The following is a 72,089-nucleotide window of genomic DNA, read 5'->3' on the forward strand; positions in this document are numbered from 1 at the left end:
AAACAAACCGTTTCACTTACGGTCCTAGTAAAAGTTAGCAGATTATTAAATACTTAGATTTTTGGATATGTGTAGCATTGCTGTGATTCTCATAAACTAAGATATCATTGATTACTGAAACTATGATTCTCATAAACACCTCTAATATATCATTGATCACTGAAATACTTGTGTATGTGTATCATGATCAAATTCTAAAGTGTTTAAATGAACATCAAATTGCTTATAGTTCATAAGGCATATTTGCTAGAACAATCATTTTACACAGTTCTGTATCCGGACCACTATGTATATTCTTCTATGTGATTTCAAGACTAATTTTCGTATGCTTACTTGAAACCCTAATTAGAGTTTCATCTAAACAGAAAAAGTATTTACTTGAATCTCAAGTTATCTTAACTTGAATTTTAAGCAATCGTCAGTCTTGAACGTCTATAAATAGAGATGTTTTTTCAACTAGGATATTTGATCCTAACACTTTGTGTCAAAATAATTTTATTGGGTTCTTCTCGAGTATATGTACAGTACATGGATGGACTTAGGCCTGCACACAGTTCGGTGCGGTTATTAGTAAAATCGTTGACCTAACCGTGTATAGTGCGGTTATCACAATTGAAACCGTAGCCAAACTGTTTAATATTCGGTTTGGTTTTTAATCGCACCGACACTATTCGGTTTTTTTACGGTTCGGTTCGGTTTTGTACCTATACCTGCACCTGTACATATACATTCTGAAATTCTTAATAAACTGATACATTCCATACTTAAGTCTTAACAAGATAACCAAAGTCTAAAGATTAAAAACTAAGTTGAAGTTCAAAAACAAGGTAACCAAAGTCTTAAGTCTAAAGATTAACCAAAGTCTAAAGATAGCCAAAGTTACACAGAGCTGATGCCTTAACAAGTAGATAGCCAAAGTTAAAAAGCAAGTAGCATGAAGAGTTGCCGGTAAAAGACTGCAGTCATCCCCTTAATCTTCATTTCTCAAGTGGAAGACCAGTAAAAACTGCAGTCTATCCATTTCTCAAGCCAATCATCCCCTTAATCTTCATCCTTGCCCAGAATGTCTGCAACAAGAATGCCAAGAAGAAAATCAAAAAATAAGATAAGAGAATGACTAGTGGAATGTTAACATGGGATTGCAATAGAAAATTCCCAATTTCTGTTATCTTTCTTTCAGATGAATATGTTTCAAATCCATTCAACAAATAAAATATAAAAAATGAAAGTTGCAGTTTCAGTTTGATAATTATGGCAAAGGCTACAGTTTCAACTGGGACAAATATCATTTATAAGCAATACCAGATTATGACATTCATCATGCTTACTTGCTTAGTGTGTCATCCTCAGTTAGTTACTACGTTCATTCCAAATTTTAAGTCAAAAAAGAAGAGAAGAGATTCCATTATCATCTTCAATGCTGGCATTGTCATCTGATACATAGTCACATATGAAATCAAGATATATAGGTTTCTGCAACTAGCTTTGCATACAGAGAAGTGCTTCAACTGTCCTGGCAGATAGCGAGCTTCTCCATGGAGTAAGAATGCGCTTTCCGGTACTGAATGCAGACTCTGAAGCAACTGAGGACATTGGTATTGCCAAAATATCCTTCGCCATAAGTGATAGTACCTTAAACTTGATACTATTAGCCTACCACCAAGCCATAATATCAAAATCCCTGGTAGATGTTTCACAGTCATCAAGCAAATACCTTTCAAGTTCTGACTTTGGATGACTAGAGTGAACATTCATTCTTCGCCTATTCTTCCTCGACTCAAGCATATCCTCAATGTTATCTTCTTGCACACAAACTACCATGTCATCTACACCTGCAGCAGTTGTTGACCTAGTACCTAAGACATCAACACAATCAATATTAGTAAATGATGATGATAACAATATTTATAATCTCTAATAGTAGAACAAAAGCAGATAACTAAAGTTCAAAAGTTGATGTCACCTTCATCTGCATTGGCATTTGAATACATGGTGTTGTAATCTTCATAAAGTTTTACCATATATTGTTTCACAGCTTTCAAAACAGTTCCAAACCTGAAATCATCTTGCTCATACAAACATTCAAGATCAAACTTCAAACCAGACTCTTTCTCTAGAGGATCAAGCAACTTAGCAAAAAACAGAACAAAGTTCATATCTTCATAATCCCCCCAATATGTGTTGTACTTTTTAAACATTACTTCTGCCATCCTAGAAATATGATAATCTCGGTTTCCTACAGCTCTAAGACGAACCAACTGTTCATGAATCAAAGATAACTGCCATAATAATTCATGCGTAGTAACCTGTATTGAAGCAGAGAACTTAATAGTAGCATCAAAGAAGATTTTTAAACATTTCACAAGACTTCTAGCATATGATCAGTCTGCAACATATGGAGCATGATGACGAGGCTTGTTATTTTTCTTCGTATCCTCTTTTTAGTTACATCTTCTTCACATTCAGATTCACTAGAACTAAGAAAATAATCTTCATCATCAATTACAACAGTGTCATCATTAGTATTAGGTAAATCTTCACATTCAGATTCTTTGAAAATATACTTATCTCGAAAGCTCTTATCTTCTCTTTCTAACCTCTTAAAGACCTTCGCATATGGAATGGAAACTTCAAGCATTATATATGTAGCATTCCACCTGGTCTTCACATCTAAGAAAACCATCTTCTTACAATCAATCTTCTCAAGAGAAGCACATTCTTTGAATTTGGCTAACCTAGAGGGAGAACCAGTAACATAGTTGATAACTGATTTGGTCCTGCTAATTGACTTGTGATACAACAAAACCGCATCTTTAAAAACAAGCGCAAGAACATGCGCAGCACACCTTACCCGATAAAAGAATGAAATAAGGAAATATCAGTAAATTGTTCTAATCTGTACTTGTTTTAAACTGAGTAATAACAACTGTACTTATTCTAAACTGAGTAATGAAAAATCATGAAAGAATCAGTAAAGATACACAAGCATATACAGAGGACAAGGCATTTAACACAGTTTACATAGTGCATTCATTTAAGTTCTAATTTGTACTTGTTCTATAAAAAGACGTAGCACTACGACTGAGATGCCACATAGATAATCTATAAATAACAAATGGAAGAAACATAGTTACAACAAACTGATGAGAAGCTACAAGTGGTACTATGCTATGGTTTCAGAGTGTACAAGCAAACATATTTACAAAGTGTACAAGCAATGCTACTGGTTTCAGAGTTACAACAATCCTACAAATGTAAAGTAAATGAAATCAGAACTGCAGAACCCTAACTTATGCTAAAATGCTTACACCTGCGAAAACAGTTTAAGTGCCAAGGCGGCAAGAGAAGTAACAAGAGTTTCAGAAGAAGTTATGCGATGAGACTAACTGAAACACAATGAGTGAAAGTTTAAAAGTGATGCATGTTATACACAGATGGAATACACAACAAAATTATACCAAGGATGGCAGGAAAACAGAAAAGGTATGCTATAGATTGTAGTTTATATCAATGTAACTAACTAGTATTTACAGGCTAAAATGCAGATGATGCTATGAAACTAAAAGAGCCAATACTAGGATGCAGATTTAAAACTATAATTACTGCTACAGAGCTAAGATGCTATTAATCTACAACATGAGATGCAGGATGAACAGATGGTAGGTTACAAAGTGTAATAACAAGATGAAACAAAATGAAAGATAAATGATGATGCAGGTGACTGAAAATGAGTAAAGTAATGAAGAAACTTCAGTTAAATGACAAACACAATTTACTTCATTTCATCTGGGTTAGCTTACTAATTCATTCAAGTACAGATTCAACTGAAACTAGAAATTTATATAGCATGACACTTAGTAAAAACACCACTAAGTAAAGAAAAGCAATCTAACCTGCATGTATTAAGATCTAACTGTTGCTCCTGTCCAATTAATGACACTGGTTTGAAGATACTCAATCGCCACAGTATTTGCACTGACATTGTCCAAAATCACACCGAAAAGATCTTCTAGCCCCCAATCCAACAAACATTTCTCAAGCATTTTCCCAATTTCCACTCCAGTATGACCCTTGATCTGGCAAAACAGGATGATTCTATTTTGAAGCTTCCAATGAATATCAACAAAGTGCACTGTCACACACATATAGTTGAAGTTGTTTGGAGAGGTTCATGTATCAGTTGTGAGAGAGACTCTTTGTTTACTTTCCTTGAAATATTTCTTCAACTTTTCTTTCTCATCTTTGTAGATTGTTAAAAGATCTCTGTAAATGGTCATCCTGCTTGGCACCTTGAATCTAGGTTCCAATTGTTCACTATATCTTCTAAACCCTTCTCCTTCTACAATTCTAAATGACAGTTCATCTATTATGACAAACTCAGTCAATCTCCTACTACACATATCCTTGTCATAACTAACAGCAACCAGTTGCGATGACTGTCCTGGTCTTGGTGATGGAAACACTAAACTCTGTTGTCCCTTCAGCTTCTTGTTGGGATTCTCAGGACATGTGACTAAATGTGTCTTCATGCTGGAGGTGTCATTTCCTCGACTATCAGCTTGCAACTTCTTCTTGCAGTGCTTACCTTGTGCTTGTTTTTCATTGAGCCTTAAAAAATCATTCCATACTTTCGATCTCACTTTTCCCTTCTTCTTTGGTTCACTTTCAGGTGCAGGGTCCCGTGTATCCTGCTGTGTTTCTTGTGTAGCATCAACTTGAGGTGTTACAGAAGGTGTCACTTCAGTAGACTCAGCTGCAGGGGATTGAGAGGATAGAGATACACCTACCATCTTGCAGCTCGATAACGAAATTGAACTTGATCCAAGCATTACCATTTATAGCCCCTGCAAAATGTAAACAAGTTAGTTGAGTTGGAAATGGCTAGCAAGTTCTTAATACAAGCATACATATCTCTGCAAGAAACATCATTTCCAACACTTAGTTCTTAATAGAAGCACACATATCACTACTCATTTGGTTTCAGACACATACCATTAATATCTCAATTACACAAGCAAAATCCAAACTGCTCTTTCAATTTCAAGCTCATACCATTCGTAAAATCTAAACATGACTAAATTCAAGTACCTAACATTCAGAGTGCTCAACCATTCCAAAGCATTCAATTCAATTCAAGAAGATAAGGAAGAACAAAGGATTCTACTTAAGCTCAAGCAACAATTTGGGAACCAATCAGCATTACAATCATGGATTTCATCATCAAACCCTAACCACTGTACTAATTGTTCAGGTATAATTTGGAACTCTAACAACTCAGTTACCAAATTCTCACTTCACAACATAAGTATTACACAAATAGTTCCAACTTTTATATGTGATATAAAGCATTTAACAAAGATTGAAAAGAGTAAATAAATTCTCGAAGAGTAATTCATATAACAACAATTATACCTTATATCAATCAACACCCATTAAAAGTTTAAAACCCTTTTGCTCACAGTCACAGATCAAAAATCACTTCATTAATCAACAAACCTTTTTCAAGACATTTTACATCAACAAACCCTTTTACTCATTTCATAATTAACAAAACCTCATAAACACTGAAGATTGAACTCAAATCAAACAGAACAAGTCAAACTGAAGATCGAACTCAAATCGAATGAAGCACTAGTTACCTGTTTGAGCTGACAATACTCTATAGAAGAACTCCAGCTGCTAGTCCTGCTCTTCAAGGTCTGAGAACATAAAAAAAAATAAAATAAAATAATTATAACCCTAAATCGATTGATAAACAATAATCGATTGACAACAAAAATCGATTGATAAACAGAAATCAAACCATCTCGAGAATCAAAAGAAACCCTAAAAATAAAAAAACCTTAGAAATTGATTAAAAAAAAAACCAATCAAGGAGAAAACACTTACTACTTACTAGATCATAGAGGTGGTGGTGCTCTTGAGTCTTGAATCTTGATGGAGGTGGAGGAGGAGACTATATGTGCTACTGGTGGTGATGGAGGCGACTGGAGAGAAACCAAGTCTCGGAGAGAAAATGAAGAAGAAATGAACAAGCTGCTTAATAGTTTAGGGTTTTTAATATATATACTATAGGGTTACTCGTATTTAGACGACTAGGATTGATCGGAATAGAAATAAATCAACGACCTACATTAGTCGTTTAATTGGTTCGGTTGGGTTGCGGTTATTGGTGGAACCGTTGGCCGAACCGAAGATCTAACGATTATCAAAATTAAAACCGTAACTGACCGTTGGATTATCGGTTCGTTGCAATTACGATTCGGTTTCTGCGATTATCGGTTCGGTTTGCGGTTACGATTCGGTCATGTGCAGGCCTAGATGGACTGACCGTTAGATTATCGGTTCGGTGCAGTTACGATTCGGTTTCTGCGGTTATCGGTTCGGTTTGCGGTTACGATTTGGTCATGTGCAGGCCTAGATGGACTCATCGTGATGGAGTATTATTTTATTTTTTTTGCAAAGGACTCTTACTTTTATTTTTTTTTAGAAACAGAAGCACCGGGTGCCAAACACGCTCCTAGTAATAAATACGACAAAATCTTGTCATGTGAGTAGTGCCCAGTGACTAGATAAGCATTCCAGCGCCTCGCCCCTCAAAATAAAAAGGAACTCCAAAACCTACAAAAACCCCTACCTACCACCATCTCCATCATCACTACTTCACCACCACCATCTAAGAAAAATGCAGGCTTCTCTTATATCCTCTCCACCCTGTTTTTCCACCGTCACCAAATCCACCAATGTCGGTTCATTGTCTTCATCATCATCTCTACCCATTCAAAAATCTGGTCTATCAAAACGCAGTCAAAAGCATTGTTTTAGAATCTCCGCTTCTTCTTCTTCTGATGAACCTCCTCCTGTAAAATTAAACAAATACAGCTCAAGAATTACTCAACCTAAATCTCAAGGGGGTTCTCAAGCGATCCTCTATGGAGTTGGTCTATCTGAAGAGGATATGCATAAACCCCAAGTGGGTATTTCTTCAGTCTGGTACGAGGGGAATACTTGTAATATGCATCTTCTACATCTTGCAGAAGCAGTTAAAGAAGGGGTTCAAAAAGCTGGAATGGTTGGGTTTAGGTTTAATACTATTGGTGTTAGTGATGCCATTTCTATGGGTACTAGAGGAATGTGCTTCAGTTTGCAATCTCGGGATTTGATTGCTGATAGTATTGAGACTGTTATGTCTGCTCAATGGTATGACGCTAACATCTCCATCCCTGGATGTGATAAAAATGTAAGTTTTCCGTATCTCTCAATCAATCTTCTGGTCAATGTTTATTTTTTTCCTTCTTTTCTTGATTTTAATTATGAATGGTTTTGGTAATTTTCGTTAATTTGGTTGCGAGGGAATACCCTGTAACACATTGATTGGGAACTTTATTTGGTTCTTATTGTTAGGGTTTTTCTAGGATTAGGGGTTTTAGAAAATTTTGACTTTTATGTTGCCTAGGTCAAGCTAGTGTGTGTTTGTGAATTTGGAATTTTCAAAATCAATAAAGCTTCACTTGGAGGCGTGTGTTTAACTGTGAACTTGTATACATTTGTTTTGAAGTGATTGGGTTTTCGGTACACTTCTGCTATCAAATATTGAAAATGCTTTCACCGCTGTGGAGAGCTTTAGCATCTCTTCTGTTTGGTTCTTTTCTTACTTTTCATTTTTCGTGATAACTGATAAGTGCTATCAGGTTGCTTTCCCTATCATTTGGTTATTTTGCAATGTAGTAGCAAATCTATCTACATTTAGGATTCTTAGATCAATGTTTGCTAATTTGTTGGGCATCTGAGGTTGCTGTTCGCAGTGAAATTGTATAAATATTTCAATTGTACTGTAGTGATTGGTAAAGCACTATTGCTATTGTTACATTGTGATATATTTTTGGCTATCACTTTTCCATACTTTGTACTTTTCATTTTTGCAGCATTATCCCTCTCAGCTTCAATTAATTCTTGTTTTCATTGTCTTACTACCACAGATGCCAGGTACAATTATGGCAATGGGCCGGCTTAACCGACCAGGTATCATGGTTTATGGTGGAACTATTAAGGTGATGTATGAAACGTAGCACGTTGTGGCTGATTAATGTCATGTTCACAACTTCTCCCCGATACTTGAATTTGAATAGAACTGCTGCCATATTCTTATTTGAGTCAACTTTAGTCATGAGTGAGTTGATAGTACGCTGTCTGCTATAGGGCTGTAGCATGGTGGTCTGGGTGAGAGGCGTGAAGTTGATTACATGTTACCCTTTCCTTCAGTTACTTGCAACTACACTGTTGTTGTTTCCTAGAAAAGGCTAAAACTAGTCAACGTTATCTAATATTTGTTTCACATCATAACATGATACTCCATTGACATGGTGACCTATTCCCTTCACCAAAATGTGTTAGCTGTACATCGGTAACATGCAAAACGATATGCATGTCTTTCTAGGTTAGTCAAATATAATTTATGGTCATTTGTGAAAAATGATTCTTCTTTCAGTAAGAGATGTGCATCTGGATCACTGGATGTGTATTTAGAACTCCTTTCTGATTACACAACTGTTTGAGGTTAGGTGTTTTAGTTTACCGTTGTAACCATAATGTTGTCAAGTTTTACGGATGTATTCACTTTTACATACTCTAGAAGGTAAAGACATAGGTCTATATTTTCTTTTGGTTACTCTAAGTTATACTGTAGGGTTTCTTGGGCAGTTGATATGCTTATTTATTGTATTTGATTTTTGTCATGCAGCCTGGTCATTCTGCAGGAAGTACATACGATATAGTATCTGCCTTCCAGGTATGATTTTACAAATTTCGAGTCATTCAATTGTTTGTCATTGGACTTACTTTATCATATCTTATCATTTGGTGTGTCATTTCATTTGCTCAACTGTATTGGTCGTCCTGTTCATCTAGTTCGTTGATGTGTTTGTGTTGTTATGCGTCTGCCCTATTTGTCTATGCCTGGGAAAGTACACATTGATGTAATGCTTAAATTTCCTTTTGGTTCCCTGTTAGTATAAACTGCTAGGATAAGTGGTTCTACAATTTTAGTTATTCAACGTGCAGATTATATATTCCAACTTATTAGACTGTTGAGGTTAACTACTTGATATGTAAGCGTTAAGGGTATATACCTGAGTGATAATGGTTTTCCAGTAATTAGATAATAGCAGAAACGAAGAAGGCAGTCCACTATAGGAAACCTGTTAGATATCTACCTCGAGCTTAGAAAAATTCATCCCCATATTCTTTGATATTGCTGGTGGAGATATGATTTAGTTTTATAATGTCACGTATCTTCTGGCGGGTTAGTTATTAGCTATTTTCAAATCTATACAGAGTATATTGTGCCTAGAATAATATGAACTGCAAAAACTTCTCTTTTGCTGAAGAGTATCAATGCAAGGCACTTAACATGGCAAGACACAATGCTTTATGGGGAAAATTGGATGTCCTCCAGACACAATTTTAGACCAATTAGATTTCGGCAAAATGAACCGACATATGATAAGATGTCGAGGAAATGAACCGAACCAACTGATATGCTACTTTTGTTTTGGGACAAAGATACATGGAGTGCAAAGCTGGAGCTGTGCTGTGCTAAGACGCAAGTCAAAATTACTTGTTTGTAGGATTTTCTAGGTTGATTCCATCCATGTCTCATTTTCAAGGAAATCATGGAATGTCTCTCAGTCTCACAGTCCTTCAATTTAGGATTCTCTGGAGATTCCATTGTCTGCATGTTTTGATTGGAATAGCTGCCAAAATTGCAACGTGCAGCTCCATTTGACGTGCCAAACTATCAGTCATACCTTCACTTCTCTTTCTTGTCCTGTCTTTTTTTCTACTGCTGAAGTCCTCCATGAGAGGCTAGGGTTGTAACTATTAGTCCTTCTCCTGCTTTTTGTTCGAGGGATTTCAGCAAAATCTGTGTTGACAGTTCTATCGTACAGTGGCTAGTTTGGTTGTTTATAATTTAATGATACAATTATAGTGACATATTTTTTGTTTATCATGTATTACTTCACCTCAACAATACCAAATTATGCTTCAAGGGTCTTACGTCGTAATGTTTCAGTCCACTCTGGTCTTCTCTAATAACTTTTCTCGTCACCATTGTTGAAGTTATTTGGGCATGTTTTTGGACACCTAGAATGTCTTTTATTTTTCAACAACTTATCAAGTAAATGTTCAAACCATCCTGTCTGCTAGTTCCTAGTTGAATAAAAACTACATAATACATATCTGCTAATGAAATAGTTGCTATATCTTAATACTTTATGTAGAAAATTTTCTTTATTCGGAACGTTCGCTTCCACTTTACTCAACTACAACTTGACATTGTTTTGAAAAGAAAAGATGTTCTCCAGACCAAGCTCACTTTCTCTTTTCTGTTACGTTCTGTAGGTTTATGGAGAGTTTGTCAGTGGGTCCATTAGTGATGACGAGAGAATGAATGTCATAAAGAATTCATGCCCTGGAGCTGGGGCTTGTGGTGGCATGTATACGGCAAACACAATGGCTTCTGCTATTGAGGCTATGGGAATGTCGCTTCCATACAGGTAGGAACAATGTCTTTGTAGTTTGTGTGATAAATGAATCTTTAAGGTTGTAACTTGATAGACACTGCTTATTTCACTTATGGGAAATATGTAAGCTTGGTCGCCAGCAGTAACTCAATTCACTTTGTCTTGTTCGTCATGTTTGTAACAGTTCATCGATACCGGCGGAGGATCCATTGAAGTTGCAAGAGTGTCATATGGCTGGAAAGTATCTTTTAAATTTAATCAAGATGGACTTGAAACCACGAGATATTATCACCAAGAAATCTTTACGCAATGCAATGGTTGTTATTATGGCCCTTGGCGGGTCCACAAATGCTGTTTTGCATTTGATTGCTATTGCAAGGTGAGGATGAGTGTCCAAAGTTGGTAGTATTGATCATCTCTCACAGCATTACCTTACATCTGTATCTTTCTCAGGTCTGTTGGTCTGGAGCTTACTCTTGACGATTTTCAGAAAATCAGTGACGAGGTCCCTTTCCTCGCAGATCTTAAACCTAGCGGTAAATATGTAATGGAGGATCTACACAAGGTAAGCTCAAATTGAATGATCAGTGCAATCTCCCTCCCTCCCTAATGATTTTATTAATTTGTTACTGTGGATTTTTCTTTTTTTGGTGTTACATATTTGACTGGTCAATCATTGCGATCACAGATTGGTGGAACACCAGCAGTCATTCGGTTCCTTCTGGAGAAAGGGTTCTTAGATGGTGATTGTATGACAGGTACTTATCTTAGTTAAAATTATTAGTTTGCTTTACTCCTCTCCGTAGTATTTTCCTAATTTTTTTTTTCATTCTGTTTCAGTCACCGGAAAGACGCTGGCTGAAAATGCAAAAATGTGTCCTCCATTATCAGAAGGACAGGTAAGATGCTGATTCAGGATCTCATGTAGAGGTTTCATTTTTCAGCTTTCTGAACAATTTGAAGATGAAGATATGTTTTTCGAATCGTAAGTTTTAGTTTGTAATCGTATTGTGCGCTTGTGCTTCAGCAAATAATAAGACCATTGGAAAACCCGATTAAGGCGACTGGGCACATACAGATTTTGTACGGAAACCTAGCACCGGAGGGATCTGTAGCAAAAATTACTGGAAAAGAAGGGCTATATTTCTCAGGTGCTGTATTATTAGTTCCACAAAGTTCTTTCTATATAACTACCTAGTCGGTTGATGTACAATTGACAGCAGCTTGATGAAATCATAATATATTGTGTTTGCAGGTCCAGCACTTGTTTTCGAAGGTGAGGAGTCAATGCTAGAAGCTATCTCAGAGGATCCTGCGAGTTTTAAGGTATGGATTTTGATTAGCATATCATGTGTGTTGTTGGTTATACAAAAGTTTCATTGGTATAAAAAGTCCTTCAAGTTCGCCGCGAGTGTTTTTAAATCTAACTCTGTTAAGCTGTAATTTTGTTTCCCAGCATCAGTAAAGTTGTACTTCGATTCATACCTTAATTTATTCATATATTCTTTTGGGTGGAACATTTTATTTTTAGCCAGAGACTTTGGGTGAGACCATGGTTGAGGCACTCCAAAAGAAGACCATTTCTTACTAAACTGAGTCAGGCTCACATGAATTAGGAACATTTTTAATTTCTCACGCTGTGCCATTTCTACTAAGTAATATTGCAGGTGGTTGTTAGATCCAATGACGAACATAAGGTCTCTAATGCTTGCTTTTTGTTTGTCTTCTTAGGGAAAAGTTGTCGTCATCAGAGGAGAAGGACCCAAGGGAGGGCCAGGAATGCCTGAAATGTTAACACCAACAAGTGCTATAATGGGAGCAGGTCTTGGAAAGGTACTAATTGTAATTTACTATTTGCAAGTGATTTATGTTATCTTTTTTGATCTGATGCCCAAAGATGTTGCAATTTTGCACTACACACACGCGCCATCACACATCGTTCTCACCTATCTAGATGTTCTGTTAAAAGTTGTTACAGAGGTTCTCATTGTGGTTTCTTGATCACCCCCTTGCTCGTGGATTCTTACAGTCATTTTATTATATATTCACCATGAGTTATAGCTTGTTGATGGTTTGCAGATTTCCGCTACCCTTATTGTTAATACACCGTTTTTGCTTGCTTTTATTTGTGTCCTGCAGGAGGTTGCGTTGTTAACTGATGGTCGATTTTCAGGAGGTTCTCATGGTTATGTTGTTGGGCATATATGCCCCGAAGCGCAGGTACTATAGCCTTCCATTCTGCTTTTGTACTCGCTTGCTATGTAGCATTGAGTATTTTAACATTTTTTGAGTTAATGGATGTTACGACCTTCATTTGTGAAGTAAGATGCTCATTTTAGGAAGGTTTGAGGAAAAAAACTTGCTCCAGCGCTGTTACATCATTCAAGATCTAGTAGATGTTTAACCAGCCATTCTATAGATGGTTGGTTGTGAGAGCATCCAAAAAACTTAGGTAATGAAAGAATTACCGAAGTTAAGTAGATCGATTGGATGTCGTTCACACTTTCAAACAATCAATTGAGATACTGCTAGATCTTCAATGATGTAGCAGCGCAGGAGCACATTTTTTTCCCGTTCCCATACTCATTCTAGGAAGACTCGAGCAATTAACATAATGCATTTATCACTTTTAATGTGATGACTGATAAGGATTTAATCTTACCTTACTACCCTAACACAAGGGGGTTTAATGTTAGTGAGGATTTTGTAATCTCATCATCATAAATTAGATTTTCGTTAACGTGAAAATGAGTAATTCCTTTCCGATCAATGTGAGGGGGTTACCAACTTTGAATCACTTGGTTTTAGGATGGATGTTACTCCCATAATATAGATCATCTTCACAAAAAATTAACCTGGCATTTATGTGAATCCTACTAATTATTAGTATGCGAATACATCCTCCTCCAGAAGTCACAAGAGATGTTCTGTATCACGTGTTGAGGATTTTTCAAATTGGGCTTCATATCCTCATTTTTCTTATTGTCTGCTGCGTGGTAATGATTTTTCAACATTATCACCGGCATTAGTTGTTCGCAGTTCTTGTTGCAAAATGGCCATGGTTGAACTTCCCCAACAGTATCTGTGAGGGGGACACTAATAGTTAACCAATCAAAAATAGACTTTGGGGGATTTGGATTTTGTTTTGATTGTGAAATGGTTATCATGTCCAATAGATAGATGCCTGGTTTTTATTTACTGAAAATTAGTGAATCAACATATACCACTTTTGCTATACAATATAATTAACCAGACTGACAGATTCAATTACAAAATTAATCTTCCAGGAAGGTGGTCCAATCGGTCTGATCGAAAACGGGGATGTCATCACAATTGATGTCGAGAAAAGAAGAATGGATGTTCAGTTGACTGATGACGAATTTGCTGAGCGTCGAAGTAAGTGGAAAGTGCCTGCGTACAAAGCTGACAGAGGAGTTCTATATAAGGTCAGTACTAATGTCAGAATTGCTCATCCTTTTTTTTGGCTTACCAACAACCTGTGGACTACATATATTCTCAGTACTTGCATGTAATATAATCCAGTTGAAAGTAAATGTTTTCTTGTTCAATTTCAGTACATCAAGAATGTTACATCAGCTGCAAAAGGTTGCGTGACTGACGAGTAAAGCAGCATAAACGGGGACGTTTTGTTGTAGAGTCAAATTTTGTATATGATGCCTTGAGTTATTCTGCGGATGTAGAGCAATAGAGTTCTTCTATAGAGGCAGCAAGCAGCAATCTTTATGTGTTATTCAATTTGGACATTAGAGCTGATGAGGAATCTCAGCAGTTACTTGGAGACAATGATAATTAAAATAGTTTCACTATTTTAATTTGTATTCTTATACAATGAGATATACAAGTATTTGAAGTACAGAGACGAAGTCTCAGTTCAGTTAGACATTGCAGTTGTTTTTTCTTTTTCTTTGAGTGGCTTGCATAGCTTTAAAACTTTGGTAAAAGTTTGCAAAAATAAAAGAGACCATCATGCTTAGCTTGTCAATTTAAATGAGCTGGGAGGGCAAAGCAGCGTCGAGGAAGGTAAAGAAGGGCCCTGGAAGGTGGTAACTTATCGGAAGTCAGGATCATCTAATGCATCCCCCAGGAAATCAGGAAACAAAGGAAGCCAGGAGGTGCCGAATTGGGGGCCATGGAAACTAATCGGGGGCAGGACGCATTTTATACCCACACCAAAAGATATATGGGGCTTTCAAAATGATGGTGAAATAACTATTTTACCCTTCTTTAATAACTTCTTCTCCTCCCATTCTTCTTCTCCTCCGCTCCCTCTCTCCCACTGTTTCCCATTCCATTAACGATTTCTGAGAAAAAAAAAAATCTCACCGATTCATCGTCGTAAGTGAACTAAAAAATATTAGGTTTTCAACTGCAAAATTGCAGTTACAGTTCCAGGATCGTTAACCACGGTTTTTTATTGCTTAACGATTTTTGATATGCATGTTGAATTGATAAAAAATCGTTAACCATTAGGGTGTAGTAAATAACGACCCTAAACCTGGTTTTCTACCCTAGAATAGTGTCGTTTAGGAATTTCTAAATCGCTAACGACTCTATATGATATAAAATTTGTTTCCTGTTCAAAAAATAGGAAGGGACGTCATGTCAAATGGTTGTAGTCGTTAACTATGTTGAAGGGTCGTCATGTGAAGTCGTTAACGATGTTGAAGGGTCGTTTGGTTTTATAAATTTTGCTTGCCGACCCTTGATCTATGAAATGGCTCGCTAGGGTCGTCAGTATATAGGAATGCCTAATTAATGATCCTAAGAGTAACATCTTCAGAGAGTAAAAAGTTTTAGAGTCGTTGGGTTCTAAACGTATTAAGTTAACGACTCTATATGACCTAACTAGCTGGAGTCGTCAATTATATCACACTTGGTTGACGATTTTTCATAACCTGCAAAAGTTGCAGGTTTGAGTCGTCAAAGGTTGTGTCAAGTAATTGACGACTCCTTAGAGTCGTTCGTTTATTACCCTCTCGACTTAACGACCCTCACTCTGAGTAGTTGCATAGTGTACATGAATCGACCACTTGGGGCATCATTCATACAATTTGAAGAGTATAGGAAGTTTACCTGGTTGTTTTGAGCTTCGGGTTCTTCATTTTGAGGATTGGTTCCTTCATTTTGAGCATTATGATTCCTCTACTGGAATCCCCCCAAAACTCAACTTCTTCCTCTCCACAACACAAAAACACAATTTTTCTTTTATCAAAATTTTATCCCTAAATCTGATTTTAATCTAATTAAACTAATTAACAATTAATTAACTTAATTACCACTAATGATTTGGGGCAGTTTAGCCATTTAAAAAAGTTAGGGATAAGGTGATAACTCCCAATTACTATTTCATGACATTTTTTTGTCCTGTAGCTAGGGTCCCCAATTATTTTTCCAGGCCCCCAATTTAGCCTTCGTGAAGATGTAACCGCAGCTGTAAAGTCTAGAGAATGTGACATAAAAAAGAATATCAAACCAGTGCTGTTTCAGAAGACTGACATCAAAACTTTTGATGGGAATGATGATTACGATGGTTCTGAAGATGGGGATGATGAAGTTTTATGTGTTGCTAATTGGTGGGATGCAGTTATGGAAATCAGCAAAGAAATTGCTCAAGTGCGGAAAGAGGAGGAGGCGACATCACCTGGCTCATTCCCAATGAAGGTGCGAAAAAACCGTGTCAAATACGTCGCCGCCTGTTTTAAGCCGAATAAAAAACCTAGGTATGGGATTATTATGAAAGAAAGCCACCCATCAAAAAAACATTCTGTTTGGTTTTGTTGGGAAAAGCACAAGTAGACGTGTTCCCGAGCTTCTTACCAACTTGGAGGGGATTTTTAAAAGTGCGCATCTTGCCCAGGATTATATTGACAGAAAACACAACCAAGAAGAAGAAGAAGAAGTCGTGGTACAGATTTTCTCTAATTCATTTTATGCTGTTGATATTGCTAGAGGGGCTAGGGGTCCAAAGGAGGTAGAGCATTTTACACAAGGAGTCGAGGATTTACAGATGAAGCTGGCATTGTTCATTTGTGGGAAAAATATGTATGTTCAGAAGACTACGTACGATCAAACTAGAGGGGGATATTATTTCAAAGGATGATTTTGATGACAATCTGAAATTTATCATCAAAGAGGATGAGGATTTTGAAGAAGCTAGGAAGTGTTCGGCGTCGTGCTACTGATACAGTAAGGTAGTGATCCAAGGGGCTGGGATCGCTTAAAGTGCATGTGATGGTGTCTTGTTTTTTCTTATGTTCTTGAGTTTAATTTCTCTATCTCGGAATCAGGATTTTGTGGGATTATGGGCATTTTAGTTTCTACTGTTTTTGTGTATCCAGCATCTTGTGGTTCAAGAACTGATAAAATTTCAGATAAAATTTAAATAACCATATTAACTGCTTTGCTGTCTGGATTAATACCAATAGTATACACTAATAACACTTGTAAAAATACTTACGCTTAAACAGCAGGCAAAAGACTTTTAATGTAGGGCTTCCAAGTATGAAGACTTAGTTCAGGGGACCTGATACTGGAAACTCCATCTGCTTCGAACCAAGTACTAGAACAAAAAACCTTCCTCCTCCAGTTATAATAGCAAAAACCTAAAATGCCACTAATATCTGCACATCTTATGATAATCAGATCTGTCCCTGGAATGCCTAGCACATAATCAGAACGGTTCGATACCCGATATTTTGCAGGCAGTAATAATGTCTCTTCCATATAGTGAATACACGTCGTACCCGCAGACCTGCTGCAGCCAGTGCATGTTGCACTACTAGTATTCTTCATTTTCTTGGCTTGATCCTGGTCATCATATAGTATAAACATCTTCATGGACGTTTTGATGACACCTGTATCCGGAGCTAGCATGGCTGGACGGCCATCGGCTTCGACTAAAAAAGGAGTATGATGAGATTCCACAACGGAACTAGGAACAGAAATTTGCCTAAACTTTTCACTGCCAACATTGAATTCCAGAATGGAAGATTCATCAGTAGGGCTGTTTCCCTTGTGCAGCCAATATATAGAACCACTTGCATAAAGATGTTCACCAAGATTAGACGGTGCCATACCCGGTGGGAGTGAGACGTCATCTATCTTTCTCCATTTTGGGTCTTGTTGTTGTCTGCCGCCGCCAATCGTCTAAACCTCGCATATAGTATTAGAAAAAGTAAAAAGTGCAGGACCAATGTGCGTTAGTTTAGGCCAAAGACAAACCACTTTGTGCTCCTTGGTAGCATGATCATACCCGAAAGAATACCAACGACAAGAACTATTTAATTGTACTGTCTCAGTTTGATGTTGAGTTTTTTGTTGTGCAATTGCTGAATAAATCCAAGGTGTTGATTCTCCGGTGCTAGGATTCCATATGCATGTACGATTTGTTTCATCGTTTACTGAACAAATTAAACCATTGAGAATACCAACTACATACCCGCCTCGAGAAGCTCGAGGCCGCATAATTTCCCCCTGAACAATTGCTCTTCCTTGTAATTCTCCCTGTCTTCCTTGACACAGGTGCAGTTCCGCTGAGAGCAAAGGCCCCCCAAATGACTTCTCGATAAGAATGGAAATATCACCATCGTTACCAGTACTATTATCAAGACTATGTAAATGGCGTCGCGCTCTTGATCGGATGAAGTGTAATGCAATGAAGTATGGGTCCTTACGGATTATTAATGATCGCCAACTTCGGCATACGCACTTGCAGCTTTGAAGTGAATCAACAGGTAGTCTGCTTAATATCTCGCAAACTAATGATCCATTACCAAATACAACATCACTACTAGTACTCATCTTCTCGCAAACTAATGAAGAGCTCGAGACTTTAGAGACCTAAAAATAAGACCCTATAGGAAACGGAGTAAATAAAACCGTATAATCAGCAAAAAAGGAAATAAAACCCTATAGAGTTGAGGTTGTAAACGTTGGATTCGCGACCGTTGATGTTAAATTTCTTTGAATGGAATGGCAAAGCTGTCAGTAAAGAGTCTTAGATGGTCAAGAAGTAAATAAACAGTCAACGGGCAAAAGTATTCTCTCCTGCTTAAGAAAGTAGGAAGAATATTGGCACTAAGGCTCTTATATTTATGGTGTTTTGCTTTGGTGGAATAAACTAGTTGGATCGTAAAACCTCCTTCCTATACCGCCTTTTTTTTTTTTTTTTTTTTTTTTTTTTGTAGAATCCTATTATTGGGGCATCAACCAACTGGGTTTTCGGGGCTTCAGAGGATTCTAGTGTCCTACAAGTGGTTAGGGGATGACCTAATGAAGTACTTATCACGGTTGGTACTTTCATAGCCGTTAGTTGTTATGTATCTACAGAAAACTAGAATATTTTCTTAGACTCGGCTAGGAATTCCTCACCGTAACTTTAAGGTCCCAGCCGTGATGCCAGTTTCCAAGATGTATTTGGAGTGAACGACTAGGTTTTGAAGTTCTTCTAGTCGTGTTCTATTTGGCGATTAAGTTGTAAAGCATTTTGTATTAATTCCTAACTGTAACAATATGAGTGAAAGTTAATTATTTCTATCTTCTTATATAATTGTGCCATTTTTAGGAACCAAGGAAAGGGAAAATGAATACATATTTCGTAGAATTTCATCGAAACGAAAAGGCATACATATTTCGTAGCATAACATAAACTTTAAAGAAAAGATCATTATATTGCAAACATGGGTCTTAATAATAGTGATCGAAATCAGCATAGGTACTTTCTTCCAAGACATGATAGCAACCACGAATGTCAAACTTCTTTCAATAGCCTTCCTCATTACCAACTTCAGTCATCTCCCACTGAAAAAACAAAATAAATCTAAGTTAGTATTATTCAAAACAAGTTTTGATGGACCAATTATTGACAAACTTACTCTTTGTGCACGTGGCATATTGGGATAATTTTCATTTACGACTTTCATTTCCTTTTTGAAAGATTCCGGCCAATTGTGGAAAGAGATGCTCGAATCTTTTCTTAATGAGTTTGATCGATCTTCCATTACGATTTCCGTCTAACGCCACAAAAACAAGTAATACACACACGGTTCCAAAAAGAATGAGAGGTTTCATCTATGTAATATAAGTACATATTCGTAATGCTTTGCTACTGTAAGCCACACTCCGACGATTGAAACATCTTCTTGGATGGTGTAGCGAGTAACCATGTTTCTTCCTTTTTTGAAAACACTTAGAGGTTAGAAGTTTGTGCGTGAGAAAAAGTTTTGCATAAGTTCTTTGTTAGAGAAGGATCACTTTATAGAAAACAATGACCCAAAGGCTAGTTTTTGAAGAAAATAGTCGTTCCTCAAAAAACTGCAATAACTCAATGCAGGCCAGCATTACGGCCGGAAAACATGGAAAAACCAAGCCGTGTTTTAAGTATCGGCTGGGTTTTATCCCTGACTGAGCCGTAAATCTGAACAGAGGTATCCCAGATAAACTTTCGGCTGGGACGTATTTAAATCGGCCGATAATGTTCCTAAAAGTGGCTGGGGTCAAGGTTGAAACCCAGCTGACGTACCTAATATGGCCTGGACGGTCCATGGATCCTGCGCGTAAATATGGGATTTCATAATATTGGCCTGGAAAGTTCAGATTCACGGATTGGTCTTTCCATGTTTCCTGGCCGTAAATCTGGGCCTGCATTGAGTTTTTTTAGGAACGGCTAGTTTTTTCAAATGACCATTCTCCAACAAAGAATTTGTGCAAAAACTCAAAAACTCTCAAATTACTGCAACAAAAAAGAAAAAAAAAATCTACTCGATACACTACATAAGAAGATGTTGCAATCGTAAGAACGTCGCTCACGGTGAAAAAGCATGCCGAAGATCAAGGTATTAATGCGGGACAAAGTTTTTCTTCTCAATGGAACCGTGTATTTATGGACTTTGTTGCCATAAATGGTAATAAAAATGGAAGATCAATGAACCAAATAAAAGAAAGGTTCGAGGAGATCTACCTAGAAAAGGAAGTTTTAAGAGCGCTATTGGAACGAGTGAAGGCGATGAGTCCCGAAATGTTCTTTTCCAATAGAGTGAGTATGTGCAAAAGTTGTTGATCAAGTAATTTTTTGAAAATGCGGGGGTCTAACAACCACACCCAACAATTCGTTTGGCAATCTGAGAGAACTTACTCTAAGATACTTTCTAGAGAATCAACTAGATAGCCGTACTCTATCTAGAGAAAAGTATTTATAAGAGTATTGTATCTCTAACTCTTAATTCAATCCGCAATCAGCAAATAGAAATCCTCGAGCCCGATTGAATATAAGAAGAGTTACTTGAACGGTACCAAACACCAATGTTCAAGGACCAATAAATCTCAATCAACAACCAAATGTTGGATTTCCTAATTGATCGATACAACGCACAACCTATGATATTTCAATTATGTAAAAAAAAAATAACACGGAAAAGAAATAACACAGACACCAGAATTTTGTTAACGAGGAAACCTCAAATGCTGAAAAACTCCGGGACCTAGTCCAGATTGAACACCACATTGTATTAAGATGCTACAGACACTAGCCTACTACCAATAAACTTCAGACTGGACTGTAATAGAACCCTAATCAATCTAACACTGATTCAAGGTACAGTTGTGCTCCTTATGTCTCTGATCCCAGCAGGATACTACGCACTTGATTCCTTTAGTTGATCTCACCCACAACCAAGAGTTGCTACGACCCAAAATCGAAGACTTGATAAACAAATCTATCTCACACAGAAAAGTCTATAGGATTGAATAAATATGTCTCCCACAGAAATACCCAAGAGTTTTTGTTCCGTCTTTTGATAAATCAAGGTGAATAGGAACCAATTGATAAACCAGACTTATATTCACGAAGACCAGCTCAGTATTATCAATCACCTCACAATAATCTAAATCGTATGGTGACGAAACTAGATATTGTGTAATCAAAAACGATGAGACGAAGATGTTTGTGATCACGTTTTATCTTGCCGATCGGAGAAATTAATCTCGATCAAATCTTAGAGAAGATAGTACTCAAACGATAGAATCGGGAAAGATCAGAATACGCAACTACAAGAGAAATAGTTGGGTCTGGCTTCCCAATCTCAATGAAGTCTTTCAAGTCGTTAACCTACAAGGTTTAGAAAAACCTAAGGTTAAACGAGATCGACTCTAGCTTATGCAACTAGTAACACACATGAGGTGTGGGGATTAGGTTTCCCAGTTGCTAGAGCTCTCCTTTATATAGTTTTCAAATCAGGGTTCGCGATCCAAGTTACCTTGGTAACAAAGCATTCAATATTGAAAAACCTGATTCAACCAAGCTAATATCTTTCAACCGTTAGATCGAACTTAGCTTGTTACAAACAAATGAAATGTACCCTCATTTAGGTTTATGAACCATACCCAAACGTGTAAACCATGTCGGCTCAACAATAGTTAACCGAAGTTAGCCACACGATAACTCTCATATCAACCATATTCATCTTAACCATAACTAATTCAAATGACTCAAATGAAACTAGTTAAAGAGTCGTTCAATTGCTATATTGTCGTAGAAGTATACACGAACACAATCGACACAAAATCGGTTTGATTCGCTCGAATCAATTCATAAACATTATAGCCACGGTTTGCAAAGATTGCATTCCTTATTATATAAATGTTTAAGTTCATGTACACAACCGGTTTTAGAAAGTAACCCACTCAAGTACGCAAACGGGTACGCATACTTGAGTAGCCGGACTTGAGTTTTGTTACGCCAGTACGGTACGGGTGAGCATACTACTTCAACTTCCAAACTCCAGCAGATTTTCACGGACGTGAACTTTTCGCCGGTATGCGTACGGGTACGCATACTTGCCCAGACATCAGCAACCACCAGTACGCGTACGGGTACGCATACTTCAGGCTCCCGGTTTTGGAATTGCACAATAATGTGATTCCCATACTATGTTTATATCCAAACATGGTTACATGATTCTAAACTCTTTATTTCAATCATTGAAACTTTCTTAGAGGATGTTATATAGATGTTATTCACAAACTATTTTTCATCAAAGCAATTTCAAGTTATTGAAATTGTCATAATAAAACATTCCAGGACTTCACCAAATGATTGTATCACACAAACCATATGGGATGTTACTCGGCAATTTTTATATGATCTTATTCGGACTTTCGTCACGAATGTAAGATGAATTTGGCCGTAGCGAAAGCTTGCCAACACATATTCCGAGAAATATATAAGCGAGTTAAAGTCAGCTCGAAATATCAAATGTGTATAATAGAAAACTATATCGTAACACGACTTATGTATCAATATAGGAGATAGAGTAGAAATAGACTTTACAAGTGATAGATAAGTTTAAGTCTCCACATCCTTTTGTCGATGAAGTTCCACAAGCTCCCCTTAGTAGTTTTTCGTCTTTAAATGATGAATTCCGTGAAGTCTAAAGCTCAACTACACAATCTATGTCCTAGTCCGAGACATCTATAAATAGGCTAGAAACAAGACTTATAGTTTTGATCACTAACATTGACAAACATGCTTGAGATAGCAACGCATGCGAGTTCGACCGAGCAATTCTCTAACAATCTCCCCCTTTGTCAATTTTAGTGACAAAACTATCAATACATATGGACTACAAAGTAAATAAAAACTTTGTAGCTTCTCATCCAAATGCTTGATCTCCTTGGTATCTTCAACACGACTCGAAAACTTCGTCACTTCCAAGTACTCCATGATTCTAAACGTGTTCAACTCAGCATCATTTTTGTTGAAGATCCGTAGCGATTACAATGAGAAAACAAGTGCTCTCGATTTTTGTTATACAGTGTCATAGTATTATTACAAAACATCAAAGTTCAATTGAATCACAACTTCGACAACAATACTATGGTGATATGTATCCCCCCCCCCCCCCCTTAGTCAATACATCATCTCAGTATGAAAACCACTCCCCATGATGATCCGTAAATCATATGTATTTCTAGTATGAAATTATACATTAATTATCCTCTTTTTTTTTCAATAAAAATTGCAAAGGTACGAAAACTAGTGGGATCCTCATGAAATATCCATGGATATTCTTCACGACCAAAAGAGAAATACATACTAACAAATTTAGATGCAATCATAAAGCCAAAGCTAAATGCATTCATCAAGGAGTTTATAAAGATACAAGATAACCCTTATAATATTCCACAGCCGCACTCCCCACAAAGATATGACAATTAAGCACAAGTTCAAAAACGAACTCTCCCCCATAAAATGTCATTCCCGAGAGAACAACAAAGGCGACTTTGCTTTTACAAGAAAAGAAGGATTTCTTTGGATATAACCAAATCACATTAAAACATGAATTTGTATCCAAAAATCTCAATTGAATCAACCACAAAGATGATCAATTCAATTGCACATGCTCGACATAAGAAAACTTACGGAGCAACACAGTAAATACACAAAGATGTGGATCTTGGGAAGATCAATACTGCGGAATAAACAATAATTCCCTCTATTTTATATCATCAATATTTGCATAATGACATAAAAGGCTTAACTTTTGTTTGTCAAAAGTTCATCCTATCTTTTATCAATACTTTCATACCGACATATAATAGAGATAAATTTTGAACAAGTATGGGACATTCAAGGTTCACGGACGTAAACAACATATCCCATAACAATTTGAAATATATAAAACCATAAAGATTAAAATTGCAAACATCATCTTCCAAATAACTTAGAATTTTAAAAAATAAATCTAAAAACATTGAATATAGAAACGTTTGGACCTAGCTATGTGTAATCATAATAATGGCTATTACAAACCCTAGTGATCCTTCTAATCAAAAACAAGAATAAAAATTCTCATAAGAAGTTTCCTAGACATAAATATCATAAGAGTATATTCAAAAAGGAATCAAAACTCTTAACACAATAGATAAGACAAGGAAAGACTAGACGTCGTCTTCATCATCGGAAACCATAAGAGTGGCTTGAATCCTATCCATGTCATCCTTGATATCCGGAAACTTAGTAGCAATAACAAGTAATTTCTCTTGAACACACCTCACTTTGGCACCAATCTTACAAACATCTTTGTGAATTTGACGAAGAAGATTCAAGGAGGAGGAATCAGATAAGCCATCAAGTGTGTTGCTTCTTTGTCTCTTGCAAGCATTTTCTTTCATTCGATTAAACGTGCAAGGACGGACAAGCTTGGGAGATCCAATGGAGTTCCCAATCAGATCTATAGCGTAAGTGCGACAAATTCACTCAATCAAGCAAGAAAATCCTAGCTTCTTGTTGGAATAAGTCATCAACAACATTTAATGTATGATAAATCCAAAAATGTCGACACTTCGAGATTCCAACACAATAAAATATACCAATTCCGCAAACTCACGACTCCAACGAGAATTCTCAATCGTGGAGGGACAAAGATTAGATATTCCAAGTTTACCAAGGGACATCAAGGAAAGACTAAGAACATTAGTAAGAAATTTTCCTTCATTTCAAACAACACTCTTTCCACATAGACCCATGAAGATGGCTTCATAAGAAGGACGTTCATGACAAGGTCTTGGAAGGCGAAACTTCCCAAGGGGAATATTAGTAATTCTTGAAATTAACTCTCTGGTCACATGAATCCTTTGCCTATTAACCATGGTCTTGAATTCCATGTCATTATGATTAACATCATGGATGTTTGCATAGAAGATTCTAGTAAGAGTGTCAAAACCTTCACCAAGACCATCAAAGATGTTTCCAAGCTTAAAATTTTCAAAACAAATTAAATCCTCCTTATGTCCACTAGTGAGATCCAATTTCTTTTCTAGAATGAAACCATTAGATGAAATTCGTTCAAAATATTCAGCACACGAATCACTAACAAATCTAATCCTAAGAGAATTTTGATCTATAGGCAAAATCATGCTAGAAGATAAAGAACCCAAAAATTTTGAAATTCCTTTTGAAGCCTTGAAATTCATCATGAGATCTAGAAATTTGAAAGAGGAAGGTAGAGAAAACTTACTTGGAGTGGACCTTGAAAAACCATTTTTCTTATTTTTCTTCAAAGGAGTTTTAATGGAGGAAATACATGAACCCTAGAACGTTCACGTACGCGGACAAGATGGGAGGAGGAAGAAGGTATGCGTACTGCTCATTTTTATACCCAATAATGGGCTTGGACCCGTTTCTGAACTGTGACCCATAAAAGGAAAGTGGGATTTCTTGGGTGTTTAAGCACCAAGGTTATGCAACACGTACATGTACACAGACGTAAGAAAGGACGGTGTGGTAAAAAGCAAACTGTTATCCATAATACAGACAAATCAAACCATTTCTTGCCCCATCTCAAGATATATACAGATGGGGTGGTTCCAAACATGTTACCAAGTAGCAAGATGTGCAGAGAGACTCTCACGCACTATTTATGGTTGATATTTGAGGACAATACTAGTGATATGATAATCTGGGTTAACAGAGCTTCCTAACTTCCTTTTCATATGAATGGAAGGTTTTCCCGATCGCCTGAACCTGTATTAAAAACACAAGAACCCGTTTTATTGGATATACTCGTGTTCTCAACAAGTTTAGTTCGTAGATCATGATTCCATGATTTAACATATACAGAACTTTTATCGGAACAATTCTTATTCTTAATTGAATTAATTTTTTTAAGAATCTAAAATCGTTTTCAAATGCTCTACATAGATCTTTATCAATTGATCCATCACGATGGTATTCCTCAAAAACATTAAGAGTTAATCTAGTGAGATTCCAAAACCTTGAGCGTAAAGAACGTTTTCCCGATTTTCTTTTCTTAGAAGAACATTTAATTTTTCTTCTAGATTGTTTCTCATCATCCAAGTATTCCAGGGTCTTAGATGGAGCGAGATTTTCATGAAGACCAAACAGTCTAATCCATAAGAATCTCTGAACAATCTTTAAAGGATTATAGCATGCGTTATAGATACCAAGAGCAAGTTTCCCAAAGAAATTTCCTATGAGGACAAACTTTAAGATCATTATAGTGTTTACCTGCTATGATACCAATTGAAAATGCGTGGGTCTAACAACCACACCCAACAATTCGTTTGGCAATCTGAGAGGACTTACTGTAAGATACTTTCTAGAGAATAAACTAGACAGTCAGACTCAATCTAGAGAAAAGTATATAGAAGAGTATTATATCTCTAACTCTTAATTCAATCTGCAATCAGCAAATAGAAATCTGCGAGCCCGATCGAGTATAAGAGGATTTACTGGAACAATACCAAAGACCAATGTTCAAGGATCAATCAATCTCAATCAACAACCAAAGGTTGGATTTCCTAATTGATCGATACAACGCACAACCAGTGATATTTCAATTATATAACTAAATATAATACGAAAAAGAAATAACATAGACATCAGAATTTTGTTAATGAGGAAACCACAAACGAAGAAAAACCAGGGACCTAGTCCGGATTGAACACCATATTTTATTAAGCCACTACCGACACTAGCCTACTACGAATGAACTTCGGGCTGGACTGTAGTTGAACCATAATCAATCTCACACTGATTCAAGGTACAGTTGCGCTCCTTACGTCTTTGATCCCAGCAGGATACTACACACTTGATTCCCTTAGTTGATCTCACCCACAACCAAGAGTTGCTACGACCCAAAGTCAAAGACTTGATAAACAACTCTGTCTCACACAGAAAAGTCTATAGGATTGAATAAATCCGTCTCCCGTAGAAATACCCAAGAGTTTTTGTTCCGTCTTTTGATAAATCAAGGTGAATAGGAACCAATTGATAAACCAGACTTATATTCACGAAGAACAGCTCAGTATTATCAATCACCTCACAATAATCTAAATCATATGATGGCGAAACTAGATATTGTGGAATCAAAAACGATGAGACAGATATGTTTTTGATCACGTTTTATCTTGCATATCGGAGAAATTAATCTCGAGCAAATATTAGAGAAGGTAGTACTCAAACGATAGAATCGGGCAAGATCAGAACACACAACTACAAGATAAATAGTTGGGTTTGGCTTCACAATCCTAATGAATTATTTCAAGTCGTTAACCTACAAGGTTTAGGAAAACCTAAGGCTAAAGGAGAACCGACTGTAGCTTATGAAACTAGTAACACACAGGAGGTCTGGGGATTAGGTTTCCCAGTTGCTAGATTTCTCCTTTATATATTTTTCAAATCAGGGTTTGCAATCCAAGTTACCTTGGTAACAAATGATTCAATATTCACCGTTAGATGAAAAACCTGATTCAACCATGCTAATATATTTCAACCGTTAGATCGAACTTAGATTTTTATACACAAATGAAATGTACCCTCATTTAGGTTTATGAACCGTACCCAAACGTGTACACTATGCCGGCTCAACAATAGTTAACCGAAGTTAGCCATACGATAAATCTCATATCAACCATATTCATCTTAACCATAACTATTTCAAATGACTCAAATGAAACTAGTTAAAGAGTCGTTCAATTGCTATATTCTCATAGAAATATACATGAACACAATTGAAACAAAATCGGTTTGATTCACTTGAATCAATTGATGTACATTATAGCCACGGTTTGCGAAGATTGCATTCCTTATTATATAAATGTTTAAGTTCATGTACAGAACCGATTTTAGAAAGTAATACACTCAAGTACGCAAACGGGTACACATACTTGAGTAGCCGGACTTGAGTTTGGTTACGCTAGTACGCGTACGAGTGCATACTACTTAAACTTCCAAACTCCAGCAGATTTTCACGGACGTGAACTTTCCGCCGGTATGCTTACGGGTACGCATACTTGCCCAGACATCAGCAAGCACCAGTACGCGTACGGGTACGCATACTTCAGGCTCCCGGTTTTGGACTTGCACAATAATGTGATTAACACACTATGTTTATATCCAAACATGGTTACATAATTCTAAACTCTTTATTTCAATCACTGAAACTTTCTTAGAGGATGTTATATAGTTGTTATTCACAAACTATTTTTCATCAAAGCAATTTTCAAGTTATTGAAATTATCATAATGAAACATTCAAAGACTTCACCAAATGATTGTATCACACAAACCATGTGGGATGATACTCGATAATTTTCATATGATCTTATTCGGACTTTTGTCACGAATGTAGGATGAATTTAGCCGAAGTGAAAGCTTGCCAACACATATTCCGAGAAATATATAAGCGAGTTTAACTCATCTCGAAATCTCAAATATGTGTGATAGAAAACTATATCGTAATACGACTTATGTATCAATATAGGAGATAGAGTAGAAATAGACTTTCCAAGTGATAGATAAGTTGAAGTATCCATATATCCTTTGTCGATGAAGTTCCAAAAGCTCCCCTTAGTAGTTCTTCGTCTTCAAATGATGAATGCCGTGAAGTCTAAAGCTCAAATACACAATCTATGTCCTAGTCCGAGACATCTATAAATAGGCTAGAAATCAAGACTTATAGTTTTGATCACTAACATTGAAAAACATGCTTGGGATAGCAACACATGCGAGTTCGACCGAGCAATGCTCTAACAGTTTTGAATAAAATACTAACTTAACCTTGATTTATTCTTTTAGGAAGCCTTGGCTCTTTGCCGATAACAAGCTATTCATGGCAAAGAATTTGAGCATGAGCAATGCTATTGGATCACGAAAGAATTAATTGATAATTTCAACAAAGCTTAACTATTTAAGTGTAATACTCTCAGTTTTCTTTTTTCCATTTGGGTATAATTATTGAGTGTAACTGTTGATGGTGGTTTTTAGCTTAGGGTTAAAATCGTAAAACCTTACATATGACATGACATCACTAGGACCACTAGCGCATTTATTGAATCATTCAACATGCCTACGTAAGATTTACCAGGGTACCTTTTTTTTACATATATTTTTGTCATGTTCCATGGTAGAACCCTTAGTATTGACCGACATCACCTTCGTACACCAAACCCTAAATTCTTACACTACTGTGCCAATGGCAAACCATGCCAGCCACATCTCCGCGCCAAGGCATGCCAACCATGCCAGCCGCACCACCTTGCCAATGGAAAACCATGCCAGCCACGTCTCCGCGCCAAGGCATGCCAACCATGCCAACAGCATGTGCCAATGGCACGCCGTGCCAGCCATAACTCCGCGCCAAGGCATGCCAACCATGCCATCCGCACCACCGTGCCAATGGAAAACCATGCCAGCCGCACCACCGTGCCAATGGCAAACCATGCCAGCCACTTCTCCACGCCAAAGCATGCCAACCATGCCAGCCGCGCCACCATGCCAATGGCAAGCCGTGCCAGCCACATCTCCGCGCCAAGGCATGTGAAGCATGCCAGCCGCATCACCGTGCCAATGGAAAACCATACCATCCACGTCTCCGCGCCAAGCCATGCCAACCATGCCAGTCGCACCACCGTACCAATGGAAAACCATGCTAGCCACGTCTCCGCGCCAAAGCATGCCAACCATGCCAGCCGCACCACCGTTCCAATGGCAAACCATGCAAGCCTCCAGCCGCACCACATGTGTCAATGACATGCCGTGCCAGCCACACCTCCGCGCCAAGGTATGCCAACCAGGCCAGCCGCGCCACCGTGCCAATGGGAAACAATGCCAGCCACGATTCCATGCCAAAGCCATGTCGGCCCCGCTACATGCCGCTGGCTGCCAAAACGAAGGGTTGCAACAATCAACGACCACCATCCCATCTGAGATGCAGATCTTAGCCGTCCAAGGTCGCCAGCCAATGCATGGTAACCTTTGACCCAATGCCAAAACCCTAGTTTTGGCCACGCCTAAACCGCGCCAAGGCATGCCGACCATGCCATATGTGCCAATGGCATTCCGTGCCAGCCACCATGCTGCGCCTAAACCATACCATGTCGGCCTTCCCTTCACGGCTGCCAAAACAAAGGCGTGCGACAATCAACGACCACCCTTCCATCTTAGATGCAAATCTTAGCCGTCCAAGGTCACCAACCAATACATGGTAACCTTTGGACCAACGCCAAAACCCTAGTTTTGGTCACGCCCAAACCGCGCCAAGGCATGCCGGCCATGCCACATGTGCCAATGGCATGCCAGCCACCTTGCCGTGCCATACCATGCCGGCATTTCCTATGCGGTTACCAAAACAAAGGCTTGCGACGATCAACGACCATCCTTCCATCTAAGATGAAAATATTAGCCGTCCAAGGTATCCAACCAACGCATGGTAACCTTTGGCCCAAAACCCTAATTTTGGTCACGCCCAAACCGCGCCAATGCATGCCGGACATGCCACATGTGCCAATGGCATGCCATCCACCTTGTCGCGTCATACCATGCCGGCCTTCCCTAGGCGGTTACCAAAACAAAGGCTGGCGACGATCAACGACCATCCTTCCATCTAAGATGCAAATCTTAGCCGTCCAAGGTTGCCAACCAACGCATGGTAACCTTTGTCCCAATGCCAAAACCTTTGTTTGGCCACGCCCAAACCGCGCCAAGGCATGCCAGCCATGCCACATGTGCCATGGCATGCCAACCACCTTGCCGCGCCATACCATGCCGGCCTTCCCTATGCGGCTACCAAAACAAAGGCTTGCGAAGATCAATGACCACTTTTCCATCTAAGATGCGGATCTTAGCCGTCCAAGGTTACCAGCTAATGCATGGCATCCTTTGGCCCGACGCCAAGCCCTAGTTTGGTCGCGCCCAAACAAAGCCAAAACCCTAACTTTTGGATGCGCATAAACTAGGCCATATTAAAGCCGTACCGGCCATGCTTTCATGCCACTGTCTACCGAACGAAGGGTTGCAATAATCAACGACTACCCTTCCTCTCAAGATGCAAAATCTCGACCGTCGAAGGTCACCACCGAGCCGGCAAGTCTCACAAGCTAAACTTTCTGAACAACAACATGCTACATCTTTTCCACAAAAACACTCGAGACATCAACACATGTCACAAACTGGGGGATGCTCATTGGGTATTGGTTTGGCGGTTTACAGCGTGCGGAGTACACTACGCCTGTTATAAGACAATGTCATAAGGATGAGGCGGTTAGTAAATACAGGGAGTAATTGTGAAACGCTTTCTTTTATGGAACCTCAATTCCAGGCGTTACCGGTTACCACCTCCTCCCATTTACTCATCCGTTTTCCATTTATTACTAGACCAGAGTACGTTTCACTTCGAATTGTATAAATAGGTCTTACCTATTTCCACTAAACAACAAGTTCAGGTCAGGAGGATACAACACTCAGAAAATATTTGCTAGCTTTCCATCTGTTAGCTTCCCACTTTCTGATATAAGTCGTGAAACAACTACTCTTCCATAATCAACTATTCTAGTCTCAATACTCTCTTCGCTTCCCTCCCCAAAACCAACCCTTCTCCTTCACTTTGTGATCGAAGCAAGTCTGGAACGACCATTTCTTGGTTTAGGCCGGATTTGTACAGATTGATCTCTCGAATATAAAGTACTCCCTTGCAGTACATTGTTTAGGGGTTTAAACTCGTTTCTCACCCACACACCCAAAATTACCAAAATCAGCAGAAATCGTTTTCACCCTCAAACAATTAGCGACCATAGTGGGAGATTGATCTTTCGGTTACAATGTCAACTGTCAATCCTCGATCTCATATTTCGACCCAGACGTCAGGACGGTAGAATCTAAACGACCCGCCCAGGGATCGACGACTCAGTTACCAGACGGCCCGGTTACCAGTCATGACACGACAAGGGATGAATGGGGACTTTCCACAGTCATGGCGGTGCTTCCCACAAAACTCGGTCTTACACCCGGGAGATTCCTTTTCATCAAGAGATCCGAAAAACCGAGTAAGTCTTGCTAGACAAAATACATGGTCTACTACTTCAAATCTTCACAGGGGAGATAAAAAACTGATAGCCATATTTTTCCCGTGTTTCATGCTTTCTACTATCGCACAACATTCACAATTCCATGACTTCCATGGGGTACTCATGCCACTTATATTCATAACCAAAAACATCAATATTCTAAAACAGTTCATTCCAAATAATAATTCAAAACCCTCAGGGGTAATACTTGTCTATCAACCCAAAAATCCAGAAAATCAAAACCATAAACCAAGCGCTTTGTTTTCCTTTCAAAAAAAAAAAACAGTCACCTACCCGTACGTGCCTACTTTGCATAATAATGATTACCCGTCACTGTTCATGAGGTAGCCGACGTTATTACGGTGATATTCAAAGAGGAATTGTTTATGACGAAGTGTTTCTACAAGTTTATGAAAGGCATACCCACGACTAGGGTTTACACCAGTTCAGAAGAGCAATATTTCTACAGATTTATGGAAGGCATACCTATGGCTAGGGTTTGCACCAACACAAGAAAACAAGAAAACAAATTGAAAGAGAAACGTTGGAGTACATAGCTGGAATATGCTTGCCCACTTTATTGCTCCCGCACTACCGCTAACACCAGGACGTCAGAACAAAGATACGAGATAAAAAGGAGAGCCAACCCCTTTCATACGCATAACACTTTTGGAATTTGAATAAGGAAATGATTTCCTATTTGAGCTACGTATGGAAAGAGGCAACTGGGCCCATAAGAACAAGTCCGCACCACGCCAAGACAGCGCCGTGCCAAGCCAACAGTCCGCGCCATTCCAGCCTACAGTCCGCGCCATACCAAATCCAAGTCAACGTCCATGCCAATCCAGCGTCCACGCCAAGCCAGCGCCCATTCCAAGCCGATCCAGCTCTAACAACTTGCATCTTTCCAGCGCCAAAAACTTTCATCCTTCCAGTGCTAACAGCTTGTATCTTTACAGCAACTTGCATCTTTCCAGCTCCAGCAGCTTGCATCCTTTCCAGCGCTAACAGCTTGCATCTTTACAACATCTTGCATCTTCCTTGCGCCAGCAGCTTGCATCCTTCCAGCGTTTCTCTTGAACGCCCAGTAGAAGGGAATCAACAATCTAATTTCATTACACGAAAAGATCAGGAACGACTTATCCAAAATCGAAGCAAAGAAAAATCAGTAACCCCCCTGAGTTTACAGAGACTCTTCCCTGTCAGGAGATGCATGATTTCTGGGGACTTCACCCACAAAATCGTGCAGTCTATGATGAAACATTTATGTGAGATTCTATATTTCCCCAAGGCGCAACTTCAAGAGAAGCCGTTCCCAAACCCAACCTCTCCTGGAAAGCACGATTGATAGATGGAATTGGGGACTCCTAACCATTGTTCGCTTGAAGGGTGTCCAGTTTGACAACACACTAATTAACGTAGCCGCTCCGCTTCAACATCCTCCAGCAGCGACTCCGCTTCAACGATCACTCCGACAGCCGCTCCGCTTCAACGCTCGCTCCGACAGCCGCTCCTCTTCAACGCTCGCTCCAACAGCCGCTCCGTTTCAGCGTTCTCTCCATAAGCTTCTCCAGGATCCAAAGACGAGGCTTCAGCATTCGGCTTCTTAAGTTTCAACATCTTCTCCAAGAGCCGAAGCTGCTTCAACGACGCTTCTTCCTGCAAAGGGTCGTACCACCACGCTCCCCATGTCAAGGATCATGATCACAGCCAACCAATCTTCGTAGTCATGGACAGTTTGCTCGCTTACGCATACAACAAATACTTTTACTTCCACGGAAGCCCGTACAACTCCAGACAATCCTTTTACTTCCACGGATTCCCATACAATTTCAGGGAAGCAGCTGTTTCCAACCAGAGAAGCTGTTCCAAAACCCAACTTCTCCTGGAAAGCACGATTGATAGATGGAACTGGGGACTCCTAACCATTGTTCGCTTGAAGGGTGTCCAGTTTGACAACACACTGATTAACGTAGCCGCTCCGCTTCAACATCCTCCAGCAGCGACTCCGCTTCAATGATCACTCCAACAGCCGCTCCGCTTCAACGCTCGCTCCAACAGCCGCTCCGTTTCAGCGTTCTCTCCATAAGCTTCTCCAGGATCCAAAGACGAGGCTTCAGCGTTCGGCTTTTTAAGTTTCAAAATCTTCTCCAAGAGCCGAAGCTGCTTCAACGACGCTTCTTCCTGCAAAGGGTCGTACCACCACTCTCCCCATGTCAAGGATCATGATCACAGCCAACCAATCTTCATAGTCATGGACAGTTTGCTCGCTTACGCATACATCAAATCCTTTTACTTCCACGGATGCCCGTACAACTCCAGCCAATCCTTTTACTTCCACGGATGCCCATACAATTCCATCCAACCTACTTTGTTACCACGACAATGTAGTCTCTTCTGATTACATCTGCTACCAAGAATTGTTGCCGCTCATTTGTTGATACCAGCCAGAGCTTCACCACAGCAGCAATCACTACAAAGATGGAAACATGTAAACCATACTTGAAGACTGAGAATATACACGAAATCCCTTTACTGTCAAAGCTCAGAAGACACAGTCAACCAAAAGGCCATAGCCGCAACAAGGTCATCTACTCTTCAAGGGTGCAGCGCAAGAATATCATCACCTCTCTGTCTAGAAGACGCCTTCAACACTTTACGAGGCCTCGGAGGATCCCAATCCTGCTCAGAGGAAAACAACTTCAGAAACTGAAGAAAAATGTGACTGGGGACTTCTCTTCGCAGTCCATCGACGACCATCAAAGACTTATGAGATAACTCCAGAGACGCGGCTGAAACATTTTCTTGAAGAAACAGAGGGAGCCATGATAAACAACATGACTCTATCATTCCTACATCTTTGGTATCCAGAATATTTCGTCCATGCGATATCCTGAGCATCCCAACGTCACATACAAAAAAGTACGATAAGCTTGTATCAAATCACGTGGACGTGGATTCAAGGCGATGCAATGAAAATAGGATACACATGGGGACTACCAACATGAGACGCTTTCACTCCCCTCAACCAGGTTATTTCTGATTTCAAAATCATCACTGTCGAAGTTTCACGATCCACGAGAATTTCTCAACACGAAGCTGTACATGTAAATCGAAGACTTCAAGAGCACGCCACAAAGATACATTCACATATTCATCCATGTCATCGGATCAAACCGAAGTATGACTGGGGACTTCTTACCACATCTCATTCCATACGATAGTCCAAGATTCAGAAGATGGTTTGAAGGATGTCGCTTGTAAAAAAGTCCTGGAAGACTTGATAGCAGCATATCGGCAACTGAACGTCTCCCCATTTCATCCGAGGGCGCCATAAGTTTTCGACCATACAAGCATTCACAACACATCATCATCACGATCAGAAGGTCCAGACACTGAATAACCTAAAGCCGAGGATGGACCGACACTGCAACCACAATCTCCAAGATTAACCCTGACATGATCGCTACCGAGCATATATTCCATCCATCCGTCCCAAGAATGCAATGGATTTTGGTAAATTTTGGAATCCACTGGAGAGACACTGCAGACGAAAGCGAGGATACAAACGAGAAACAAAAAACAAAAGAAGGTCAATACCTCTTTTCATACGGACGGAGTTTCTAGAGTTTTTCACAGAATAAAGTTCCCTTCTTGCTCCATGAACGGGAACAGATGACTCGGCGCGACTATGCTACCCCGGGCCCGCAACATCCATCCTGAATTCTTCCTGAGTTTCACTATCGGGACGTTTTCACCTCCTAAACGAGCTCAAAACCTAAATATTCCACGCCAGGATATAGGAAATTCTTTCCGGGTCAGATGGATGGGCGGACCGTCAAAATCCGAGTTCGTACGAGAATTCTACAACGATTTTAGTAAGGAGATGATTAATATTTTTGATTGTGGTTGTAGTAATGAGGTTCAAACTCTCGGACTTGTGAAGATTAAATTTAAAGATTTAATAAAATTATATACAAAATTATTAACAATGGGTGCGAGAGGTAACCAAGACACTAGATTCCACTATTATGCAAAATTGAATGATAAATATTTCAAAACTCTATTCAATTCTTAAGTCCTCTTTTATCTTTAATTCACTATCAATCATACAGATTCTCAAACATTATTTGTAAACCTTAAGCATAGATTATCAAGAGATTAAACCAAGCATAACCTATCAAATTGAATAACAAATAATTAATACAATCATTCAAATAATTTAAAACTCTGAAAAAGCAGTGATTAGGTGAATTATATAATTAAATGAAATAGTTACCCATTTATGTTGCGTGAATAGCTTCCTCCATTGCCTTGGTTACGAGGGAATTAGCTCATCATAGTATAAATGCTCTCAAAATAATTTATTATGACTCAAAAATGGTTTACAAATGATGAGAAGAAGAGAAAATGGTGTAAACAGCTAATGTGCGACCCACAGGAAGCGTCACACAAGAACGATAAAAGAGAAGTGCTATTGTCGCTGTGGTTCTAAGACCCACACCTATGACCCACGAAGACTTGTCGTTGTCACTGTTGAAGAACGACTGTTCCTGGACGTCCGTTCTTCATGTTCTTGAGTTGCAGCAGCAGAAAACTTTTCCTGCAACTCGTGATTTCTTCGTTCTCTTGTCTCTGCTAACTCCCCAAACTCTCGACACCCTTCTCCTCAACCCCAGCAACCTATTTATACTCAACAGGTCGACCAAATCTTTGTAATAACTTCAATATAATCCGGCAGTGAAGAGAATATTTCCGATATATATTTCCGAATATTTCCGATTATCCAGCCCAAATAACTCGATTCGAACACCCATACCATCCCTGTTAGGCTATAACAGGTCCAACCCAGTGAAAACTAGCCCTTGAATCTCCTTATATCACGTCCAAAATTTGCTTCAACAATTATGCAGGTGAAGAACTATTTTTCCCGCCAAAACTCGGTTCAAATGGGGAAGAAACTGGTAGCCCCCTATCCAGAGTAGAGGTGCGAATAGAAGCTGCCTTGGGGGTGACCTGGGGGTGCCCCTTAGTAATTAGGTTACCCCTTATCCAAAAGCGAGAGTCCGAATAACACTTGTCCTCCGGGTGCCAATATCAACTTTTCGAGCCGATTTTTTCAAAAATGTTTATTTCCTAAAAATACTTAAAAACACAATATTAGTACAAAAATAGAGTTCCAACAATACGGACATTAAGGACAAATTAGACACAAAAATGTGTCTACCAAATACCCCCAAACTTATTATTTGCTAGTCCTCGAGTAAAACTAATAAAAAATAAATAAACCGAGTTAATCTCGGGAGGGTTTACCAGAGGTGTGCCCACAAAACCATTACTCCAGACCCTAGCTTATCTATGCAGAACCTTGGAAGGCACTAAAGAATCTCCTTGGTTGGCATACGTATTGACTATAAGAGGAAGTACCCTGATGCGAAATTCCAATTGTTGTACACGAGTTTGCACTCAAGCATACTAAAATTCATATATAAGTGACAAAGCTCTACTCAGATAGTCGCACTATGGACATCAATATCCGGAGTCAAAACTAATCACATGGATAGATCAAGAAGATGGATATAGAAAAACATAGATGGTTTTGATGTTTACTAAGTGAACGGTGTTTCCCATATCTGTCTGAAGGCCTCCGCCAAAATGAACCTATCCTAATGGATTGAGATACTAGTCTGACTAATATCAACACACTGGTATATACAAGGGTACCAGTGGTCGATAACCTAACTCTAGGTCAACACAACTGGCATACACAAGAAGAGGAAACTGCAACAGACCAAGAAGATACCAAACATACCCTTGCTTAAGACAACTACATCTAGTTGTGGTTCAGGTTCAGGCTCTATAAAAGGGTCTAAATAAAAGGTTTTCATCGGTTGGATTTCCTCAAAGCTAAGATCCGGTTCAGGTATTAGAGTCTGGAAAAACTCAACTAAAAACTTATAAGAACATAACAACAACCTGAATAATTGGGGATCCTCTAAGTCAATTATATTTGACTCACAAAGTTGACCATAATAATGGTCATCCTTAAGAAAATGTGTCGACCCTAATATCCTAAAGTAATTAGGTTTAGTCTCAAAACTTAATATCCGACACATCTGAAAATCATATGTTCCCACAATTGGAAGAAAAGTTTTTGGTGGGAAAACAAAGTCAATCTTGGTATCATAGCCTAGGTTAACCACATCAACCATAGGATGGGTTTCTAACAACTGAGCTCTCCTATGGACACAACTAGGTTCAGGAAAAAGTGTATGAAGATAATCTTGTAAGATGGCTGAGGCACAAATTTCAAGTCCCGACTGAGGGATCTTTGTAAGAGCTAAAGGTATGGCACAAGGGGAATGATAATCAACCCCAAACTTAGATTTTTGGGTATCTCTAGATAGACTAGCTACAATTTCATTAATTTCTAGATTGTTGGAATCCTGAAAATAGTCAATTGCTTCTTCTAGGTTATACTCAAGTGACGCATCCTCACTCATATTTGATAGCTCTACGAGTTAATTTTCTTCGTCTAAGACCATTGTTTCTAAATCGCTAGACTCTAAAACAGTATTCTCAAAATAAACTCGTTCCTCTAAACCATTATCGACTTCGTAATCAAAAGGAAATACTACATCATCTAAAGAGGTGGTATCTATAATCAAATCCTCGTCCTTTTGAATAGGTGAATAATCATTAAAATTATCGGGATTTGAACCATAAATAACACTATCATCATAAAGTTCATTTAGAGTAACAAATTCCTGATCACTATGCCTACAAATTTCAAATTCTTCATCAACACTATCCACATCATAATAACATGAAAAAGATCGAACCTCATCAAAACAAGTAGTGCTACCAATTCTAACCTTGTTATCTTGATTATGTAAATAACTATCTTCATTCTCAAGGGTATTATTGGATACACTATATTGGCAATTCAAGTAATTTCGAGCAATTCTTTCGTTCGTCTCAGCTATCCGCTTGAGGTGGTCTTCTAAAGAAGGTCACTCATTATTGTAGTTCTTTCGTCTATAATTATACTATTCATCTCAGCTAACTTACTCGTCGACTCAGCTAACTTCCTGAGGGACTCTTCTAAAGGAGGAATAGGAATAGAGGGATCATAAAAAGGACTACTTTTCAATATTTTGATTGTATCCTCTAGAGACGAAGAACTAGTGCTATAATCTTCTTGCTCGTAAGACTGATGCATGTGCGGATAGTAATTGGGCTCACCAGGGTATGACCGATATCCTTCCAAAGGATGGCGTTCCCAACCACTATTCCCAACATGGTCATAAAAAGGATGATGTCCATATTCAAATTCAGGTCGATAATCATTGTATTGGCTTCTATCATACCAGTTCGACATTCTTAATTGCAAGGGAATTCTACACAATCACAAACAAGGCTGACTCGACCAAATCAAACATATACAATCTAGCAAACAACAAGCATGATGACTCCACTTAGATTGTTTCTAGACCAGCTTCTAATCCTTCGAAAGGGAATTCGTTACAATTTAAGCAAACCCCTATGGAATCAATCCGAGTCAAAGTAAGTTGAATTGAGGCGAGGGAAGCTCAGTGGAGCTTTGATACCCAAGGCCTCACCGCTATCACAAGGCGGCGCAGTCACGCATTCAACTCACAGAAACCATCAAGAACTTTGAAGTATGCTTAAAAGAGTAACCAATATTTTTCGAAAGATTTTCCTACCAAGCTCGTTACCCTATCGGTCTCGTTCTAATCAAATTTTAAGCTTGGGTTCGCGTTAGGTTTCGTTTTCCTAAGGCGGGCAAGAAGGGAATGGTGATGAAATCCGAACCCTTATCTTATATGGCTAGTTCTTGCCCTTTACTAGGAAATTAAAGCAGCCGGTTCAGTCCTCAACATATAATCACCTTAAGGCAGACAATAAACCCGCTGACAGGAGATTCGCGGGTGTTTAGAAGTTTACCTCCCGTACCAGACGGGCGAAGAACCGTTGTAGTTGACTCGGGCCACTGACTCTGGTGTCAGTGTGCGAACCCGAGGGGCCGAGACGATATTGTAATCGTCGTCCTTCCCTGCAAACAGTTTATATTTAATTATTTTTTTTTATATAACCCTTCCGTAGGGTTTAAAATTAAAATAAATTGTCCAAAGTCCAGTCCAATGAAAAGAAATACAAAAAATAATAATAATAATTACAAAATAAAATAAAAATGGAAAGTCTCTTAAAAAAATAATAAAAAATAATTCTCTCTCTTTTTTTTTTCTCTTTTTTTTTTTCTTTATTTTTTGCTTTGTCTTTTTTCCTTCTCTTTTAGCTTTAAGCTTTGATTCCAAGGTCTTTAGTATCCAACTTCAAACCTGTAATATAAAGACACAACCAAAGAGACGTAAAAAGAACAAATTGAATAATAAAAAATAATAAAAACCTAAAAATTCTACCTAAGCACAAATCCGAGTCGGCGGCGCCAAAATGATAAAGATTTTTGATTGTGGTTGTAGTAATGAGGTTCAAACTCTCGGACTTGTGAAGATTAAATTTAAAGATTTAATAAAATTATATACAAAATTATTAACAATGGATACGAGAGGTAACCAAGACACTAGATTCCACTATTATGCAAAATTGAATGATAAATATTTCAAAACTCTATTCAATTCTTAAGTCCTCTTTTATCTTTAATTCACTATCAATCATACAGATTCTCAAACATTATTTGTAAACCTTAAGCATAGATTATCAAGAGATTAAACCAAGCATAACCTATCAAACTGAATAACAAATAATTAAGACAATCATTCAAACAATTTAAAACTTTGCAAAAGCACGATTAGGGGAATTATATAATTAAATGAAATAGTTACCCATTTATGTTGCGTGAATAGCTTCCTCCATTGCCTTGGTTACGAGGGAATTAGCTCATCATAGTATAAATGCTCTCAAAATAATTTATTATGGCTCAAAAATGGTTTACAAATGATGAGAAGAAGAGAAAATGGTGTAAACAACTAATGTGCGACCTACAGGAAGCGTCACACAAGAACGATAAAAGAGAAGTGCTATTGTCGCTGTGGTTCTAAGACCCACACCTATGACCCACGAAGACTTGTCGTTGTCACTGTTGAAGAACGACGGTTCCTGGACGTCCGTTCTTCATGTTCTTGAGTTGCAGCAGCAGAAAACTTTTCCTGCAACTCGTGATTTCTTCGTTCTCTTGTCTCTGCTAACTCCCCAAACTCTCGACACCCTTCTCCTCAACCCCAGCAACCTATTTATACTCAACAGGTCGACCAAATCTTTGTAATAACTTGAATATAATCCGGCAGTGAAGAGAATATTTCCGATATATTTTTTTATTCTTCTGACTTGTTATGGGATTTGTTTCCTGGTTTATCTCTTTCACGCGTCTTCTCTGAGATGTAGAATTTGTTTCCAACCAATACAGTCGACCCATGCACGTATCTTCCATCCAAAAATTCCGAGAATAGAATATCTTCCCTGTTTTGAGAATATCTTCCCTATTTTGCATCCCACGATTATCCAGCCCAAATAACTCGATTCGAACACCCATACCATCCCTGTTAGGCTATAACAGGTCCAACCCAATGAAAACTAGTCCTTGAATCTCCTTATATCACGTCCAAAATTTGCTTCAACAATTACGCAGGTGAAGAACTATTTTTCCCGCCAAAACTCGGTTCAAATGGGGAAGAAACTGGTAGCCCCCTATCCAGAGTAGGGGTGCGAATAGCAGCTGCCTTGGGGGTGACCTGGGGTGCCCCTTAGTAATTAGGTTACCCCTTATCCAAAAGCGAGAGTCCGAATAACACTTGTCCTCCGGGTGCAAATATCAACTTTTCGAGCCGAATTTTCCAAAAATGTTTATTTCCTAAAAATACAAAAAAAACACAATATTAGTACAAAAATAGAGTTCCAACAATGCGGAAATTGAGGACAAATTAGACACAAAAATGTGTCTATCAGGAGCGCTAATTAGGGTTTCGGCATCCCAAACCCTGATTTCGACAAAGTTTCCAGGCGCCATCACTACCATTTGATAACCGAAGTTCCAGCGTCATCACCATCGTTTGGTAGCCGAAGTTATGAAACCAATTTACACCATTATGCGGGCTGAAGACAGTTTCCACCATTCCGCTGACCGAAGCCAGTTTCCTCCCATTCCAAGCCGACCAACGCCTGCGACTCCCATTCCAAGCCGACCAACGCCTTCGTCTCCCATTCCAAGCCGACAATCTACATCTCACCACTTCACGGTCTATCCAACAAAACCACAAGTAGAATCTATGCAAGGCCGCCAACACGAGAATCATGAACTCTCCTTACCTCTCGAAAAAGGTTAGTCGGGTCTTCTTGACCATATTTTTACGACTTTTCATTTCGATTTTGTCCTCGCCTGTCACCATCTTATGCTTACCTCGCAACAATGCTCCTGTTCCGAGCTAAGCAGGGGAGTTAATGTTGATGGTGGTTTTTAGCTTAGGGTTAAAATCGTAAAATCTTACATCTGACATGACGTCACTAGGACCACTAGCGCATTTATTGAATCATTCAACATGCCTACACATATATATGTGTCATGTTCCACGGTAGAACCCTTAGTATTGACCGACATCACCTTCGTACACCAAACCCTAAATTCTTACACCACCGTGCCAATGGCAAACCATGCCAACCACGTCTCCGCGCCAAGGTATGCCAACCATGCCAGCCACGTCTCCGCGCCAAGGCATGCCAACAATGCCAGCCGCATGTGCCAATGGCATGCCGTGCTAGCCACATCTCCGCGCCAAGACATGCCATCATTCCTCCAGATACTGCTTCTGACTTCGGCGTCACCGTTACCATTATCATTACCATTACCACCCCTCTGGTTGGTCATCTGTATTTCCCTCACAGGCCTTTTGTGTCACCAGCATTTTACAACTAGAGGAACGATAACACAAGGAACAATAACGCAAAGGGAAACACAGATTGCAAGAACAATCCCAAATATAATAGCAGTTTTGCCTGACAATTTAAATGTTCCTTCAGCAGAGTCGGGCACTTGCGATAAAGGATAAACATTGTATTTGTCTTTATATATAATAAAAAGATCAGATGTATGACTTTTCACATTTTTTTCAAAAGCTTTACGTGTTTAATTTAGTTTGTGTTTGCAAAACATGAGACACATGTTTACGTTCACATTCATTTCATTTTCCTTTTTCATTTTTTTTCCTATTGAGTGGTTTGCGCAGCTTTAAAACTTGTCTTAGGGTAAAAGTTTTCACTTTTTTTCCTATTTTGTTTGCCGATTTTCCGTATCATTGTTGAATTTTGTGTGAATTGTGTTACATAGAAAACTTCATGTATTTAACTAATACATGTGAAACTAAACAAAATTTATGTTTTTCTACGTATTGCCTAGGTACAGTGTGTTGCATAGCAAACTTCGTGTATTTACCATACATATCATACATGTGAAACTAATTTTATTTTAACTAATATTTGTATTTTCTAGGTACATTGTGATGTTTGTTGTGCGTAAATTTGTTTTCTCCTAAATACATATATAACTATTGATCGTTTTAAGGAAGACCTTCATATAAGAATAACTTCCATATAAGAATAATTTCTCCTGGTCCCTAGATTATTCTTATATAGAGGTTCTATTGTATTGTATAATCCAAGTTCCAACCCTAGAAAACCAAGGCGAAGAAGAAGAAGGCTTTTAGGGATAATTATCCAAGGCTCTATAAGATCAATACTCAAAAGACAGCAAGGGTAAATACTCAAAAGACAGCAAGAGTAAATACAATTCTTCAATCAAGATGGAATTTTCAATTCAGCAGGGACTTGGATTCGGCAGAAAGAATAGACCTCTTGGAGATTAGGCATGATATAAGACCGCGGCTCTGACTCAGGGAGAAGAAGATTGTTTGGAAGGTGATGTTTCGACAAAATCGATTTATATGAAGCTAACGGAGACGGAACCGGACTGGGATAGACATAGAGTTTTGGCAAGCAAACATGTACCTCCTAAAGTTCTATTTTAAATATGGGCTTCTCTTCATGATTCAATTCCAACTAGACAAATGCTTCAGAATAGGGGGGTTGCCATACAGTCCAATTTGTGTCTCCTCTGCAATGCTGCAGTAGAAACGCTAGAACATTCAGTCATACAATGCAGTGTGGTTTTGCAGTTATGGAGGTATTTTATAGCAGTGATGGGGGTTCATTGGGTGATGCCTTGGCAGTTTAAGGATTTCATGCTTAGTTGGAGGTTAGAAAGGAGTTCAGCGAAAGTCAAGATGGTGTGGCACTTGCTGCCATTTGCTATTTATTGGGAGGTGTGGAATGAGCGTAATAGGATATTTTATGGAGGAAGAGCCAAGTCAGTGTATGAACTGGAGATTGTTGTTAAGCAATGGATTTACCTATGGAGGTCTGCTACTGAAACGTTTAAGCATTATCCTGCGAATCAGATTATAAATCAGTGGCAGGATATATTGAACTCATAGTTACAATATTTCTCTTTTTCTTTTGATGGTCTGATGACCTTGTAAATACCCTGTACATATTTTTTTTTTTTCAAAATATCCTTTCTTTCTTAAAAAAAAATCCTAGCAAACCCTGCTAAATTTGGAAACCCTATATTAACCACTATAAATGCAAATATATCTTCGGAAAGTGTAGATACACCGCGATTTTTTCACGGTGATATCACCGCGTGACACAAAAAGAATGGGGGACCCACATAAAATTAAAAGCCCACCCCTATTGTCTCCTGTGGGTCTCACGGATTTCTCTCTTGCGGTGATTTCACGGTGATGAAATCAGGGTGTGTCTAGCACTGCTGATATATCTCAGCCACATTATGACAAAATTCATAGTGAATCAAAAACCAATAAATGCAAATTTGAACATTTATCTCATTTTTTTAATTTTTTTTTTCCTTTTCAGGGGCTTGCGCAGCTGTAAAACTTATCATAGGGTAAAAGTTTGCAGTCAAGAAATGCTAGATATGACTGTCTCGATGGACAAAAACTTCCAAGATTCATAAGCAGTTTTTCAGCAAAGGAGATTTTTTTTTATTTTTATCTCTTTCTTTTTTTGGTCGTGTTGTGTGGGTTTACTACTTATTGAATCCAATCACTAGTTAGTTTTTTATTGTTAAGTTAACGGTTGCTTATGGACAATAGATTAAAATAAAAAAGAAAAGGACACATATTCTTCTGGAAGAAACAAAACAGATAACTAAAGTTGGAAATATGTACTCCAACTTCAACAGAAAAATGTACTTCATTGTCTGGCAAAGACCAAACTCCAAATGACCATAGAACTTACTTAGCCTGTTGGTTTAGTTGTATTTTATCATTAGCTTAAACCCCTGCTAATTAAAATGTTGTTAAGTTTCTTGTAAGAGTGAGTGTAAACTATTTTTTTCTAGTTATTTGTCTCTTTATCATGACAGTGCCACGGTCATTGCTAGACTGCTACAAATTCTATGAGCACCATGAGTATAGTTGTGGCTCTCTACAATAGAAGAAATTTCCAAAAAAGAAATGGAAAAAGTGAAAGAGCAAGACTGTAAGTTAAGACATTGCCAGTGCTCGTCTGAATATGTTTAGTTCATTAAATCATTGAATCTACATATTCTTGGATGTTGAGGAATGTATGTTTAGGTAGTAGTAACTACTGAAACTACAGCATGAGTGCCAGAACTGACGGAGAAGAGGCACCTACAGAAACACTGAAATGCAGGAGTAATATTCTGGAATATTCAGCGGAAAGAAGGAAATCTCTGCGAGCTCGATATGTATATGGATTCATTTTCCTCCTGATGAACCTCACGACTTCGTTTATTCGTGATTACGGGCACAATGTTTTTCATAATGAGCTTTGTAAGTCGAGCTCTTTTCTTTTTTCTATTTTTGGTTTACCTAACTTTGAACCTGTTTTCTTTACCTTGTTCATGTTCTTGAGGATTTCCTTTTGCATTTGTGCGATTTTGTGGTACCGGGGGAGGCGACTGTTTTCATAAGATGGGAGTACTGCGTCTGAGTTTGGGGTGTTTTGTATCCTCTACTAAATTTTTCCCGCCTTTTTCTGTTCCTGTCATTATCTCTCTTTCGATCTCTATTGAATTTACCCTTGATGAAACATTCAGATATTTTTTTTGTTCATGTTCCTCACCACATGCCAAACCAGCAAATTGCAAGAAGCGCGCAATACATGGCATTCCAACTGGTGGCTTTTCAAGTTCCTCTTGCTGATTATAACATTAGTGCTTCCGTTTTTTTGCCCTCCGTCCTTAATTCATATATACGGTAAGTCACTTGCAATCCTTCAAACTAGTCTGGAAGATTAGCCTACTAGTTTGCATTCCACATGCTGAGCTCCAACAAGCTTAAGAATGCGATTCCACATGCTGGGCTGCTGCTCCTACTAGTTCGCATTCTTTAACAAAATCTTAACAACGTACTGCTATATGTTTTCAGGTGAACTTGCTCGCATTGGTGCAGGGTAATATGCATATTCAGTTATTTGATTCTGCTAGTTTCTTGAGTTCATTTTCTATCAGCTTTTACGGCCTAACTATTAAATGTGAAACAGAGTTTTCCTCCTGCTCCAACTGGTAAGTGTCATCCAGTTTATGACAATGGTGAATAACTATTGGATGTCAGATGCAACATTAAATGGAAGGGAAGAACGATCTCTCTTCGCAGTTAGCACACTTTCAAGATGTTTTTCTAAACCCATTTATATTTTGTCTGACAGCTGCTGCCTTGGGTTATTCATGTCCATTGTGTTCTACATTGGTTCGGTATGTGGAATCGCATTGATGTATTTACTGTACGTACCAACACTCTCCTGCACCATCAACATATTTTTCATATCATGGACAGTTATCTTAGTTATTGCTATGACGGTCTTAACCATACACTCAAAGGCATATCTATCAATCACTAAGCATTTTTTTTCGATAAGCAGGCATTTGGCCGTGACGGTTTCGTTCCTTTATCTGTCCAGGTCAGGTGTCTTCTGTCTTCAGGGATTATGGCTCGTACATCGTTTATCTTTGTTGGTCTGCTATTAGAAGGTAATACAAATTTTTGCAGTAGGTGAATTCAACCCAATTTTTAATCACATCAAGATGGTAATTCTTTTGCTTATGCATGACTTCCAGCCAGCCTAAGAATAATAAATGCAGTCCGAAACACGACGGATCTGGAGACGGCGATGTGACCACTGTTCTTGTAAGAGCTATAAATTTTTCTTACTCCAAAGACTCCTACATACGCGATAAATAAATGCACTTTGAATTGTTGATTCAAAGCCAGCAATGTCTTACTGATAGCAAAAAAAAATATATTGTTGACAGTGGGATTTAAACCCAATTTTTGCAGTCTTACTGATTCAAAGCCAGCAATGTCTTACTGATACAAATTTTTGCAGTAGGTGAATTCAACCCAATTTTTAATCACATCAAGATGGTAATTCTTTTGCTTATGCATGACTTCCAGCCAGCCTAAGAATAATAAATGCAGTCCGAAACACGACGGATCTGGAGACGGCGATGTGACCACTGTTCTTGTAAGAGCTATAAATTTTTCTTACTCCAAAGACTCCTACATACGCGATAAATAAATGCACTTTGAATTGTTGATTCAAAGCCAGCAATGTCTTACTGATAGCAAAAAAAAATATATTGTTGACAGTGGGATTTAAACCCACGCCCTTTCGGACCAGCGCCTTAAGCTGGCGCATTAGACCAACTCGGCCATATCAACATATGTGCAATATACTAATTACATTTTATTTCTGTTTTGTATGTCACGTCTCAACAATGTTGCTGCTAGGGATTTCGTATTGCGATTTGTGCTGTAGTAATGGCTATGTTTTCCACGGGAATTGATTCACAATCGTTTCAGGTGTCACCTCTTGATTTGAAAAACTAGTTTATTTTCAAGACACATCGAAAGAAAAATTTGGTGAATGCCAAATCTTTTTGCATTTGGTACATTACAAGTATAAGTTTTCTCCTTTTCCAGTTTCAAAAGGACGAGGTTCAACATGAAGAAGATATACCTTACAAGTATGGATTTTTTTCACTTGGTATTTTCTTTGGGGTCCATGTACTTTGCAATGTTATTCATCAGTTGGCAACTGGTAGATCACCCTGCTGCCAAAAGGTAATATGACTTGCTTGGACTTATTAAATTCTCAGCCTTTGAGTGGTTTTATCTCGAATTCCCTTGAATATAATATCAGTATTACTGGGCTGATACCATTTAGACGATCCAATGGTCATGATCGTTTAAGATTTTGGGATGGTATCACTCCTTAGTAATTTGGTATCAGTTTTTATAAATCGTGTCGAATTCCCTTGAATATAATATCTGCTTTTGAAACAACCAGGTGGAGTATCGATGTCGGATCAACTAGTACATGGGTAAAAATCATAAACGTGTCGTTTGCAGCACTAATTTATGGTGGGTTCGACTTATATAAAAATGATTTTGATTCTACAGAAATTTAATATGTTTTATTTTTTAATTTCGGATACTGCTTTTTAAATAAATTTATTATCGTGACTACATGCAGTGTGGAAGGTGATATTGCCGGTTATAATGCCAAACAAAGTCATGGGTAATCAAGACAAGGTGGTGAATATCTCTACTGATATACTTCTTTAGCTTACCAACTGCAGCAACATAAGTTTTTTATTGGCTGGTTCCTCTAGCTTCCTACGGGATTCGCTTAAAAATGTAACTCTTCATTTTGACATCATTTTTTTTTTTAAGTTTTTTTTGTTTTTTTTTTTTGGTAGAACTCACTAGGAGGCTTTATAACTCAAACCAAATAAACAAAAGTATGTGAAAACAAAAAATCTTTACCATATAGTCTCCACAAAAGCCGACACAAACACATTAATGGGACGCTGTTAGTTTAAGATGGGTCTATAAACTGAATTGTGAGGGTTGGTCTACTTCAAAATGCATCCAAAGATATGGTGTTCATTCCTCTCTCTCTCCAGAACACTAACATTTTCTTCTACTTCAAAATGTTAGGATTTCTTTCTTTTTATATCAAATCTAAGTTCGCAAACTCTGCTAAATTTGGAAACAGAGAATCTATTTACATATATGGTGCAGTCAAACCTCCAACCAAAACTAAGGATCTCATTGCTGAAACTACCAACCATACATATACTAGTGCGTTGTCTATGCAGCTCTTGACACCGGATTTATAGTAAGCTTCAAATTGGAATATGTAATACTCGTTCTAAGAAAGAGATACTAAAATGAGAAAGTGATAGTAAACTAAGGGAGTACGAGATAAGGTTGACTAGACATGGTTATTTTGACATGACACAGACCTCGTCACTGATGATAGTAAACTAAGGGAGTATGAGATAAGTGATAGTGTCTCCTAACTGAAAACATCGAGAAGAATGATCTAGGTCCTGAAATTTTACACGGATGATCCTCTCATACATAATGCAAACTATAGAGAATTACTAGAGATGAGTGTTTGAGCTACCTTATGCAACTCTGTAGATATGTATGACAAGACACTGGAAATGAAGATTCAATAGTAATCCAAAAAGAATCGTAATTCAAAAAGACTGGACACACCTAGGGTTCCTTTTTTTTGTTTAAGTTTGTTGTTTAAGGAGAGTGGTCAAAAAGCGCAAATTCATTGCTCTCAATATATGGGAATGCCAACAACATTTAGGATGTACTATCTACAGTCACTATATAAAGCAATTTATTTTTTTACCATATTTTCCTTGTCAATGGAATCAATTTCTCACATGCAACTCTGTGTCATTGTACACATGAAACGTGATAAGTCCTCGAGTCCTGCTGTGACGTGGCCATCCTCATGACAGCTAATGTAAGGGTTCAACTTTTAACCCTTACATATTGGATCCCAGATTTATACTTCATATATCTCGAGACAAGATTTCTAAAAAATAAATTTGACTCCCACGAGAGCAAAATTCTTATTTTCATTTTTTAGAGCATTGGTCGATTGAACCCACTAAGTGTTGGTATGTCAAGGTTGGTTGTCATATTTTAGTATCATAACTCAAGTAAAGTCGCATGATTGAAACTACTAGAATCAACTTTGTTTAGGTTAGACTAGAAAGTCTAGGAATGTTGAGATATACAAGTATTACTCCGAAGACCTGAAAAATGTGAAGATGTAACGTCTACAAGGAAGACATCATCCTTCCGCTTGAGGTTAATGACATTGATTTTACTTGTTTTCATTCCTATCGTTTCTTTCAAGTCGTTAAGATTGAAAACATAACATGCGAGGTTATATATACAATACTCTAGTATTATACTTGGTCATATTGGTATGATCAAAGTGTCAAGGAAGTATATACCATTTGTTGAACTCTTTGATATGGTATAATTACGAAGTATAACGTTTATATTTTGAACTCCGTAAATGCGACATCGACAGAATCTATGTAACTTGTTACTTGATTGTGTATTGGATATAGGTATGACTTCATCATAGGAAACTATGTTTTATTATATTAGTTTAATTGAAGTACATATACGAACTTGCTTTCTAAGCGCGCGTAAAGAAAACAATAAGTGTTTTGGTCCGATTTTTTGTGAAGATCTATTGGATGACCAATTCGAACCTAAGGAAGGAATCAGGTAGAACCGATCTTAACTTATGTTGTGAGTCAAGGTAGAACTGATCCTTACCTATTTTTGGGATATTTAGATGTGTCGGTAGTTTATTTATTCTCTCAATTTCGCTTTTTTGTTGGACAAACAATGCACATGCACTTATTTTCAATACTATTCCACAAGTGGAATGCGTAAACAAGGTTATGAGCATCGGGAACCTCTTTATTTCATTTAACAAAGCTTGTTCCTTGTCGGTAATAATCATCTTTGGAGTATATCCCTCTACGTAGAATAATTTCACTTGTTTTAGTGCCCATACATAGCTCTCTTCGAGCTCATTTTTCAAGAAGCAAAAACCAACACTAATAGGATAGTTGGTAGAAGTTTGCCCAACAATGCTCAACAACTATCTCAAACTTGTTGGTTTTGTATGTGCAATCCCTTATAAGAACTTGATGAGAGCATCGTTCTAACTTTACAAACTCGGGATGAGCCAATAAAAGATTTTTTATTTGTTTTTTCTCATCTTCATCGTGGAAAACCGAGTAATTATGTTTCTCCCCCAAATTCCTTAGTTGTTGTATTTCGTTCATTTGTTTTCATTTCTTATTCTTCAATTTTTTTCTTGCGTTGTAGATGTTAGGAAAAGTAGAAGCATTTTGTGGGTTTCTTTGCTTTAAGTGAGCGAGGATATCAATGGATTTCACACGATTTTAAGTCATTGAATCTACTATCATCTCTTCTTCTTCAGTAAGGCGTCCAGCATAAGGGTGTATTAGCAAACTCTCCGGTATAAGGTGGTTATGACTACCGCATATAACTTTCTCCCAAAACCAATTTTTTGCCGCGTTCCTTCTAAATTGAAGCTTGAAGGGGCATCGGGTCTTCTTAGTGAAAGTAGTATTCTTCTTCTTTGTCTTTGCTTCATACACGATACCCTTTTTGCGTGAATTTTATGATGTCCACTACACTCGCAAACCATTTGAAAGTTTTTGTCATTAGTGTAACCATTAGAAACTATGATACACATGATCAACTTTCCTAGTTCTCTATCCAATTCCTTTGCATCATATTTCTCCTTCCATGTCTATAAAATAGGTTCAAAAACAAAAGTTGAATCACTCATTTTGGTTGAGTGAATCAAAACCTAGGGTTTCACAAATATCACAATTTTTTTTCTTTTTTTTCTCCTCTACACTTTTTTTTGTAACTCTAAAATCTGATTTTGTTTTGTTTTAGAGTAAATATAAGTGAAATTTGATTATCAACACTAAACTATGTAAGGATTAATTAGTCATTACCAATTTTTTGATAATGGGCACTTGAAATTATCATGTAATGACCCTTTTCTTCCTATTATATCACCCCCTCTAATAATTTTATCATCCCCTATAACAGGTTACTAAGCAAAATAGGGTCATTAGCATGTGTGAGAATCATGTATATATGGTCTCTCTAGTTCTTCAAAAATCCCAGCAGAATCAAAATCAATACTCATCACGCTGTAGTTGACTGATATGGTTGAATCTGAGATTTATTGTAGCCTTGGTATGAAAAAATTTGGTGTTGAGATCACCGTTGTTCAGCCATTCTATCCTTGAGCATTGTTTCCAACATGTAACAAGACAATGTTGTAGCATTAGGTGCGAGTTGCTAGTTTCCTTTTCATGCTGCAACCAAAACAAAAGTTCATTCCCAAATGTGGTTGCACATTTAAATTGAGCTAGTTGTATTTGGAAATCGGCCTCTTTTATAAGTTGCGGAAGTTGGCCAAATGTAGTTTTGTGCCAATCTTGAAGAGCCTTGGCAGTTTGTTTCAATTTCATTTGGAGGTTCCTCGAGATATCATCAATACCATTTTGGTGCCATGCATTTGTAACCACATTTCCCATTTCTGGGTGAAGAAACCACAGATGTTCCATGCAGAAGTTTCTGGAATGTCTTCTTGATATTTCCTTTTCATGTGGCAGTAGAGGCGCATGGTCAGAGCCTATCCTAAGTAGATGTATCAGGAGAGCTTGGGGGTGTTTGTGTAGCCAATATTGATTTGCAAGGCCTCTGTCTAGTCTCTCCATGATGAAATTTGTATCCACTTGTCTATTTATCCATATATATTGGTCGCGTTCAAAACCCAAATCGATTAAAGCATTTGAGTTAATGAAATTATTGAAGTGTTATACCTGGTTATTGGTTACATGATTTCCCTCTTTTTTTCTTGTTGTTCTGTCACTTCATTGAAATCTCCTAGTAATAACCAAGGTATAGTTGGAATCTGGACAATGTTGTTTAAGCTTTGCCAAAATTCTTTCCTTGTTGAAAGTTGTGGTGGGGCGTACATTCCAGTGAAGTACCATGGTTGGATGTCTTGGTTTTGATTGGAACTAATGTACACATGGACACAGATTTTGATTTGCTACTAAAACAAAGACATTGAGGTGGGATGTCCACATAATGCAGAGGCCACCTCTATGTCCGATACAGGGAATAGAAAAAGAACTTTGAAAACCTAAACTAGTTTGTAAAAAGGACATATGAGAAACAGAAGCCAAGGTTTCAGATAAAAACAGTAAATCTAGTTGAAACTTGCGTGTGTATTCACGCATTATAGAAACTGTCAAGGGTGTGTGCACACCCTGACACTTCCAGGCTAGAAAATTCATTTTGGAGGCGAGTGTTGGCTCGTGCCAACCACTCGCGAAGCATGTGAGGTATTTGATGTAGCAATCTCTTCCGTGAATGAAAGCTTCCATGCAGGTATTGTTGGTTTTTTGGAGCCACTTTTTTTTTTGGTAAGGAGTCGGTTCTTTGTATCTCTTGTTTTCCTAGTATATGCACCGGTGTTATAGGTTGTTGAGGTTTTCCATTTCCTCTCGTGCTTCTTGGTTTCCGTGCTCGAGATATGGGAATCTCAAACGCTCTTCTCATTGTTCCTTGTTCCAGCTGAGCTATGGAGACATATTTGCGAAGTTTTGCTGGTGGTGGTTGTGCAGCATATTCAGGTGTGTTTGGAAACTGTAAATGTGCAGGTATATTGGTAGGTGGTTTGACAGTCTTTCGCTTGTATGTTCTGAGAGGCTTCATGATTTGGCGTCTGTCTTCCGGTCTAGCATTTTTGGTTAAAATGGCCTCCGATTTACTGTTAATGTTATGCACGAGCAGATTAACCTTTGCATCCCTGCATTGCAATGTATTCAAAAAAGTTTTAGTATAATCTGGTGTAAAGAAATCCAACATTCTATTAATACCCGGTGCAGCTCTCGGTCCAGTGGAATGGCCCGAACCCGAACCGTTTTGTTTGGCGGTGTGATAGCCGGATATTGCCCCGACCCGAAATGTCCACCATGTCCGTTTTTCTGCTCCGAACCGGCTAGATAACCCGAGGAACTTGAGTGGGAAGTTTCAGAGTCCTGTTGGTGGGCTTTTAACTTACCTTTATCAGTAGGCCCAAAATGAGTAACCCTAACTGTGTTTTCTGGCTTGAATAGAAACTGCTAGGGTTAGTTTTTCCATCTGACGATGTGGCAAATGGTGGGTCCATTCACTCAATATCATCTCCTTTAGTTTTGCTGGTTCCAGGTATTTGGACAGGTGTATTTGCATGGGCACTATTTTCCAGGTTTTGCTTTTGCGGCTCTGCAGGTTGATTGTGGCAATATCTTTTGCGGTTTTTGTCAGAGGCGTGACTGAGCTCCACATTAATCCACGCCTAGTCATCTCTTCTGAAAGCCGAGTTGGAAACGTGTTGGCCCTGCTTATATCTGAAACCGTAGTTTATTCTTGCTCTTGTTGTTGAAGTGCCTTTCCTTTATCTCTGATTGTTATCGACGGATTTTGTTGCCGATTCAGGTTATGTTGTTTCCGTTGTTGTTGGACTGGTGATTCTGAATTTTCCTGGTTGCTCCTTGTGGCAGGTCTTGATGTCTCTCCTAAGTTGATGTTTGTCAATTGATGTTCTTGCATGAGAGTGGTAGTAGAAACCCTTGTATAGGGGGCTTTCATTTTTACATTCAGCTTTCCATAAGGATAGTCATGGTTTTTGTTGTTTTAAACTGCTTGGTGTATCCCCATAAAATTTGGGCAATCTTTAAAAACATGTCCCGAAAAACCACAAATAAAGCATAATAAAGGAATATTTTCATGTGCCTTTGTCAACACTCAGCATAACTCCCGGTACGAAAGGTTTTCGTAGATCGAACATGGATAAAACCCTTGGTGGTGAGATATTTAAGTCGTAGGGTAGGTGTACATTCATAGAGGGTGGTTGTGCACAAAATCGAACTCGTAGGTTAACCACTTGGGTAAAATCAGAGCGGTCCATTACCAAGTGAAAAGTAAAAGATGCACGTATAACTCCACGTCAAGGGTAATTTCTCAGCCGTTAGATTCAGGTCTCACACTCTCACCTATATAAATTCTTAAACCCACCGGCACTTAATTTCATTGCTAACGAAGTACTGAGGGATAATAACAATGTAGTTGATTATTCTTCACATTAATCCAACCGTTCTTCTACATCAAAAAATAAATACAAAAAAAAAGTGGTTGTTCGTGATTCGGACCCAAAAAAGCGGAAATATATTTCGTGCGGTGACTTTGAAAAAAGAAGGCCCCTCATATTTATTCCGCTTTCACTATCTAGGCCTTCATACAGAGTTTGGGCCGTGTGGGATTTTTCAAAATATGGGAATTCGTGTAACAGTTCATTAAACCTTTCAATGTAATCATGAAGTTTTGACTTATTTGCTGCTTAAAGAATTGTATAGACTGCCTAATAGTAGCAGTTTTATGTTGTGGGTACAACTTTTTAACAAAAACTTCCACAAAGCCATCCCAGGTGGTGATTGTTTTAGAAGGGATTAAATGATACTACTCATTGGCTCTCTCTTCAAGGGAAAAAGGAAACAAACGCAACCTAAGCACATCTTTTGAGACGTTCGGATAACTCATTGTGTCACAAATCATTTCGAAGTCCTAAGGGTAGATAGGTTTTCATTTTCTATCCCTGTAAATTTACGAAGCATGCCAATTGTCCCAGATTTAATGTCAAATTTGACAATAATGGATGGTAAAACTACCCATGTGTCACGTACCACTCTAGAGGGGTTCATCCTATCTCTAAGGGTTTTTTTCGGGACCTCATCATCATTAACCATGTCGAAAAAGACAGAAATACCACCTAGATCCGTATAATGGGTCAGACTTAAATCAAATAGGTCGTTTTCTTCAAGTCTATCTCCTATATGTTTCAAACGACGCATACACATGCAAGAATACTAATGTTCAGCAAGAAAATCGTGCACATGCAAATACAGGGTTACTAAATTAGGTAAGTTTGGGCTACCTCAGCAAAATATACCTAAAGGTACGAGGCTAAGGCTTGTGGAATTTAGGATGGTAACTCCCATAAGGCTCAAGATACAGATTCAACGTACTTTTCCACGGGTTTCCTAAATTCAGTAATCATGATGATGCAATTGGTGTGTGCAACGTGTTCTTTTTTTTTTAAAAATAAAAGAATATAAAAGAAAAACTATATACAAAAGGAATTAAAATCAAAAAGAATAAATAAAATTTGGGTTTTATTATTTACCTCTTTTGGGCAGACAAACCAGCTTGCACTTGCTTCGGAACATAATAAATATGATCTTGCTGTGCAACTCTCAAACACTTGCAGGTTGCCTTCGCCTGATTTTTCAGCAAGCTGATGCTGGTTTGTCTAAGACTAGACGTACCCGTAATCGATTTGCTTGTTATCAATGTGGTGCTTGCAAAACTTGTTTGAGTGTCGCCATCCCTCTCGATGACGAGAGATTAGAGATTTTGTTTCCCCTTCTCAAGGAGATAATACATATGCGCATGAAGATAATGTCCAAATCTCATTATTTCTTCCTTAATTATGCTAGCAGAGGTGTAAATAAAGCTGCATATCATCTGGCAAAACAGCTTTCGAAGGAAATGAAGACTGCAACGGAACCTGAGACTAAGAAGAACATAAAACCGATTGATGTTGGGGAGGATCTTAAAATGATTCTTTTTGAAGATGCTTGTGTTGGTGCACGGAGGTACTCTCAACACCTGTGAAGAAAATGGTGAAGTAGACTGTCCTGCCTCTGCAAGGGTTTCATGTGGGTTCATCATCATTGTTGCATGAGTTTTAATTTTACATTTTGTGCTCGTCTTATATATACAAGTAGAGTGCACATGCGTTGCACGAAAAATCCAAAATACCTATTATAAATGAAAACACATTCCGTGTAGATAATTTCTTGAAAAATCAAAAATCTTTTTATAAATTACCAGAGTTTTTGTATACATACACTTTGCAGCAAGTGTTCCAAATCAAGTTTCTCAAGCGCAAATCCACAAAATGTGAAGTGTAGTAAAAGCAACAAAACAGTGGTGCTTAGGGAATAGAAGTTTCAAAACTATCCGTCCCCGGCGCCCATGTAATTTCCAGTTTTAGTGTCCACCAATATATCGCCGCAACTGTGAACACACAAAGGACACTCACAGTAGCTCGCAGCAGCCCCAGTATCAACGGTGTCTGCCTTTGATCCACCTTGCAGTGTCACCTTAAAGGCCGAGATCTGTTTGAATCATCTTCATCTGAACGGTTCCTGTCGCACTACATTGAAGTTAGAAAGTTTCAACAATCATGTATTAGCCGACGTTACAACTTCAAATTTCTAAAAAGGAAGTCAGAGGATGTAATGATAGATAATTAGTCTGATTCCAAGTTCCAAATGGTAATGTAATAAACAAAAAGTTAACTTAGTCATAGAATGATACATTACCAAATAGTCAAGTTGACATCAAAAAAAATCAAACCATCATTGTTTACCATCCTAAAGAGAACGGTGCATGAGCAAGCTATGTATAGAGTCAGGAAAATATAAGAGACGTAAAAATAATGTGACTGATATAACTCACCCAGACTAACTGCAGCCCAAGACGATCATCATGCTACAGAACTCTTGTAGAACTTTCTTTATGACCCATGAATGAATGGGATGAAAAAGGGATGAATCCTCTTAATTTAGCATCACACGCCCTTTAATCAGCAATTTTAAACCATGTTGCCATGAAGTTAAGTGCATCTCTACTACATACCTAAATCAAAATAGAATGAATGAGTTTAGTAACCAACATGCATGGAGAGAGAAAATGCAGAACAATTTCGAGCAAACTTCTTCCAAGAAAAGAAAATGCACCCTATTGTCTGGACTCTGGGTTGTTATTGAGATCACACCTTAGCTGATATCAGTCAACCTCGATTATAGCAAAATCCATACTTGAAACTAATGAACTGAACTTCAGAGACTTGTAAATTTTCCTCTTTGAACTGTAATGTGAATTAACAACATGAGTTCAGATTCCTAACATCAACAATACACACATTTTTTCTCCTAGAATTTTCTTCAAACAACTCCTATCATACTTAACCAAGCAGGAATTTGTTGTTAAAAGCACCAAATTCCAAAGTAATCACCGCATCTCAAACATTTCCCCTAACAATGAACCTATGAGTACCCTAAAATACCCTGCTTTTCGTTTCCCCAAACAACTAAAACAATTAAAATAATTTGGCGAATTAAATTGAACTCAGTAAGAAACTTTCCGATACACAGACAAATGTACCTAAATCGATAGTAAGATTGAATAACAAACCCTTCAAAAATCATTCATAAACATATGTGAAACAAAATCCCCAAAATTTACAGAAACCCTCTAATTTCAGATTACAAAATATCTAACAATTTAAGAGATGTTGCATAGGAAGTGAAAACAACCAACTCAATTCTTCATATCCGTCATTGATTGCTTTCAGGGTTCTAGACCAAAACACTAAGATTACGTGACTGAAATAGGTATAGAACCCGGATAATAAGAAGAATTAAGAGAATGAGAGGATTAAGAAGAAGAAAAGAAGTCTAGAAGAGATTGAAGAAGAGTTTCTCGTATTAATTCTTAAGTATTTTACAAGGCTCAGGTGTAGTATTTATAACTACAAATACTTGTGAAACAAGTAATGCTAACTATAGAGTTCAAACTAAACAAGGAAACTAAATAAGCTAAATATAATGAAATTAAATAAGTAAACTAATATGAATAGGTGTTGGTACCACAACATCCCACCCCTCTCGAAAAATGGCTTGTCCTCAAGCCTGAAATTCTGGAAATGCATCACGACGCAACGAATGTGCGCGGCTTGTATTCTCCGTATAATTCTCTTAAATTACTGGTACGGCTTACCACGATTAAACACAAAAATCATAGCCTTGGAGATTATAAAACGAAGTAGACACAAAATGTTGTTCCACGCATCATAAGATGTGCATTTAAATTTTCCGCCATCAAACACCAAAGTCACCTTATTAGTGGTTGTAATGGAGTTGACCATGCAAGTAGCCGTCAGTAAATTCTTCATTTTTCCTTCAACTTGGTTGACCTGAAGTGAAACTTCAATTGCAGCATTTAGATCTTGAAAGCCTACGCCAAAATGCATGTGATTAGCCAAAATTTTCATCATTGCATAAACAGTTTCTATTGTATTGAAGTTATCCCTTGGAAGTTGAGAAATTCGTCCTCCTGTGACACTAACATTAAGAGAATCTTGTGCCAATGAAAGTCTTAGTGTTGCAATCAGATCCTGTAGTCCCAGCTGTTGTAGAATGTACCTTACTGATGGTAACAAATAATATGCAATAAGACCGATCTCCTCTATCGACGTACATCTCGTTTGTATTGCACCCTTGAATGAGCTGCGGTACTTCATAAATGTGGTACTGCATTGTTTGTTGATCCTTGAAACTACTTTACCTCTTTCGTAGCAATTATCCAAAAATTCCAAATTGGATGTTTGAATGCTTCTCCAAAACAGAAAAACACCATCTACTATATTGTTGATCCAAAACATTCCTTTGTCAAGAAGACTATCCAGCTTATCATCGTACGCTGTTCGTATTGACTTGCCACGATCGAAGACAATAACCAAAACCTCAACTCGTTGGAAATCCTCACAACTTTGGTTAGAACTAGCTGCATCTATACACTGTTCAACACTCTTGTGGACGGTATCCTTTAAAACACATAACTGGCTTAGCTTGTGAATTAACCCAGTAGTTACAGACTTTTCCTTCCCACTATTTACCTTTCGAATAAAATCCTCCAATGAACTTCTAAACACTTTTAGCCATAAAAATGAGTTGTGCTGATTATTGAACCTCAGGGTTCCCTTGCCTTGCTCGTAGTATTTGCCAAAATCATCCGGAAAAGAAAACTTCTGATAAGCTTCAAGACTGCCTAGTATTGAATTCCCAGCCTCAACATATGAAATTAATTTCTTTGTCTGTACGGTTAGTTCCACAAGTGATGCTCTTTGCTTATGAACTGAGACCAATCTCTCAGATTTTGAACTCTTACTGAATATTATTTTCTTCGGAAATTTTATACAAGGTGATAAAAGAGATCCACTCATAAGCAATCTAATACTAAAATGTTTAGCCACTGCCTTTGCCAAGGTCTTTTCATAAATGTGGTATCCTGGAGGACCAGACGACAACATTCTCGGAGTTACGGTACGAAGAACTGAAGTCAACTTTGGAAACTGGTCACATTTAACAAGGTCGACTATTACCATTCCTCTAATTGAGACTAGTATTTTGACATCATTCTGGATATGGGACTCTGAACAGGCAAGCATGATATAAAACTGAATGCCATCCGTAGAGAAGTTTTCTAACTTTGGAATGATCACGTCTACTGCCAAACACATACACGTCCTCGTTTCTTCGAGAGCCATAAATTGTAGTACGGTTAGAGAGAAACCACAGGTGTCGTGAACATCATATTTTGAAATAAAATGGCAGTAAGTAGTCCTCTTAACTAGAGTCTTAAACCCCCGTGAAATACGTACACCTGGCAAAATATTGTATAACCCACTTGGGTACATGCCGATAACTGTTACAGCAAGATAAAGTCTTCCCTTTTTATCGTGTAGAAGAGGCGAAGCATGAGATGAGATATCCAAAAACTTGAAAAATGTTTCAACATAATCCTCCGTGCTTCGACCAAATTGAATATTCAGGGCTGCACTTTCTTGATCAAAACCATGATACTGCATAACTAATGAATCTGTTTTTATATGAAGCAAATCCATACGACCGTTGGCATGTTCCGGATGTAGATATTGCGAAGTAAGATCATTACTGTTCTTCAACCATGGTGCATAATTGTGCACAAAATCAATTTCAAAAACAAGAATTCCAAACGAAGCTGGAAGTAACAATAGAATACCAGAGATTCCAAACAAGAGCTTATTTGTCGTTTCTTCTCCCAGTTTGGAGCAAAAATATGGATTTTCATATAGCAACCTGTTAGATTTGGTAATAAGTTGGAGTTTCACTTGTCTGGCCTTTTCACGTCTACTGATTTTCTTATTAATGCAATAAGCTAGAAGACTGCAATAATCGTGCAAATTCAAGGCAAGAACAAAAACTCTCCAACAATAACGATGTCTCTCAGAAAAGATATTGTCGTTGTCATGATGCCACTCCAAAGTAACCTGACCTTCCACAAAAATAATTCCAAAGATAATGTTAATCCTTTGGAAGCATTGTGTATTAACTCCATGATGAATTACATTCTTCCTACAACCCAGAAGAGCAAATTTCTTGCAGCTACAGCTTCCAAAATCCAATTTAGTAACGACATTGTAAGCAACACTTGATGTCGATAGTCCCGTTTCGAACAAAAATGAATAAATTCCATATGCAATGTCAGAAACAATATGCGCAACTGTCCATCTTATACTCGGATATTGCACCAAAGTGTTCTTTTCGCAAATATCCATCTCTGGACATGAGTTCATGTTGTATCTTAACTTCACTACAGAGTCTTTCGTCAATGATACTATCTTGGATTTTGAGAAAATACGACCACATATCGTTCCAAAATAATGTTCCAATGGTATATCATTTGGAGATCGACATACATGCAAATCGACTGACATTAAAGATTTCTCGTAGGATGAATCCACATATACGGACTGAACTACATCGTCCTTGTTAGGGTTTATATAAGAGGCGATATATGTTTCCTCATGATCAATAACTTGATTATTCTCAACAGCAGATAACGATAAATCAAAGTTCTGAACTACTAAATCATTAAGTTTACCAAAATTTGAAGACTTACCGTTAGGATCTAACGAATCATCCGTAAACCCTTCAACTTGATCTCCTTCGTCCGTCTGAGAAGTATTTATATCATCCGCACCGATTAATGTATCCGAAAACATGTCAGTTCTATCTTCAATTGGTGATGATGAGTCCTCTTGAGCTGACAACGATACATCATTATCGTTATGTGATTCCTCCTCTTCGTCGACCAGATTTTCTTGTTGTATAGAAACATGAGTCTCTTCATTTCTTTGAGAAGTCGTTTTGGTTGCTTCTTCTAGAACAGTAACTTCTCCTGAATCATGAAAAACATATGGAACCTCGTTGGCCTGTTGTTTTTCTTCTTCTTTTTGAGTTGACGATGAAACTTTCTGTTTAATGGAACAAAATTCTTCCCATGTAGAAACTGTAATCGCTCCATCACAAATAGGAGTTTCAAGAATTCCATCACTAATACTAGGGTTAGTAGTGACAGTATGAGCAAGATTGGTGGTATCTTGTTTGTGTTGTTGTAGCAATGTACTCATCTCTCGTCGATGTGCGGTTAAGATAGATTCCAAACTGGTATTATGCAAAGTTTGTGTTTTCTGAAGAAGTTCATCGATAACAAATTGGCGAGAGTGATCTACCTTCTGAGAATTCTCAATAACAGTCTCCATAAAATCATGAACAGAAGTATCTAGGATTTGTATGGTAGATAAAAGATGGTTAACTTCATCCGCGAGTGTCATGATGCGGAAGCGTGAGAAAGGAAAATTTTTTTTTTGGTGTTTTTGAGATAAAGACCTGACCAGCTCTGATACCATATGTTAGGGTTCTAGACCAAAACACTAAGATTACGTGACTGAAATAGGTATAGAACCCGGATAATAAGAAGAATTAAGAGAATGAGAGGATTAAGAAGAAGAAAAGAAGTCTAGAAGAGATTGAAGAAGAGTTTCTCGTATTAATTCTTAAGTATTTTACAAGGCTCAGGTGTAGTATTTATAACTACAAATACTTGTGAAACAAGTAATGCTAACTATAGAGTTCAAACTAAACAAGGAAACTAAATAAGCTAAATATAATGAAATTAAATAAGTAAACTAATATGAATAGGTGTTGGTACCACAACAATTGCCCACAAATTCCTTGAAACGGAGGTGAAGATTCTGTTGCAGCGACGGATCTTATAAATTTCAGTTGTTTAGAATAGAAAGAGGAGAAAAAAACGGAGAGGAATAATCGAGGAAGAGAAACAAAAGAAATAAAATGAGCGGCTCTGGTCAGATATGAAGACAATCCAACGGCTGATGCGCGTTGTTATAAAATACGTTTGGGGTACGAAAAGTACGGAGGTACACGAAAAGTACGGCGGTACACCAAAATGGTTAGTGTTTTCAGTTGGGCTTGTTGGCATTCAAAGGGGGGAGATGTCAGAACATCAGGAAAGATCTGCAAAACTTCATTGTCTGCATCTTTTCTTTGACTTTTTATCTTCTTCAGGGAAGTATCTTTGTATATTTATCTTTTGACTTTTATCTCCTTATGGGAAGGATCTTTATATATTTATGTTCAGATAGGCATGTTGCATTGTAGCCTTGTAGGGCTGGTACCTGGTCTTTTATGTTGGATATATGTTGATGAACTAAGTACAACAGTACATGTTTAGATCAAGATCTTCTTACATTCCTTTTTGTCTTTGAAGTTTGAATTACTGATAGCCTCTGCGCTCGATCGACCTCCATGCATAACTTGCAGTATCTGGTAATATAATGTCAATTTTGCGGTACTCACAAGATGACTTTTTAAGATCGATGAGGTAACCTCAAGAATGTGCTGACACGAAACATGCCTCGGGGCTGGATGAAAAACATGATTGTTGAAACCCTTCTAGGGTGGTAAATTTCTATGGTCTCTACATGCACATCTCACCTAATGATATATATCATCGATCATTTCTTCTATAATAAAGGAGAATGCTTTCGCCTGAAGATTCATTTTCAGAATATGGAAACAATAGAAGGCCACGTGAGATGCCAAGTCATACCCATATGTATAGTCAGATTAGAATGAATAGATACGTCTCTTGGTGAATGAAAAGAATCAAGCAAATAAATGAGAAGATTATCTTACCGCACACGTTTTTAGGGTTTACCGCCACGACTCTTTTTTTGTTTTCAGTACCGTCACGACTCTTCAGTGCTTTAAATACACACCACTTCTTCATCTTCTACATACACACTCTTCCGGATGCAGTAAAGTCAAGGGCAGGGATGGAGGGACCACTGGCACCCACCAAAATTTGAAATATAACGAAGACAGGCGAGTCCTGCTAATACGAGGGAAAGAACCGATTTGAGGAGAGAAGAATTAAGGGGAGGAAGTTAATATTTTCAGGGAGAGATTGGTTCAATTAAAAGTTCCTAAAATGTCTATAATATCCTTCTTCTTTTATTCCAAACGACATATGAGGAGAAACTATTAATCAGAAGGTCGTGAAATCAACATCGGAACCGCAAACACACACGAGTACTTTTTAGTTTGGTAGAAAATATATTTGTGATCAATTTAAAATCATGATATCTGAGCGAAGATTGATGGACATTCTCTCTCATGCGATTTTTTTGATTTACTATTGATCTTGATTTTGATTCATGTTATGATTTATGCTTTCAATTCTTTTAATCATTCTTATGTATTATTATGTTTAGCATCTCAAGAAGGTTGTGAAATTCTTCCTAGAATCTTTAAATTAAGCTTCATTTCTCTCTGAATTTTTTTTCTTCTTCATGGATTTCATCTGTCGTATGTACATAACTTTTCTCATGAGTTTGTAATTCCTTGCAGATTTCTGATTTATCATTCCGTGGGTATCCAGTGGTGGTATTCAACATGAAAGTCGCAATTGATATAAGAACAGTAGTACAGCCGACAGTGGTGCTAACCATCTTCATATTGATGATGGTCCATATTAGTAGCTTAGAAGATTTTCTTCATTTAAACAACAACTCTTCTATCCTAACCATTTATTTGTTTCATTCATAATCCATTATCATCAAAGGCATCAACTTGTGTCAATGGGATCAAATCAAATCCGTTAGGTTCTTCAACAAAGAACTCTGTTTTTGGAAAGTTCAAAAATTCAAAAATTTTGGCTCTCAATCACCAGTCAATCAATGACCGTAATGTTAGTTACGTTACAGACATCACATCCTATCACAATTATCTCATTATTCCTTGAATTATTTTTATTCTCATCCTCGATATACTAGAACTAATTATAGTTATAAAAATTATTTTGTTGGAGAATATCTTTTCAAAGATTATAGGTTCCCTTCTAGTAAAATATTTTCATTTATCACAAGAAATAAAAAAGATATTACACCTAGGATTATTATCAAAAATCTTGAGAAGTATATATACTTCTGTTTTGGGGTAAAAACTGTTTCTGCCGGTTTTGGTAAATTTGGGTGTGTTTGATGAGAAACGGATCTAAACCTTAAACAAATGCATTGCACGGGAGTACTTTAGATTCGAGAGATCAATCTATACAATCCTGGCCTAAATTAAGAAATGGTCGTTCCAGTCTTGCTTCGGTCACAAAGTGAAGGAGAAGGGTTGGTCTTAGGGAGGAAATCAAAGAAGGTGTTGAGACCAGAATGGTTAATTATGAAGGTGTGTCTATTTTATGACTTGTATTAGAATAGGAACTGGATTGCAGAATGTAAGCTATCAGTTCTTTGGTATTTTTCAGGATACCTGTGTTGTTGTTAACCAAAACTCTTGTTGTTTGGTTGAAATAGGTAAAACCTATTTATACAAGTTATATTGAACGCACCATGATCTCGTAGAAAGTGGGAATGATTGAGTGATGGAGAACTGGGGTAATATGTAAATGCCAGAAACCACGTTCCCACTTTGAAGGAAACGAGTTAGTTTACATCCACTACTTCTTGCCGCTACTAACTGCCCTGCTTTCTGACACTTTCTTATAATGGGCGTATTGCACGCCACACGTTGTAAACCGCCAGATCAATACCCCGATGAGCATCCCCCAGTTTGTGACATGTTTGATGTCTCGAATATTTACGTGAAAAATGTGTAGCATATTGTTGAATGAGTCATGTATGCAAGACCTAGCTATTTTGATTAATTGTATGCCAACTAAGAAGATAACCATGTGTCGCAAGTCAAAGTCAGGAGACTTGCCGCGGGAGAATAACGTGTGATGCTATTAGGCTTGTCTTGGCTGGTCGCCTAAAACTTGCCAGAGGTCTGTCAATTCTATGGAGAATTTGGACGACTGAGATTGTAGTCCATGAGAGATGGTGACCGTTGATTATGGCCACATTCCGTTGGCACCTTTCAATAGCATAGTGTATCCATTGGCACATGACGATGGCATGGTGGCATATTTAACGCATGCCAGTGGCATAGTGGTGCCTGGCGTAGCCGTAGCAGCTATTTTGGCATATTGGTGTTAGACCCAAATATGGCTCGGCAACATTGGCTCCAGTTGCCATATCAAACTTAATGTCGTAGGGAGCATTACTTGGCTTGGTTGGCGTGGAAACCTTAGCTAAATTAGGGTTTGGCATATCGAAACCCTAATTAGCGCGTGTGTCCTGTGGTCGCGGCACAGTGACGTTTTTTGTGCAAATAACGCCATAGCCACGCCAAAGGAATTATAGCATAGCCATAAAAAGGAGATAGCCACAAGAGCAAGGGCGGCTATGATTGACCATAACATGGCGCCATTTTAGGCTTCCCTGGGTCCGGCATGGCTCGTGGCATGTTGTGGGGCCCAAGTGGCGTAATTTAGGCCACGACTGGAAACTAGGGTTTCGACTAATGCCATTAAAGCAAAGTCATGTTTCTGATTAGAATCCCCAAATTGGAATTCGTTATGGCATTGGCCACGAACATGAGGTGGGTTAGCACGTATGCGCGCTATTTGTGGCACGTTGACACGTTCGACATGCTACTGTGGCAAAGTAGCACGTTTGGCATCCCGATTAGCGCATTGACGCGGGAATGGCATGTTTGGCATGCCATTAGCACGTTGGATCGGAACGGCATGTATGGCATGCACGTTTGATATGTTGGTGTGGTTTTGGAAAGCCAATTGGCATTGTGACCATCTGGCGCAATTAGCCTTTTTTAATACTATGGCACATTTAGAGTGACCTGATTGGTCAATAGAAAAAGGGGGCGACAAAACATGGGAGTGGCCACACTTCTAGTGTGAGTGTGGCGGATATAAAGCGACCTGATTGGTCGATGGGAAAGAGGAGGGCCGGCCAAGCAGCATGGGGTGTGGCCATTGACAAGTGGCATCGGCTGGCCTATGGCACGACCACACCTCCCTTCGCTGCTGCTTCTATTTTCCGCGGATCCTCTTTTATTCCATGTTTTATTATTTTGGGTAGGATTTTGCACCTACTAATCTATGGAGGATCAATTGCCTAGTTTGCCTAAGCTTAGTTTCGACCAGTAGGGTCTAATATACTGCGTAGGGCGCAAAAACCTAATTTTTCCAAAATAATCAAGTTGATAATTGAATCTTGTGAATTATCACAAAATTGATTTAATTTTGTGTGCTGACACAGAGTTCTTTAAATTTATTGCTAGAGAGCAGTATGCCTTCTGATTGAGTACTTTTATGCAAGGACCTGAACCTTGATACTTCGGTAAATTCATGTTATTATGCTACGAGTGAACACAAATTTTCATGTCATATCAATATTAAGGGTTCATCCGGGGAACACATCACAGAAAAGTATTCAGTGAGTCATGTATTAATGAATAATATAGGCAGGGTGCCGAAATTTACAGTATATCTGGGATTGTTGCTACATGCACCATTCTGGATAAATTTCGTGTGAATATATTGAATTGCTCAATAAATACGCCAGTGGAGAGGTTGAACACTCATCACTTTTACATGGCTCCGTTTCTTTGCAGAGTGACGATACATTAAATGCAAGGCTTTGCAAATTTAACCTTGAGCTAAAAACTACTATCAACATTAAGTCTCCTACTTAGCACGTAACAGTGGCATTTTTGCGGGGTAAGCATGAGATGGTGACAGATAAGCTATAAAAAGGACAAGCCAGAGTAAACAAAGATTACCAGGAAAGTGGCCTCCTCATATCTTCAGGATGTGTTTACGCCTCGACTTCAAGCTGGAGAAACGTATCCGTCCTTTGATTATCTGGACGTTTCCTCCCGGTTTTCCTTAGGGTTTCCATGAGAAACGTTACTCGGTCGAAGTTGGATCCTTTTCTATCGGATAAGTCCCGTTGTGGTTGTTCGGAACCTGTTTCTTCTTAGCGTTTCCACCATATATATGCGGGTGAAACTAGACTGTCTTTCTCAATTCAGAAAAAGACTCTTCTTGTTGAATTCATATCGCTTCATCATGTCGAACGGAAGTGAATCGTCTTCGAGCCAGCCAGACTCTTCAGCCAAATGCAGGCGGCTCATATCCGGAGTATGACTCCAATTACCTCCAGATTTTGAAGTGATAATTCTTATTTACTTCATAACACTGTTGTTGTTGTTTTTTTAGTGTGGGAAAACACCTGGATCTTGTGATACTTCCCCCATGCGGATCATCCGAGTCAAGAAAATTATACCCGTATGCTTTTATCACCATCAGTAGATAACAAAGGGAGATTTTCTTTTGTGCAGAGGTACCCAGCTGGAAGAATGCGCGACCGTGGTTGACGATGATGATCTGGCCACTCCTCTTCCTTCAAACTCAAGTATGCCAACTGCTGCAGACCTGGAAAATGATGATTTGGGTATTTCCTACTACGAATACCCCAATGCAGGATTGTCATTCGATATCTACATGAAATGTTTATCCCCTAGCTATCGAAGCGTAGGTGAATTCCTAGTGCGGAATGAGTTTGTGGATTTGTACACAAAAATATGAAGAAGATATGGCACATTGCGACTAGGAACGTGGTACAACATTGCTCCTCTTCCTTGATTACCACGGTGAACTGACATTCGCAACGTCTCGGAATCAACCATTGAAAAGTGGGAAAACATGGTATCTACCTGCGAATCCCTGGAGTTTAACTTAAGTTGGTTGTGGTACCGTCTTAACATTATCAAAGTTGATCTATCCGGCATCCTTGCAAACGTTGTTCCTGCTACAAAGGCCATTTTGGAAGAGGGGAAGGCTCTAACTGCTGAATCTCAAAAGGTGGAACAGGCAATCCAGGACTTGAAGAGTAGGACTGAAAGGTATTAAAACAGGCTGAAGCTGATGCTTTCAAGGAACTACAACTTATTGGATGGTCTTTTCTGATTTATTATTTTGAACATGCAGCCATGAGAACGTCTGATTTTTTCTTTTGGGTTTTGATTATTTTTTTTTTGAATTGTACTGGTTTTAGGAAAAAAGTAAATGGAATTTTCATTAATGTGTCTTGACTAAATGGAATTTTGATAACTCAGATATAAGGGAGGCCAAAAAATGCCTGGATGGCCATGTTATGAAACGGCGAGGGGTGGAGCAATGGTCAGGTGTAGTATGCCTTGAGCCATTTTCCATTGCTGACCGCTTCCAACTTGCCTCCATATTCTTTGACAATCTTGTAGTACCCACTTTTGTATGCTTTGGTGACCATATAAGGTCCTTCCCATTTTGGAGAGAATTTTGGTGCGGACATGTCTTGCGGAATGTGCTTAGCAGTCTTCAACACCAGATCTCCTACATGAAAAATTAGAGGTTTTACGACTTTATCATATGCTCTAGAGATGCTATTTCTGTATGCCTAAGCATGTTCTTCCGCCTTAGTTCTCTTGGAGTCTAGAGTATCTAGCTCCGCTAATCTGGCACTCGATGCTTCAACCTCATTCCATTGAACTCCACTTGCTGTCACAATCTTAGCCGACAGAATTTTAATTTCTGCTGAGAGAATTGCATCTGCGCCATAGAAGAGAGAATAAGGAGAAACTACAGTAGAGATTCTAGGCGATGCTCAATACGCCCATAGTGCCATGGGCAGTTGCTCGTGCATGTCCGAGGATTATCATGTTCTGTTCGGCTGAGAATCCGAATTAAAGTCTTGTTGGTGCTCTGGGCTCGCCCATTCCCTTAGGGATAGTTAGAAGTAGAGAAGACTTGATTAATTCCGTATTCTTCGAGCAACTCTTGTACTTGCTTGTTGGTCAAGGGAGTGCCGTTATCGGTAATGATGTGCTTAGGCACGCCAAACCGAAAAATAATGTATTCCTTAATAAATGCTGCAACTGTCGCTCCAGTAGTCCCTGGTAGAGGAATGGATTCAACCCATTTAGTAAAGTACTATGTGGCGGTTATGATATACTCATACTTCTTTGACGATGGTGGTTAATCTTCCCAATGATGTCAAGTACCCAGCTGTAAAATTTCCACGGACTACTCACCGAGTGAAGGAGGGCAGAAGGCATGTGGATGAGGCTCCCGTGAATTTTGCATTTGTGGAACCTTTGAACAATCGCCGCTGCATCGTCTTCCATAGTCGGCCAGTAATATTTCTCGTGTATCTGGAGTAATAGTTTATTCTTCCCTTGATGTTCACCTTCATGCATATCCTTCAGCATAATTGGGATTTTTTCCTTTGCTAGGCATCGTATCAGATCACCTCCAAAGCTTTTACGGTATAGGTTTCCTTCATGAAACACAAATCTTTTGGCTATTTGCTTCATCTCGGCTGCGTCATTCTTATTGGCAGGGAGCATACCGTCGTGGAGGTAACTGATATATGGCTCTCTCTCCAGTCCCCAGCGTGGCCAATGTTAAAGACCCCCAATTGATGTGGCGGTGCTTGACAGTTGGAGCAAGACCCTTGGAGTGATCGAGATTGAGTCTCCATATTTGTCTAGTTTTAGCCAACGCGTTGAAGACGACGGTAAAGAGTTACCACCAATGTTTGTCCACAAATTTCTCCATGAACATGGTTAAGCTATAGCTGTGCTTCTTCATCTCCGAGACATATTGACAGGGAGCCATCTGGGTTTCGATGATATAACACTTCGTGAAGCATGAAGATGTTTTGTAGGGTTTTGAGACTAACCTTTCCTTGGGAAAGCGAACTGTTAAGATCTTGGATAATCGGTGTCCTCCAATCTTTGGCTTCAGTATCCTTAGACTGTAAAAGCCATCTCGACGCTACAATTCGTCTTCTCACTGTCAAAGTCTCTTCTAGATCTTCGAATTGCAGGTTCGAGGCCAACGTGTCTAGGCAATCAGCGTGTTTGTTATTGCTCTCGACCGACATGAGTTATGGTTGCATCAACGAAGTAATTTAATAACTTTTGTGCCTCAGATCTATACGAAGCCAGTGTTATCTCTTTTAGTGCGTATACTCCATTCATCTGGTTAACCAGTAATTTAGAGTCGCCTTACACTTCCAGGTGCGTGGCGACTGCTCGTTTGGCCAGCGACAACCCTATGAGAAAATCTTCATATTCCGCTGAATTATTGGTGCACTGAAAGTCAAGCTTGAAGGAATGCGAAAAGACTTCACCAGTTGGAGACACTATAACTACACATGCTCCTCCAGTATTATTGCTAGGGGCGGGGGAGCCATATAAATATAGTATCCACGCTTATTCTTCGATAAAAGAGATTTCCGGAAATTCTCCAAAAAGGTCTTCATGCAGAGCGGTGGTTCCCTCTCCCGGGAAAGCTGCTAGTAAATCCGCGACTGCTTGTCCTTTGATAGCCCTTGGGAAAGCGCACGTTATATCCATCTCTGACATTTGGAGGAGCCATTTGGTCGTCCTTCCTATCAAGGCCGGTTTTGAAAGCAAAAACTTCACAGGATCAACCTTAGATATCAGCACCACTTTGTTTGA

The 72,089-nt window shown here is 38.4% G+C and overlaps 2 protein-coding genes, 1 non-coding gene and 1 pseudogene across 3 annotated transcripts; 2 read left to right on the top strand and 2 right to left on the bottom strand.

The window, feature by feature from the left end:
* The first annotated feature begins 6,599 nt into the window (after positions 1-6,599).
* On the top strand, positions 6,600-14,424 carry LOC113283060 (dihydroxy-acid dehydratase, chloroplastic-like). Its single transcript, XM_026532211.1, has 14 exons — positions 6,600-7,240; positions 7,980-8,051; positions 8,741-8,788; positions 10,402-10,556; positions 10,708-10,902; positions 10,977-11,088; positions 11,212-11,281; positions 11,364-11,422; positions 11,551-11,674; positions 11,779-11,849; positions 12,255-12,356; positions 12,663-12,743; positions 13,811-13,969; positions 14,099-14,424. Exons 1-14 carry the CDS (start codon positions 6,686-6,688, stop codon positions 14,147-14,149), a joined length of 1,854 nt encoding a protein of 617 aa, XP_026387996.1. The 5' UTR covers positions 6,600-6,685; the 3' UTR covers positions 14,150-14,424.
* A 2,369-nt stretch (positions 14,425-16,793) lies between these two features.
* Positions 16,794-18,344, bottom strand: LOC113279798 (F-box protein At3g22700-like). The gene is made up of 4 exons (XM_026528462.1): positions 17,766-18,344; positions 17,232-17,690; positions 17,068-17,146; positions 16,794-16,900 (listed from the first exon to the last, which is right to left on the bottom strand). The coding sequence occupies exons 1-4, from the start codon at positions 18,342-18,344 to the stop codon at positions 16,794-16,796; spliced, it is 1,224 nt and encodes a 407-aa protein (XP_026384247.1).
* A 27,918-nt stretch (positions 18,345-46,262) lies between these two features.
* On the top strand, positions 46,263-49,122 carry LOC113277927 (annotated as a pseudogene).
* Positions 48,121-48,201, bottom strand: TRNAL-AAG. Its single transcript has one exon. It is a non-coding gene; the product is annotated as a tRNA-Leu (tRNA).
* Positions 49,123-72,089: the final 22,967 nt, after the last annotated feature.

This window comes from Papaver somniferum, chromosome 5 (assembly GCF_003573695.1).
Source record: "Papaver somniferum cultivar HN1 chromosome 5, ASM357369v1, whole genome shotgun sequence".
Taxonomy (NCBI): domain Eukaryota; kingdom Viridiplantae; phylum Streptophyta; class Magnoliopsida; order Ranunculales; family Papaveraceae; genus Papaver; species Papaver somniferum.

What these genes read in the sequence shown, in the direction of transcription:
- LOC113283060 (XM_026532211.1), top strand. Translation starts at nt 6,686, where the DNA reads ATGCAGGCTTCTCTTATATCCTCTCCACCCTGTTTTTCCACCGTCACC. An exon ending in ATATAGTATCTGCCTTCCAG is followed by an intron (nt 8,789 to 10,401) that starts GTATGATTTTAC and finishes TACGTTCTGTAG; the next exon opens with GTTTATGGAGAGTTTGTCAG. An exon ending in AGAAGGGCTATATTTCTCAG is followed by an intron (nt 11,675 to 11,778) that starts GTGCTGTATTAT and finishes TTGTGTTTGCAG; the next exon opens with GTCCAGCACTTGTTTTCGAA.
- LOC113279798 (XM_026528462.1), bottom strand. Translation starts at nt 18,344, where the DNA reads ATGAGTACTAGTAGTGATGTTGTATTTGGTAATGGATCATTAGTTTGC. An exon ending in CTACCAAGGAGCACAAAGTG is followed by an intron (nt 17,691 to 17,765) that starts GTTTGTCTTTGG and finishes TGCGAGGTTTAG; the next exon opens with ACGATTGGCGGCGGCAGACA. An exon ending in GATGGAGTTTCCAGTATCAG is followed by an intron (nt 16,901 to 17,067) that starts GTCCCCTGAACT and finishes AAATTTTATCAG; the next exon opens with TTCTTGAACCACAAGATGCT.